General features: G+C 43.3%; 9 long non-coding RNA genes across 9 annotated transcripts; all 9 read left to right on the top strand.

Annotated features, from left to right (window-relative positions):
* Positions 1-4,078: 4,078 nt before the first annotated feature.
* On the top strand, positions 4,079-5,408 carry LOC132245729 (uncharacterized). Its single transcript, XR_009457450.1, has 2 exons — positions 4,079-4,203; positions 4,831-5,408. It is a non-coding gene; the product is annotated as an uncharacterized LOC132245729 (long non-coding RNA).
* A 6,761-nt stretch (positions 5,409-12,169) lies between these two features.
* LOC132245742 (uncharacterized) lies at positions 12,170-13,499 on the top strand. Its single transcript, XR_009457460.1, has 2 exons — positions 12,170-12,294; positions 12,922-13,499. It is a non-coding gene; the product is annotated as an uncharacterized LOC132245742 (long non-coding RNA).
* Positions 13,500-20,260: 6,761 nt separating this feature from the next.
* On the top strand, positions 20,261-21,590 carry LOC132245730 (uncharacterized). Its single transcript, XR_009457451.1, has 2 exons — positions 20,261-20,385; positions 21,013-21,590. It is a non-coding gene; the product is annotated as an uncharacterized LOC132245730 (long non-coding RNA).
* Positions 21,591-28,351: 6,761 nt separating this feature from the next.
* LOC132245732 (uncharacterized) lies at positions 28,352-29,681 on the top strand. The gene is made up of 2 exons (XR_009457453.1): positions 28,352-28,476; positions 29,104-29,681. It is a non-coding gene; the product is annotated as an uncharacterized LOC132245732 (long non-coding RNA).
* Positions 29,682-37,176: 7,495 nt separating this feature from the next.
* On the top strand, positions 37,177-38,658 carry LOC132245728 (uncharacterized). Its single transcript, XR_009457449.1, has 2 exons — positions 37,177-37,450; positions 38,078-38,658. It is a non-coding gene; the product is annotated as an uncharacterized LOC132245728 (long non-coding RNA).
* Positions 38,659-42,909: 4,251 nt separating this feature from the next.
* Positions 42,910-44,391, top strand: LOC132245727 (uncharacterized). Its single transcript, XR_009457448.1, has 2 exons — positions 42,910-43,183; positions 43,811-44,391. It is a non-coding gene; the product is annotated as an uncharacterized LOC132245727 (long non-coding RNA).
* Positions 44,392-47,908: 3,517 nt separating this feature from the next.
* On the top strand, positions 47,909-49,238 carry LOC132245736 (uncharacterized). The gene is made up of 2 exons (XR_009457456.1): positions 47,909-48,033; positions 48,661-49,238. It is a non-coding gene; the product is annotated as an uncharacterized LOC132245736 (long non-coding RNA).
* A 7,495-nt stretch (positions 49,239-56,733) lies between these two features.
* Positions 56,734-58,215, top strand: LOC132245726 (uncharacterized). Its single transcript, XR_009457447.1, has 2 exons — positions 56,734-57,007; positions 57,635-58,215. It is a non-coding gene; the product is annotated as an uncharacterized LOC132245726 (long non-coding RNA).
* Positions 58,216-61,732: 3,517 nt separating this feature from the next.
* LOC132245733 (uncharacterized) lies at positions 61,733-63,062 on the top strand. The gene is made up of 2 exons (XR_009457454.1): positions 61,733-61,857; positions 62,485-63,062. It is a non-coding gene; the product is annotated as an uncharacterized LOC132245733 (long non-coding RNA).
* The last annotated feature ends 181 nt before the right edge of the window (positions 63,063-63,243 follow it).

Genomic DNA, 63,243 nt, shown 5'->3' with positions numbered 1-63,243 from the left:
GTCGCCTAAAGCCGGTGGCTGGACCAGAACAAGAAGGAACCCCCGCAGACTCCGGGACTGGAGGCAGAGAACAGTGAAAGGTGGAGCCAATAAGAGACTTAAAATTCCTATTCAGAAGAAAGGAACTTTAAATAATTTGTCAATTTTTGATCAAGTTTTACAGCCCTTATCATGAAATTGGTCAAGGTTTTATTGTGGGGCGTCCTGATCTGTCCACTCCTTCTCATAAGAGGGGAAAACCTTTTACAACAAGAATTTGCCCCTCAGGAAAATGTCTGGATTTATCTGGCCCGGGAAATTTTAAAAAGAACGGACTGTTGCTTAGCGGGAGGGAACAATGCTCACCTGGTTTTTACCTCATGCTTAATCGCAGTACCAACCCCTTTGAAAATTTTACAAACTTATACTATGCTGAAAGATATAGATAAGGAAAGTACATATCAGGATATATACAATTGGGGGACTAGTGTAAAAGATAAAAGCAGAAACATGTTCTCCTTACAGGTTGAGGCAAGAGCTAATGCTTCCGAATGTTTCCTAATGGTTAATTGTACTGGTAATTGCCTTAAATTGAACCAAGGTAAAAATGTCCTCTGTAATGAGACCAGTCAAATATCCTATGCATACGCACATACCGTCCTTCCTCGAGGATGGTTTCTAGCCTGCGGGAGAATAATATATTCATACCTCCCAGCGAACGCTACTGGAGGACCGTGCACCATTGCCCGGGTAACTGCAGCTCTTCCAAGGAAATCTGACCTAATGCACACTGAACAAACCCCTCTCGGTGGGAGGTATAAGAGGGCATACACTACTCTCACCGCCGATTGTGATGAGAATGATTCCCCTCGACTATTACCTAAGGCTGAATACGTAGCATTAGCTGTATCTGTGGTGGGGGTTCCGGGCCTCGCTGTAAGTAATAGCAGAAATCTTAATGCAGTTGCCTGTGTTCTAGCAAAAGGACTAAACGCTACATCCCAAGCTCTTTCAGCCCTCAATGCTGAACAAAAACAATTAAGGGACGCTGTCTTGGAGAACAGAACCGCTATTGATTATCTCTTACTACGACACAATCTTGGGTGTGAAACTTTAAAAGGAATGTGTTGTTTCAACCTCACCGATAATTCTGTGCTAATTGAAGACAAAATTGGTGCCTTACAACAATTGGCACAGACGTTAAAAGAATCATCTGGCTTAGCCTTTTCCTGGCTAAGTTCCTGGCTTCCCAATTTTAGATGGTCGAGACAGTTATTTAGTATAGTTGTCTCTTTCTGTGTTATAGGAATCATGGTTTGTTGCTGTATCCAATGCTTACCTGTTTTTATATCTATCTTCAGGCCTAAGGTAAATCAAATGATTTTACAAACAAAGAAAGCTGATGATACTAGATTTGTGTTAAACCAAATTGAATGGAGCAATTATAATAATGATTAAAAATGCTCCAAAGGGGGGAAATGTAAGGAGTGACCTAGAAACCTCTACTCAAAGATGAAGAAGAAGAGAATGCTATGTGACGAATGCCCATCTGCAATGATAAGGAGGAGACAGTCTTAGATAAAGGGGGCTTGAAAACAGAAGAAGAAACACAGTACTGGGATAAAGGGCTCATTAAAATACTAAAAATCACACCCCTAGGTGGGGAAAAAGTATGCTAATGAAACACACATGTATGTAAATGAGATACATGGCTAAAACACAGGTATACAGACATGCTCAGTAAAGAATTTCTTGCGTCACTCACTTATAACCAATCATCAAACAAGCACGCTTGCAAAGTCTTGAAAACTCCTGTATAAAAGATGCTTAAAAGTAGCAGTGGGGGTGCTTGTTACGTGAATTATTCCGCTTGCACCTTTTATTGCTAGCAATAAACCTTCTTTGTACATTCACCCCTGGTATCTTTATTGGTCTTTGCATACCGGGCACGATCCCAGACTTGAGCTGGGGCACAACATTCTACATCAGCCATACAAAAAAAGAAGATCAGAGACCTCAGCCTCAGAGACCTGAACCTTTGGGTTAGGTGATGCGGCATTTGCACCAAGGTGGCAGAGAGTACAAAGAGCTGGTAAATGTGACTTTACCTAGGTTTCTAAATGACTGCAGTGTTCAGGAATGCATTTGACCAGCCCCCGTTCTCTGGCGGTTCTACCTGCAGAATTCCTTCAGTTTGACTGAGGCCTTTCCATATGCACATCTGCACCAGCTGAGTTGAACAGATTCCATAAAGCTCTCGATGGACACTTTTGTATCAAGTTAAGAGCGGTTCACTTCACTTTAGCCTAAACTAGTTCCTAACCAACACCGACTAAACAGAAACAAACCTGATTTAAGCCACAATAACAACATCCACATAACTTTCAGCACCAGTACAATGAATCAGCTTTAAATTCCACACTACGTTAAACGTCTGGACAACTCAGTCCTTCAGAAGCCATTTTGAACTGGTGTCGTTAACCTGGTACAAAACACGCTCTTATTACAGTTTAAACCGGGTTTATTTTGATTTCCCTCACATTGATGAAAAGTGGCTGTGTCTACACGAGATATTTTTACTGTGCAGTAGACTACTCTACTGCACAGTAAAGTGTCACTGTCCACACGTGCAGATGCTTACTGCATTGTTACAGCCCTGCACTTTTCAAGATGAATTTTCCTTTTTCTTTTCTAGTTTTTGAAAGTCGGGAAATTTGCTGAGATCTGTGTTTCCTTCAAAACCATCTGCTTCAATGAAGCTATTGGCTTTGGTAATACAAATTTAGGGAATTAAAAAAAATCAGAATATAAATCCATCTTGGACAAAGAATAGGAAAACACCCCGAGAGTGGAACTCTCATGAATTGTAAAGGTTTATTGCCTCCATTGTAACGGTTTATTGCCTCCAAATTGTAAAGGCTTATTGCCTCAAGTGGGGGCCAAAGCAGGAAAGTAGATTAAATTATTCCATCATAAAAATATTTCATACGCTTTACCAAATACAAATAACACACCAGAAATAAAGCTCCATAAGAACAATTCACCTTATACAGTGCACATCTTGAAAGCACATTACAGACATTAGCTAGTTAAAGCTGATGGAAGAGAAGGGAGAGCTTCTGGGAGCTAGACCCGATGATCTTATGAGGTCCCCTCCAGCCCTAATGTCTATGACCCTGTAATTTGAGATTAGAAGCAAGATATGAAGACCATTATTAAGTTAAGTTAAGTTAATGTTGTTAGAGTGAGAACTGAACACGTTTGTGCTCAGTGGGTATGTCTACAAGTGCATTTACGCCAACCGAAATTTACTGCACAGTAAATTACTGCGCAGTAAATTGGGGGTGAGCCAGCATCTACACATGCAGGTATTAAAGCACATTAACGCTGTGTGTGGACTGAGCTGGGACTAAAGTTAGTCCAAAGTCAGCCCACACACACAACGTTACTGAGCAGTAAAGCATCTGCATGTGTGTTAAAGCACAGTAACTAATCGGGCATAAATGTAATACCTGCATGATGCCGTCAGCATAAGTCGCCATGTTTACAGTGCAGTACAGTTGTATATGTGTAGATGCACACTCGTACTGCACAATAATTTCAGCTACTGTGCAGTAAATGCACACGTGTAGATGCGCTCGCTCACTGTTTCCTTGAAATCACTGTTTTTTCGGTGGATGTCACTTCAGCTACTGTGCTGGCATTCGGCAGACTGGTTATGGGACTGCAGAGACTTGAAGAGAAGCGGGATTCACAGGATCACACCTGGTAACTACATTTCCTTGTGACATAATCAAGCAACCACCACGTCAGAGAAGCCCTGGTGTTCGGCTGTCACCTGGTCCCAAGGAAAACACCCTAAGTTTAGCAAATCTGGTTCTTCCACTGCCTCAGTACTGGTTGCCAACATGCAAACCATTTCAACTCTTCACTGGCAGTATTACCATGTATGAAATGATCATGAAAGAACTTTTCTTACCAAAGTGCTCTGCATCAACAATGGCTCAAAATAATCATTGTAATAAAAAATGAGTCAAAGAGTTCATAGGTGCTGGATATACTAGATAGGCAGGGTTTTGGATGAGCAAAGGGTTGGGACAACATTGCTATGGGCTGTCTCATTTCCTAGACTCTGGACTGGAACCATATAAAAAGAGCTCATATCCCAGTGCTCCTCATTCACTCATCTTCACTCCTTTGCATTTGTCCTAGCTGCTGAAGAGGGTAAGTCTGATTCCTATTCTTTCTATCTGCTCCTTGAATGGAAGCCTTAATATAATCCTTTGCAAATTCTAGTCTTAAATGTATTCCTGTCTCTGGACTGGGCTTTCCCTGTCCTCGCCCTCTGTGTATGTGGTTGCCTCTTTATGCTAGCACCAGAAAAACTTGTGGTGCACGGACAATACCAGAAAAGCAGGGGAAAAGGTGAAGGAAAGGAGCCTACAGAGGGACCAGGTCACAGAGCTGAATGAGAGATTGTTTGGTACCAGGTTAATGACACTGGTTCAAAATGGCTTCTGAAGGACCGAGTTGTCCAAACTTTTAACTTAGGCTGAAGTTTGACAGACAGGAAAGCATGCAGCATTTTAGAAGCAGCCTTCCTTTCTCATGAGCTAGTTGTATCTTGTTGTAGAAACCCACATCAGAGTGACACCATGGTTTGAAGTCACGTATTCTAGATTATTTACCAGAAATGTTGGCACCAGTGTTTTGGGGATTCATGTTTCCACTAGCTTAAAAGTGAAGAAGAAGAAAGAACTTCCCTTGAGTTCTGTAGAAATAGAAAAGGGAAGGGGAGAAGGTCCTTTCTGGTTCATTTAACACAGAGTGTCTCTGCCTTGTTTCTTGCAGCTTTGCCCACACGACAGAAGATGTGCTCCCGCAGACCTTGCCACGAGCGTGAAACCTCCTGCCACAGTTCTGGGTCTCGCTGCCATGAGTTCAGACCTTCCTGCAACATCACTGTGGTAGAGAGACCATACTGCTGGCAAGGGCAACAATACCGTCCACCCTACTATCCAGTGCAACCCATCTACCCAGGCTATCAGCAGTGCTGCAAGTACCCTAAGATCCCACAGTGCCCCCAGTACCCACAGTACCCCCAGTATCCCCAGTTCCCACAGTACCCCAAGTAACAGCCAGAAGAACAGCAAGGAGAGAAGCCAAGACCTGCATGTTCCCTTCCTCCTGTTATGAAGATGGCTCATGTGCCGAAGGTTGCTTTGTCTTGTTGCATAAATTGCAGCTTCTCTGTGTATGTCTGTGCCATGTTTTGAAGATTTGCCCACTGTATAAGTGTGAAGTGTTCTTAACGAGGGTCCTTTCCGGAGTCGGGTATGCTCCCAGACTATGGGAATTGTTCTAATCTTGCTTTCCTGCTTCCTACTGCAGCTTGATATGGCACACAATAAAACATAACATTCACAAAAGCATCGTGGTGTTTGTCTTTTCGTTTGGTCATGAAATATCCTCGTTTCTGGTTATTCTTCAATTCTTTGTTTCTCAATATTCCAGAACCCCTCTTATCATCGAGAATAGGGTTGGACTGGGCCCTGAGAGGTCATCTAGACTATTCACAGGTCCAAGCCAGGATCCAATATACCCAACTTCTTCCTGTGCCCTTCTGCAAAATGTGGATGACTTGCTTTTACCAGCCACCACTGAAGCAAATTGCCTGGAAGGAACAATCTGCCTCCTTCATTTTCTGGGACAAGAAGGATACCGGGTGTCCAAAAGTAAGATGCAACCAATGTCCCAGAAGGTAACATATTTAGGATTTGAACTACAGCCTGGTCAGAGAGCCCTGTTGCCTGAAAGAAAAGAAGCTATATGCCGGCTAGCAACCCCAAAAATAAAGAAGCAAGTACGGGGCTTCATACGTACAGTCGGTTTTTGCAGGATTTGGATTCCAAATTTGGGGGTTATTGCAAAACCTCTGTATGGAGCTACACAAGGTGATGAAAAGGTGCTCGAATGGACTGAAGAGTGTGAGCAAGCATTCTGCCAGTTAAAGCAGGCTCTTATTGGAGCACCCGCCTTAGGACTACCGGACATGACTAAGCCTTTTTCCCTTTTTGTGCAAGACCAAAAGGGGGGTGGCCGTTGGAGTATTAACACAAAAATTAGGTAGCTGGCAATGACCAGTGGCATATTTTTCTAAGCAATTAGACCTTGTGTCATCCAGATGGCCTGCTTGTCTCCGGGCCGTTGCTGCCACCTGTCTGCTAATACAAGAAGCTGAAAAGTTAACCCTAGGCCATGAAATGACTGTATATGTGCCTGACGCAGTGCTTACAGTCCTGGAGCAGAAAGGAGGGAACTGGTTAACCCCGGGACGAATGGCTCGATATCAGGCAATCCTCCTCGATAAGCCTGAAATAAAATTGGCCATTTCTCGCACTGTAAATCCAGCAACACTGTTGCCACCTATGGCTGACACACCAGCTCTTGTACATGATTGCCTGCAAACATTGGAAGCTGTTTACTCCTCAAGACCAAACCTGAGAGACCAACCCCTTGACAATGCTGAACTGGAATTCTACACGGATGGCAGCTCGAGTATGGAGAATGGAATTTGAAAATCCAGATACGCTATCGTGACTACACAGAATGTGATAGAAGCAGGACCTTTAAACCCATCTGTTTCAGCTCAAAAGGCTGAACTCATTGCTATGACTCGGGCTTTGCAATTGGCGGCCAACAAAACTGTTAATATTTATACTGATTCTAAATATGTTTTCCTTGTTTTACATGCTCACGGAGCTCTGTGGAAAGAGCGGGGTCTACTTGATGCTAAAGGAGCAAGCATTAAACATAGCAAGCAAATAAAAGCTCTCCTCAAGGCAGTCTGGGAACCGAAGGAGGTAGCGGTAATGCATTATAAGGCACATCAGAAAGGGAACGACCCCTCCACAAAAGGTAATCGATTTGCTGACACTACGGCAAGGAGAGCAGCGAAAAGACCTCAGTCAGACTTGCTGCCCGAAGTAAGTAATCTGTTATCTCTCCTCCCAGACCTATACCAGCCTGTGACACCACAGTATGGGGGAAAAGACAAACAATTAATAAAAGAGTTTCAAGCAAAGAAGGGGGAGCACGGGTGGCTAGTAGCAAAGGATGGCCGCATTATCATCCCAGCTGCCTGGGTTCATGCGGTAGTAAAGAGCGCTCATCATGGCACCCACTATGGACCCAGGGCCCTGGTAAGATGGATCAGTCACTATATAACTGGAGTGGGATTAAAAGAGGCTGCCGAGAAGGTATCAGAAACATGTGAGGTCTGCCAGAGAAATAACCCAGAAGGAGGGAAAAAAGAAACTCCAGGACATCAGAGAATAGGCAATGGGCCAGGAGAAGAATGGCAGGTGGATTTTACCGAGTTGCCCCGGCAACAAGGGATGAGATATCTCCTTCTCTTTGCAGACACTTTCTCCAACTGGGTTGAGTGCTTCCCATGTTGGACTGCCCAAGCCCAAGAGGTGGTCAAGGCGCTCCTACGAGAAATCATACCTCGCTTCGGACTTCCAAAAGGAATAGGGTCAGACAATGGCCCACATTTCATTGCACAAATTACTCAGAAGGTTTCTGAGTTCCTGGGAATCAGCTGGCATTTACACACCCCTTGGCGACCCCAGTCCAGTGGAAAGGTGGAACGTATGAAGCAGACCTTAAAAAGACACCTTGCAAAGATTTGCCAAGAAGCTCGACTCAAATGGCCAGAGGCCCTACCCTTGACCCTGTTACGAGTAAGGGTCGCACCACATTCTAAATTGGGATTAAGCCCGTTTGAGATAATGTATGGTAAGCCTTACCCTCTGAGTCTGCCCATGGGTACTGAACAACAGTTACATGTTTTAGGCGAGGGAATGATTAGAAAATATGTACGGTCCTTGGTTTCTGTTTCGTCTTCCATCCACCAGCAGGTACGGGACGTGCTGCAGTCACAGGATCAGTCTCCTGCCCCGGAAAACCGACTATTACCTGGGAGTTACGCCCTTGCGAAAGACTGGAACGAGGAACCACTTCGAGCCAGATGGAAGGGCCCATATAGGGTACTCTTGACGACCCCGACGGCAGCAAAGCTCGAGGGAATCAAGACTTGGATACATTCCAGTCGCCTAAAGCCGGTGGCTGGACCAGAACAAGAAGGAACCCCCGCAGACTCCGGGACTGGAGGCAGAGAACAGTGAAAGGTGGAGCCAATAAGAGACTTAAAATTCCTATTCAGAAGAAAGGAACTTTAAATAATTTGTCAATTTTTGATCAAGTTTTACAGCCCTTATCATGAAATTGGTCAAGGTTTTATTGTGGGGCGTCCTGATCTGTCCACTCCTTCTCATAAGAGGGGAAAACCTTTTACAACAAGAATTTGCCCCTCAGGAAAATGTCTGGATTTATCTGGCCCGGGAAATTTTAAAAAGAACGGACTGTTGCTTAGCGGGAGGGAACAATGCTCACCTGGTTTTTACCTCATGCTTAATCGCAGTACCAACCCCTTTGAAAATTTTACAAACTTATACTATGCTGAAAGATATAGATAAGGAAAGTACATATCAGGATATATACAATTGGGGGACTAGTGTAAAAGATAAAAGCAGAAACATGTTCTCCTTACAGGTTGAGGCAAGAGCTAATGCTTCCGAATGTTTCCTAATGGTTAATTGTACTGGTAATTGCCTTAAATTGAACCAAGGTAAAAATGTCCTCTGTAATGAGACCAGTCAAATATCCTATGCATACGCACATACCGTCCTTCCTCGAGGATGGTTTCTAGCCTGCGGGAGAATAATATATTCATACCTCCCAGCGAACGCTACTGGAGGACCGTGCACCATTGCCCGGGTAACTGCAGCTCTTCCAAGGAAATCTGACCTAATGCACACTGAACAAACCCCTCTCGGTGGGAGGTATAAGAGGGCATACACTACTCTCACCGCCGATTGTGATGAGAATGATTCCCCTCGACTATTACCTAAGGCTGAATACGTAGCATTAGCTGTATCTGTGGTGGGGGTTCCGGGCCTCGCTGTAAGTAATAGCAGAAATCTTAATGCAGTTGCCTGTGTTCTAGCAAAAGGACTAAACGCTACATCCCAAGCTCTTTCAGCCCTCAATGCTGAACAAAAACAATTAAGGGACGCTGTCTTGGAGAACAGAACCGCTATTGATTATCTCTTACTACGACACAATCTTGGGTGTGAAACTTTAAAAGGAATGTGTTGTTTCAACCTCACCGATAATTCTGTGCTAATTGAAGACAAAATTGGTGCCTTACAACAATTGGCACAGACGTTAAAAGAATCATCTGGCTTAGCCTTTTCCTGGCTAAGTTCCTGGCTTCCCAATTTTAGATGGTCGAGACAGTTATTTAGTATAGTTGTCTCTTTCTGTGTTATAGGAATCATGGTTTGTTGCTGTATCCAATGCTTACCTGTTTTTATATCTATCTTCAGGCCTAAGGTAAATCAAATGATTTTACAAACAAAGAAAGCTGATGATACTAGATTTGTGTTAAACCAAATTGAATGGAGCAATTATAATAATGATTAAAAATGCTCCAAAGGGGGGAAATGTAAGGAGTGACCTAGAAACCTCTACTCAAAGATGAAGAAGAAGAGAATGCTATGTGACGAATGCCCATCTGCAATGATAAGGAGGAGACAGTCTTAGATAAAGGGGGCTTGAAAACAGAAGAAGAAACACAGTACTGGGATAAAGGGCTCATTAAAATACTAAAAATCACACCCCTAGGTGGGGAAAAAGTATGCTAATGAAACACACATGTATGTAAATGAGATACATGGCTAAAACACAGGTATACAGACATGCTCAGTAAAGAATTTCTTGCGTCACTCACTTATAACCAATCATCAAACAAGCACGCTTGCAAAGTCTTGAAAACTCCTGTATAAAAGATGCTTAAAAGTAGCAGTGGGGGTGCTTGTTACGTGAATTATTCCGCTTGCACCTTTTATTGCTAGCAATAAACCTTCTTTGTACATTCACCCCTGGTATCTTTATTGGTCTTTGCATACCGGGCACGATCCCAGACTTGAGCTGGGGCACAACATTCTACATCAGCCATACAAAAAAAGAAGATCAGAGACCTCAGCCTCAGAGACCTGAACCTTTGGGTTAGGTGATGCGGCATTTGCACCAAGGTGGCAGAGAGTACAAATAGCTGGTAAATGTGACTTTACCTAGGTTTCTAAATGACTGCAGTGTTCAGGAATGCATTTGACCAGCCCCCGTTCTCTGGCGGTTCTACCTGCAGAATTCCTTCAGTTTGACTGAGGCCTTTCCATATGCACATCTGCACCAGCTGAGTTGAACAGATTCCATAAAGCTCTCGATGGACACTTTTGTATCAAGTTAAGAGCGGTTCACTTCACTTTAGCCTAAACTAGTTCCTAACCAACACCGACTAAACAGAAACAAACCTGATTTAAGCCACAATAACAACATCCACATAACTTTCAGCACCAGTACAATGAATCAGCTTTAAATTCCACACTACGTTAAACGTCTGGACAACTCAGTCCTTCAGAAGCCATTTTGAACTGGTGTCGTTAACCTGGTACAAAACACGCTCTTATTACAGTTTAAACCGGGTTTATTTTGATTTCCCTCACATTGATGAAAAGTGGCTGTGTCTACACGAGATATTTTTACTGTGCAGTAGACTACTCTACTGCACAGTAAAGTGTCACTGTCCACACGTGCAGATGCTTACTGCATTGTTACAGCCCTGCACTTTTCAAGATGAATTTTCCTTTTTCTTTTCTAGTTTTTGAAAGTCGGGAAATTTGCTGAGATCTGTGTTTCCTTCAAAACCATCTGCTTCAATGAAGCTATTGGCTTTGGTAATACAAATTTAGGGAATTAAAAAAAATCAGAATATAAATCCATCTTGGACAAAGAATAGGAAAACACCCCGAGAGTGGAACTCTCATGAATTGTAAAGGTTTATTGCCTCCATTGTAACGGTTTATTGCCTCCAAATTGTAAAGGCTTATTGCCTCAAGTGGGGGCCAAAGCAGGAAAGTAGATTAAATTATTCCATCATAAAAATATTTCATACGCTTTACCAAATACAAATAACACACCAGAAATAAAGCTCCATAAGAACAATTCACCTTATACAGTGCACATCTTGAAAGCACATTACAGACATTAGCTAGTTAAAGCTGATGGAAGAGAAGGGAGAGCTTCTGGGAGCTAGACCCGATGATCTTATGAGGTCCCCTCCAGCCCTAATGTCTATGACCCTGTAATTTGAGATTAGAAGCAAGATATGAAGACCATTATTAAGTTAAGTTAAGTTAATGTTGTTAGAGTGAGAACTGAACACGTTTGTGCTCAGTGGGTATGTCTACAAGTGCATTTACGCCAACCGAAATTTACTGCACAGTAAATTACTGCGCAGTAAATTGGGGGTGAGCCAGCATCTACACATGCAGGTATTAAAGCACATTAACGCTGTGTGTGGACTGAGCTGGGACTAAAGTTAGTCCAAAGTCAGCCCACACACACAACGTTACTGAGCAGTAAAGCATCTGCATGTGTGTTAAAGCACAGTAACTAATCGGGCATAAATGTAATACCTGCATGATGCCGTCAGCATAAGTCGCCATGTTTACAGTGCAGTACAGTTGTATATGTGTAGATGCACACTCGTACTGCACAATAATTTCAGCTACTGTGCAGTAAATGCACACGTGTAGATGCGCTCGCTCACTGTTTCCTTGAAATCACTGTTTTTTCGGTGGATGTCACTTCAGCTACTGTGCTGGCATTCGGCAGACTGGTTATGGGACTGCAGAGACTTGAAGAGAAGCGGGATTCACAGGATCACACCTGGTAACTACATTTCCTTGTGACATAATCAAGCAACCACCACGTCAGAGAAGCCCTGGTGTTCGGCTGTCACCTGGTCCCAAGGAAAACACCCTAAGTTTAGCAAATCTGGTTCTTCCACTGCCTCAGTACTGGTTGCCAACATGCAAACCATTTCAACTCTTCACTGGCAGTATTACCATGTATGAAATGATCATGAAAGAACTTTTCTTACCAAAGTGCTCTGCATCAACAATGGCTCAAAATAATCATTGTAATAAAAAATGAGTCAAAGAGTTCATAGGTGCTGGATATACTAGATAGGCAGGGTTTTGGATGAGCAAAGGGTTGGGACAACATTGCTATGGGCTGTCTCATTTCCTAGACTCTGGACTGGAACCATATAAAAAGAGCTCATATCCCAGTGCTCCTCATTCACTCATCTTCACTCCTTTGCATTTGTCCTAGCTGCTGAAGAGGGTAAGTCTGATTCCTATTCTTTCTATCTGCTCCTTGAATGGAAGCCTTAATATAATCCTTTGCAAATTCTAGTCTTAAATGTATTCCTGTCTCTGGACTGGGCTTTCCCTGTCCTCGCCCTCTGTGTATGTGGTTGCCTCTTTATGCTAGCACCAGAAAAACTTGTGGTGCACGGACAATACCAGAAAAGCAGGGGAAAAGGTGAAGGAAAGGAGCCTACAGAGGGACCAGGTCACAGAGCTGAATGAGAGATTGTTTGGTACCAGGTTAATGACACTGGTTCAAAATGGCTTCTGAAGGGCCGAGTTGTCCAAACTTTTAACTTAGGCTGAAGTTTGACAGACAGGAAAGCATGCAGCATTTTAGAAGCAGCCTTCCTTTCTCATGAGCTAGTTGTATCTTGTTGTAGAAACCCACATCAGAGTGACACCATGGTTTGAAGTCACGTATTCTAGATTATTTACCAGAAATGTTGGCACCAGTGTTTTGGGGATTCATGTTTCCACTAGCTTAAAAGTGAAGAAGAAGAAAGAACTTCCCTTGAGTTCTGTAGAAATAGAAAAGGGAAGGGGAGAAGGTCCTTTCTGGTTCATTTAACACAGAGTGTCTCTGCCTTGTTTCTTGCAGCTTTGCCCACACGACAGAAGATGTGCTCCCGCAGACCTTGCCACGAGCGTGAAACCTCCTGCCACAGTTCTGGGTCTCGCTGCCATGAGTTCAGACCTTCCTGCAACATCACTGTGGTAGAGAGACCATACTGCTGGCAAGGGCAACAATACCGTCCACCCTACTATCCAGTGCAACCCATCTACCCAGGCTATCAGCAGTGCTGCAAGTACCCTAAGATCCCACAGTGCCCCCAGTACCCACAGTACCCCCAGTATCCCCAGTTCCCACAGTACCCCAAGTAACAGCCAGAAGAACAGCAAGGAGAGAAGCCAAGACCTGCATGTTCCCTTCCTCCTGTTATGAAGATGGCTCATGTGCCGAAGGTTGCTTTGTCTTGTTGCATAAATTGCAGCTTCTCTGTGTATGTCTGTGCCATGTTTTGAAGATTTGCCCACTGTATAAGTGTGAAGTGTTCTTAACGAGGGTCCTTTCCGGAGTCGGGTATGCTCCCAGACTATGGGAATTGTTCTAATCTTGCTTTCCTGCTTCCTACTGCAGCTTGATATGGCACACAATAAAACATAACATTCACAAAAGCATCGTGGTGTTTGTCTTTTCGTTTGGTCATGAAATATCCTCGTTTCTGGTTATTCTTCAATTCTTTGTTTCTCAATATTCCAGAACCCCTCTTATCATCGAGAATAGGGTTGGACTGGGCCCTGAGAGGTCATCTAGACTATTCACAGGTCCAAGCCAGGATCCAATATACCCAACTTCTTCCTGTGCCCTTCTGCAAAATGTGGATGACTTGCTTTTACCAGCCACCACTGAAGCAAATTGCCTGGAAGGAACAATCTGCCTCCTTCATTTTCTGGGACAAGAAGGATACCGGGTGTCCAAAAGTAAGATGCAACCAATGTCCCAGAAGGTAACATATTTAGGATTTGAACTACAGCCTGGTCAGAGAGCCCTGTTGCCTGAAAGAAAAGAAGCTATATGCCGGCTAGCAACCCCAAAAATAAAGAAGCAAGTACGGGGCTTCATACGTACAGTCGGTTTTTGCAGGATTTGGATTCCAAATTTGGGGGTTATTGCAAAACCTCTGTATGGAGCTACACAAGGTGATGAAAAGGTGCTCGAATGGACTGAAGAGTGTGAGCAAGCATTCTGCCAGTTAAAGCAGGCTCTTATTGGAGCACCCGCCTTAGGACTACCGGACATGACTAAGCCTTTTTCCCTTTTTGTGCAAGACCAAAAGGGGGGTGGCCGTTGGAGTATTAACACAAAAATTAGGTAGCTGGCAATGACCAGTGGCATATTTTTCTAAGCAATTAGACCTTGTGTCATCCAGATGGCCTGCTTGTCTCCGGGCCGTTGCTGCCACCTGTCTGCTAATACAAGAAGCTGAAAAGTTAACCCTAGGCCATGAAATGACTGTATATGTGCCTGACGCAGTGCTTACAGTCCTGGAGCAGAAAGGAGGGAACTGGTTAACCCCGGGACGAATGGCTCGATATCAGGCAATCCTCCTCGATAAGCCTGAAATAAAATTGGCCATTTCTCGCACTGTAAATCCAGCAACACTGTTGCCACCTATGGCTGACACACCAGCTCTTGTACATGATTGCCTGCAAACATTGGAAGCTGTTTACTCCTCAAGACCAAACCTGAGAGACCAACCCCTTGACAATGCTGAACTGGAATTCTACACGGATGGCAGCTCGAGTATGGAGAATGGAATTTGAAAATCCAGATACGCTATCGTGACTACACAGAATGTGATAGAAGCAGGACCTTTAAACCCATCTGTTTCAGCTCAAAAGGCTGAACTCATTGCTATGACTCGGGCTTTGCAATTGGCGGCCAACAAAACTGTTAATATTTATACTGATTCTAAATATGTTTTCCTTGTTTTACATGCTCACGGAGCTCTGTGGAAAGAGCGGGGTCTACTTGATGCTAAAGGAGCAAGCATTAAACATAGCAAGCAAATAAAAGCTCTCCTCAAGGCAGTCTGGGAACCGAAGGAGGTAGCGGTAATGCATTATAAGGCACATCAGAAAGGGAACGACCCCTCCACAAAAGGTAATCGATTTGCTGACACTACGGCAAGGAGAGCAGCGAAAAGACCTCAGTCAGACTTGCTGCCCGAAGTAAGTAATCTGTTATCTCTCCTCCCAGACCTATACCAGCCTGTGACACCACAGTATGGGGGAAAAGACAAACAATTAATAAAAGAGTTTCAAGCAAAGAAGGGGGAGCACGGGTGGCTAGTAGCAAAGGATGGCCGCATTATCATCCCAGCTGCCTGGGTTCATGCGGTAGTAAAGAGCGCTCATCATGGCACCCACTATGGACCCAGGGCCCTGGTAAGATGGATCAGTCACTATATAACTGGAGTGGGATTAAAAGAGGCTGCCGAGAAGGTATCAGAAACATGTGAGGTCTGCCAGAGAAATAACCCAGAAGGAGGGAAAAAAGAAACTCCAGGACATCAGAGAATAGGCAATGGGCCAGGAGAAGAATGGCAGGTGGATTTTACCGAGTTGCCCCGGCAACAAGGGATGAGATATCTCCTTCTCTTTGCAGACACTTTCTCCAACTGGGTTGAGTGCTTCCCATGTTGGACTGCCCAAGCCCGAGAGGTGGTCAAGGCGCTCCTACGAGAAATCATACCTCGCTTCGGACTTCCAAAAGGAATAGGGTCAGACAATGGCCCACATTTCATTGCACAAATTACTCAGAAGGTTTCTGAGTTCCTGGGAATCAGCTGGCATTTACACACCCCTTGGCGACCCCAGTCCAGTGGAAAGGTGGAACGTATGAAGCAGACCTTAAAAAGACACCTTGCAAAGATTTGCCAAGAAGCTCGACTCAAATGGCCAGAGGCCCTACCCTTGACCCTGTTACGAGTAAGGGTCGCACCACATTCTAAATTGGGATTAAGCCCGTTTGAGATAATGTATGGTAAGCCTTACCCTCTGAGTCTGCCCATGGGTACTGAACAACAGTTACATGTTTTAGGCGAGGGAATGATTAGAAAATATGTACGGTCCTTGGTTTCTGTTTCGTCTTCCATCCACCAGCAGGTACGGGACGTGCTGCAGTCACAGGATCAGTCTCCTGCCCCGGAAAACCGACTATTACCTGGGAGTTACGCCCTTGTGAAAGACTGGAACGAGGAACCACTTCGAGCCAGATGGAAGGGCCCATATAGGGTACTCTTGACGACCCCGACGGCAGCAAAGCTCGAGGGAATCAAGACTTGGATACATTCCAGTCGCCTAAAGCCGGTGGCTGGACCAGAACAAGAAGGAACCCCCGCAGACTCCGGGACTGGAGGCAGAGAACAGTGAAAGGTGGAGCCAATAAGAGACTTAAAATTCCTATTCAGAAGAAAGGAACTTTAAATAATTTGTCAATTTTTGATCAAGTTTTACAGCCCTTATCATGAAATTGGTCAAGGTTTTATTGTGGGGCGTCCTGATCTGTCCACTCCTTCTCATAAGAGGGGAAAACCTTTTACAACAAGAATTTGCCCCTCAGGAAAATGTCTGGATTTATCTGGCCCGGGAAATTTTAAAAAGAACGGACTGTTGCTTAGCGGGAGGGAACAATGCTCACCTGGTTTTTACCTCATGCTTAATCGCAGTACCAACCCCTTTGAAAATTTTACAAACTTATACTATGCTGAAAGATATAGATAAGGAAAGTACATATCAGGATATATACAATTGGGGGACTAGTGTAAAAGATAAAAGCAGAAACATGTTCTCCTTACAGGTTGAGGCAAGAGCTAATGCTTCCGAATGTTTCCTAATGGTTAATTGTACTGGTAATTGCCTTAAATTGAACCAAGGTAAAAATGTCCTCTGTAATGAGACCAGTCAAATATCCTATGCATACGCACATACCGTCCTTCCTCGAGGATGGTTTCTAGCCTGCGGGAGAATAATATATTCATACCTCCCAGCGAACGCTACTGGAGGACCGTGCACCATTGCCCGGGTAACTGCAGCTCTTCCAAGGAAATCTGACCTAATGCACACTGAACAAACCCCTCTCGGTGGGAGGTATAAGAGGGCATACACTACTCTCACCGCCGATTGTGATGAGAATGATTCCCCTCGACTATTACCTAAGGCTGAATACGTAGCATTAGCTGTATCTGTGGTGGGGGTTCCGGGCCTCGCTGTAAGTAATAGCAGAAATCTTAATGCAGTTGCCTGTGTTCTAGCAAAAGGACTAAACGCTACATCCCAAGCTCTTTCAGCCCTCAATGCTGAACAAAAACAATTAAGGGACGCTGTCTTGGAGAACAGAACCGCTATTGATTATCTCTTACTACGACACAATCTTGGGTGTGAAACTTTAAAAGGAATGTGTTGTTTCAACCTCACCGATAATTCTGTGCTAATTGAAGACAAAATTGGTGCCTTACAACAATTGGCACAGACGTTAAAAGAATCATCTGGCTTAGCCTTTTCCTGGCTAAGTTCCTGGCTTCCCAATTTTAGATGGTCGAGACAGTTATTTAGTATAGTTGTCTCTTTCTGTGTTATAGGAATCATGGTTTGTTGCTGTATCCAATGCTTACCTGTTTTTATATCTATCTTCAGGCCTAAGGTAAATCAAATGATTTTACAAACAAAGAAAGCTGATGATACTAGATTTGTGTTAAACCAAATTGAATGGAGCAATTATAATAATGATTAAAAATGCTCCAAAGGGGGGAAATGTAAGGAGTGACCTAGAAACCTCTACTCAAAGATGAAGAAGAAGAGAATGCTATGTGACGAATGCCCATCTGCAATGATAAGGAGGAGACAGTCTTAGATAAAGGGGGCTTGAAAACAGAAGAAGAAACACAGTACTGGGATAAAGGGCTCATTAAAATACTAAAAATCACACCCCTAGGTGGGGAAAAAGTATGCTAATGAAACACACATGTATGTAAATGAGATACATGGCTAAAACACAGGTATACAGACATGCTCAGTAAAGAATTTCTTGCGTCACTCACTTATAACCAATCATCAAACAAGCACGCTTGCAAAGTCTTGAAAACTCCTGTATAAAAGATGCTTAAAAGTAGCAGTGGGGGTGCTTGTTACGTGAATTATTCCGCTTGCACCTTTTATTGCTAGCAATAAACCTTCTTTGTACATTCACCCCTGGTATCTTTATTGGTCTTTGCATACCGGGCACGATCCCAGACTTGAGCTGGGGCACAACATTCTACATCAGCCATACAAAAAAAGAAGATCAGAGACCTCAGCCTCAGAGACCTGAACCTTTGGGTTAGGTGATGCGGCATTTGCACCAAGGTGGCAGAGAGTACAAAGAGCTGGTAAATGTGACTTTACCTAGGTTTCTAAATGACTGCAGTGTTCAGGAATGCATTTGACCAGCCCCCGTTCTCTGGCGGTTCTACCTGCAGAATTCCTTCAGTTTGACTGAGGCCTTTCCATATGCACATCTGCACCAGCTGAGTTGAACAGATTCCATAAAGCTCTCGATGGACACTTTTGTATCAAGTTAAGAGCGGTTCACTTCACTTTAGCCTAAACTAGTTCCTAACCAACACCGACTAAACAGAAACAAACCTGATTTAAGCCACAATAACAACATCCACATAACTTTCAGCACCAGTACAATGAATCAGCTTTAAATTCCACACTACGTTAAACGTCTGGACAACTCAGTCCTTCAGAAGCCATTTTGAACTGGTGTCGTTAACCTGGTACAAAACACGCTCTTATTACAGTTTAAACCGGGTTTATTTTGATTTCCCTCACATTGATGAAAAGTGGCTGTGTCTACACGAGATATTTTTACTGTGCAGTAGACTACTCTACTGCACAGTAAAGTGTCACTGTCCACACGTGCAGATGCTTACTGCATTGTTACAGCCCTGCACTTTTCAAGATGAATTTTCCTTTTTCTTTTCTAGTTTTTGAAAGTCGGGAAATTTGCTGAGATCTGTGTTTCCTTCAAAACCATCTGCTTCAATGAAGCTATTGGCTTTGGTAATACAAATTTAGGGAATTAAAAAAAATCAGAATATAAATCCATCTTGGACAAAGAATAGGAAAACACCCCGAGAGTGGAACTCTCATGAATTGTAAAGGTTTATTGCCTCCATTGTAACGGTTTATTGCCTCCAAATTGTAAAGGCTTATTGCCTCAAGTGGGGGCCAAAGCAGGAAAGTAGATTAAATTATTCCATCATAAAAATATTTCATACGCTTTACCAAATACAAATAACACACCAGAAATAAAGCTCCATAAGAACAATTCACCTTATACAGTGCACATCTTGAAAGCACATTACAGACATTAGCTAGTTAAAGCTGATGGAAGAGAAGGGAGAGCTTCTGGGAGCTAGACCCGATGATCTTATGAGGTCCCCTCCAGCCCTAATGTCTATGACCCTGTAATTTGAGATTAGAAGCAAGATATGAAGACCATTATTAAGTTAAGTTAAGTTAATGTTGTTAGAGTGAGAACTGAACACGTTTGTGCTCAGTGGGTATGTCTACAAGTGCATTTACGCCAACCGAAATTTACTGCACAGTAAATTACTGCGCAGTAAATTGGGGGTGAGCCAGCATCTACACATGCAGGTATTAAAGCACATTAACGCTGTGTGTGGACTGAGCTGGGACTAAAGTTAGTCCAAAGTCAGCCCACACACACAACGTTACTGAGCAGTAAAGCATCTGCATGTGTGTTAAAGCACAGTAACTAATCGGGCATAAATGTAATACCTGCATGATGCCGTCAGCATAAGTCGCCATGTTTACAGTGCAGTACAGTTGTATATGTGTAGATGCACACTCGTACTGCACAATAATTTCAGCTACTGTGCAGTAAATGCACACGTGTAGATGCGCTCGCTCACTGTTTCCTTGAAATCACTGTTTTTTCGGTGGATGTCACTTCAGCTACTGTGCTGGCATTCGGCAGACTGGTTATGGGACTGCAGAGACTTGAAGAGAAGCGGGATTCACAGGATCACACCTGGTAACTACATTTCCTTGTGACATAATCAAGCAACCACCACGTCAGAGAAGCCCTGGTGTTCGGCTGTCACCTGGTCCCAAGGAAAACACCCTAAGTTTAGCAAATCTGGTTCTTCCACTGCCTCAGTACTGGTTGCCAACATGCAAACCATTTCAACTCTTCACTGGCAGTATTACCATGTATGAAATGATCATGAAAGAACTTTTCTTACCAAAGTGCTCTGCATCAACAATGGCTCAAAATAATCATTGTAATAAAAAATGAGTCAAAGAGTTCATAGGTGCTGGATATACTAGATAGGCAGGGTTTTGGATGAGCAAAGGGTTGGGACAACATTGCTATGGGCTGTCTCATTTCCTAGACTCTGGACTGGAACCATATAAAAAGAGCTCATATCCCAGTGCTCCTCATTCACTCATCTTCACTCCTTTGCATTTGTCCTAGCTGCTGAAGAGGGTAAGTCTGATTCCTATTCTTTCTATCTGCTCCTTGAATGGAAGCCTTAATATAATCCTTTGCAAATTCTAGTCTTAAATGTATTCCTGTCTCTGGACTGGGCTTTCCCTGTCCTCGCCCTCTGTGTATGTGGTTGCCTCTTTATGCTAGCACCAGAAAAACTTGTGGTGCACGGACAATACCAGAAAAGCAGGGGAAAAGGTGAAGGAAAGGAGCCTACAGAGGGACCAGGTCACAGAGCTGAATGAGAGATTGTTTGGTACCAGGTTAATGACACTGGTTCAAAATGGCTTCTGAAGGACCGAGTTGTCCAAACTTTTAACTTAGGCTGAAGTTTGACAGACAGGAAAGCATGCAGCATTTTAGAAGCAGCCTTCCTTTCTCATGAGCTAGTTGTATCTTGTTGTAGAAACCCACATCAGAGTGACACCATGGTTTGAAGTCACGTATTCTAGATTATTTACCAGAAATGTTGGCACCAGTGTTTTGGGGATTCATGTTTCCACTAGCTTAAAAGTGAAGAAGAAGAAAGAACTTCCCTTGAGTTCTGTAGAAATAGAAAAGGGAAGGGGAGAAGGTCCTTTCTGGTTCATTTAACACAGAGTGTCTCTGCCTTGTTTCTTGCAGCTTTGCCCACACGACAGAAGATGTGCTCCCGCAGACCTTGCCACGAGCGTGAAACCTCCTGCCACAGTTCTGGGTCTCGCTGCCATGAGTTCAGACCTTCCTGCAACATCACTGTGGTAGAGAGACCATACTGCTGGCAAGGGCAACAATACCGTCCACCCTACTATCCAGTGCAACCCATCTACCCAGGCTATCAGCAGTGCTGCAAGTACCCTAAGATCCCACAGTGCCCCCAGTACCCACAGTACCCCCAGTATCCCCAGTTCCCACAGTACCCCAAGTAACAGCCAGAAGAACAGCAAGGAGAGAAGCCAAGACCTGCATGTTCCCTTCCTCCTGTTATGAAGATGGCTCATGTGCCGAAGGTTGCTTTGTCTTGTTGCATAAATTGCAGCTTCTCTGTGTATGTCTGTGCCATGTTTTGAAGATTTGCCCACTGTATAAGTGTGAAGTGTTCTTAACGAGGGTCCTTTCCGGAGTCGGGTATGCTCCCAGACTATGGGAATTGTTCTAATCTTGCTTTCCTGCTTCCTACTGCAGCTTGATATGGCACACAATAAAACATAACATTCACAAAAGCATCGTGGTGTTTGTCTTTTCGTTTGGTCATGAAATATCCTCGTTTCTGGTTATTCTTCAATTCTTTGTTTCTCAATATTCCAGAACCCCTCTTATCATCGAGAATAGGGTTGGACTGGGCCCTGAGAGGTCATCTAGACTATTCACAGGTCCAAGCCAGGATCCAATATACCCAACTTCTTCCTGTGCCCTTCTGCAAAATGTGGATGACTTGCTTTTACCAGCCACCACTGAAGCAAATTGCCTGGAAGGAACAATCTGCCTCCTTCATTTTCTGGGACAAGAAGGATACCGGGTGTCCAAAAGTAAGATGCAACCAATGTCCCAGAAGGTAACATATTTAGGATTTGAACTACAGCCTGGTCAGAGAGCCCTGTTGCCTGAAAGAAAAGAAGCTATATGCCGGCTAGCAACCCCAAAAATAAAGAAGCAAGTACGGGGCTTCATACGTACAGTCGGTTTTTGCAGGATTTGGATTCCAAATTTGGGGGTTATTGCAAAACCTCTGTATGGAGCTACACAAGGTGATGAAAAGGGGCTCGAATGGACTGAAGAGTGTGAGCAAGCATTCTGCCAGTTAAAGCAGGCTCTTATTGGAGCACCCGCCTTAGGACTACCGGACATGACTAAGCCTTTTTCCCTTTTTGTGCAAGACCAAAAGGGGGGTGGCCGTTGGAGTATTAACACAAAAATTAGGTAGCTGGCAATGACCAGTGGCATATTTTTCTAAGCAATTAGACCTTGTGTCATCCAGATGGCCTGCTTGTCTCCGGGCCGTTGCTGCCACCTGTCTGCTAATACAAGAAGCTGAAAAGTTAACCCTAGGCCATGAAATGACTGTATATGTGCCTGACGCAGTGCTTACAGTCCTGGAGCAGAAAGGAGGGAACTGGTTAACCCCGGGACGAATGGCTCGATATCAGGCAATCCTCCTCGATAAGCCTGAAATAAAATTGGCCATTTCTCGCACTGTAAATCCAGCAACACTGTTGCCACCTATGGCTGACACACCAGCTCTTGTACATGATTGCCTGCAAACATTGGAAGCTGTTTACTCCTCAAGACCAAACCTGAGAGACCAACCCCTTGACAATGCTGAACTGGAATTCTACACGGATGGCAGCTCGAGTATGGAGAATGGAATTTGAAAATCCAGATACGCTATCGTGACTACACAGAATGTGATAGAAGCAGGACCTTTAAACCCATCTGTTTCAGCTCAAAAGGCTGAACTCATTGCTATGACTCGGGCTTTGCAATTGGCGGCCAACAAAACTGTTAATATTTATACTGATTCTAAATATGTTTTCCTTGTTTTACATGCTCACGGAGCTCTGTGGAAAGAGCGGGGTCTACTTGATGCTAAAGGAGCAAGCATTAAACATAGCAAGCAAATAAAAGCTCTCCTCAAGGCAGTCTGGGAACCGAAGGAGGTAGCGGTAATGCATTATAAGGCACATCAGAAAGGGAACGACCCCTCCACAAAAGGTAATCGATTTGCTGACACTACGGCAAGGAGAGCAGCGAAAAGACCTCAGTCAGACTTGCTGCCCGAAGTAAGTAATCTGTTATCTCTCCTCCCAGACCTATACCAGCCTGTGACACCACAGTATGGGGGAAAAGACAAACAATTAATAAAAGAGTTTCAAGCAAAGAAGGGGGAGCACGGGTGGCTAGTAGCAAAGGATGGCCGCATTATCATCCCAGCTGCCTGGGTTCATGCGGTAGTAAAGAGCGCTCATCATGGCACCCACTATGGACCCAGGGCCCTGGTAAGATGGATCAGTCACTATATAACTGGAGTGGGATTAAAAGAGGCTGCCGAGAAGGTATCAGAAACATGTGAGGTCTGCCAGAGAAATAACCCAGAAGGAGGGAAAAAAGAAACTCCAGGACATCAGAGAATAGGCAATGGGCCAGGAGAAGAATGGCAGGTGGATTTTACCGAGTTGCCCCGGCAACAAGGGATGAGATATCTCCTTCTCTTTGCAGACACTTTCTCCAACTGGGTTGAGTGCTTCCCATGTTGGACTGCCCAAGCCCGAGAGGTGGTCAAGGCGCTCCTACGAGAAATCATACCTCGCTTCGGACTTCCAAAAGGAATAGGGTCAGACAATGGCCCACATTTCATTGCACAAATTACTCAGAAGGTTTCTGAGTTCCTGGGAATCAGCTGGCATTTACACACCCCTTGGCGACCCCAGTCCAGTGGAAAGGTGGAACGTATGAAGCAGACCTTAAAAAGACACCTTGCAAAGATTTGCCAAGAAGCTCGACTCAAATGGCCAGAGGCCCTACCCTTGACCCTGTTACGAGTAAGGGTCGCACCACATTCTAAATTGGGATTAAGCCCGTTTGAGATAATGTATGGTAAGCCTTACCCTCTGAGTCTGCCCATGGGTACTGAACAACAGTTACATGTTTTAGGCGAGGGAATGATTAGAAAATATGTACGGTCCTTGGTTTCTGTTTCGTCTTCCATCCACCAGCAGGTACGGGAAGTGCTGCAGTCACAGGATTAGTCTCCTGCCCCGGAAAACCGACTATTACCTGGGAGTTACGCCCTTGCGAAAGACTGGAACGAGGAACCACTTCGAGCCAGATGGAAGGGCCCATATAGGGTACTCTTGACGACCCCGACGGCAGCAAAGCTCGAGGGAATCAAGACTTGGATACATTCCAGTCGCCTAAAGCCGGTGGCTGGACCAGAACAAGAAGGAACCCCCGCAGACTCCGGGACTGGAGGCAGAGAACAGTGAAAGGTGGAGCCAATAAGAGACTTAAAATTCCTATTCAGAAGAAAGGAACTTTAAATAATTTGTCAATTTTTGATCAAGTTTTACAGCCCTTATCATGAAATTGGTCAAGGTTTTATTGTGGGGCGTCCTGATCTGTCCACTCCTTCTCATAAGAGGGGAAAACCTTTTACAACAAGAATTTGCCCCTCAGGAAAATGTCTGGATTTATCTGGCCCGGGAAATTTTAAAAAGAACGGACTGTTGCTTAGCGGGAGGGAACAATGCTCACCTGGTTTTTACCTCATGCTTAATCGCAGTACCAACCCCTTTGAAAATTTTACAAACTTATACTATGCTGAAAGATATAGATAAGGAAAGTACATATCAGGATATATACAATTGGGGGACTAGTGTAAAAGATAAAAGCAGAAACATGTTCTCCTTACAGGTTGAGGCAAGAGCTAATGCTTCCGAATGTTTCCTAATGGTTAATTGTACTGGTAATTGCCTTAAATTGAACCAAGGTAAAAATGTCCTCTGTAATGAGACCAGTCAAATATCCTATGCATACGCACATACCGTCCTTCCTCGAGGATGGTTTCTAGCCTGCGGGAGAATAATATATTCATACCTCCCAGCGAACGCTACTGGAGGACCGTGCACCATTGCCCGGGTAACTGCAGCTCTTCCAAGGAAATCTGACCTAATGCACACTGAACAAACCCCTCTCGGTGGGAGGTATAAGAGGGCATACACTACTCTCACCGCCGATTGTGATGAGAATGATTCCCCTCGACTATTACCTAAGGCTGAATACGTAGCATTAGCTGTATCTGTGGTGGGGGTTCCGGGCCTCGCTGTAAGTAATAGCAGAAATCTTAATGCAGTTGCCTGTGTTCTAGCAAAAGGACTAAACGCTACATCCCAAGCTCTTTCAGCCCTCAATGCTGAACAAAAACAATTAAGGGACGCTGTCTTGGAGAACAGAACCGCTATTGATTATCTCTTACTACGACACAATCTTGGGTGTGAAACTTTAAAAGGAATGTGTTGTTTCAACCTCACCGATAATTCTGTGCTAATTGAAGACAAAATTGGTGCCTTACAACAATTGGCACAGACGTTAAAAGAATCATCTGGCTTAGCCTTTTCCTGGCTAAGTTCCTGGCTTCCCAATTTTAGATGGTCGAGACAGTTATTTAGTATAGTTGTCTCTTTCTGTGTTATAGGAATCATGGTTTGTTGCTGTATCCAATGCTTACCTGTTTTTATATCTATCTTCAGGCCTAAGGTAAATCAAATGATTTTACAAACAAAGAAAGCTGATGATACTAGATTTGTGTTAAACCAAATTGAATGGAGCAATTATAATAATGATTAAAAATGCTCCAAAGGGGGGAAATGTAAGGAGTGACCTAGAAACCTCTACTCAAAGATGAAGAAGAAGAGAATGCTATGTGACGAATGCCCATCTGCAATGATAAGGAGGAGACAGTCTTAGATAAAGGGGGCTTGAAAACAGAAGAAGAAACACAGTACTGGGATAAAGGGCTCATTAAAATACTAAAAATCACACCCCTAGGTGGGGAAAAAGTATGCTAATGAAACACACATGTATGTAAATGAGATACATGGCTAAAACACAGGTATACAGACATGCTCAGTAAAGAATTTCTTGCGTCACTCACTTATAACCAATCATCAAACAAGCACGCTTGCAAAGTCTTGAAAACTCCTGTATAAAAGATGCTTAAAAGTAGCAGTGGGGGTGCTTGTTACGTGAATTATTCCGCTTGCACCTTTTATTGCTAGCAATAAACCTTCTTTGTACATTCACCCCTGGTATCTTTATTGGTCTTTGCATACCGGGCACGATCCCAGACTTGAGCTGGGGCACAACATTCTACATCAGCCATACAAAAAAAGAAGATCAGAGACCTCAGCCTCAGAGACCTGAACCTTTGGGTTAGGTGATGCGGCATTTGCACCAAGGTGGCAGAGAGTACAAAGAGCTGGTAAATGTGACTTTACCTAGGTTTCTAAATGACTGCAGTGTTCAGGAATGCATTTGACCAGCCCCCGTTCTCTGGCGGTTCTACCTGCAGAATTCCTTCAGTTTGACTGAGGCCTTTCCATATGCACATCTGCACCAGCTGAGTTGAACAGATTCCATAAAGCTCTCGATGGACACTTTTGTATCAAGTTAAGAGCGGTTCACTTCACTTTAGCCTAAACTAGTTCCTAACCAACACCGACTAAACAGAAACAAACCTGATTTAAGCCACAATAACAACATCCACATAACTTTCAGCACCAGTACAATGAATCAGCTTTAAATTCCACACTACGTTAAACGTCTGGACAACTCAGTCCTTCAGAAGCCATTTTGAACTGGTGTCGTTAACCTGGTACAAAACACGCTCTTATTACAGTTTAAACCGGGTTTATTTTGATTTCCCTCACATTGATGAAAAGTGGCTGTGTCTACACGAGATATTTTTACTGTGCAGTAGACTACTCTACTGCACAGTAAAGTGTCACTGTCCACACGTGCAGATGCTTACTGCATTGTTACAGCCCTGCACTTTTCAAGATGAATTTTCCTTTTTCTTTTCTAGTTTTTGAAAGTCGGGAAATTTGCTGAGATCTGTGTTTCCTTCAAAACCATCTGCTTCAATGAAGCTATTGGCTTTGGTAATACAAATTTAGGGAATTAAAAAAAATCAGAATATAAATCCATCTTGGACAAAGAATAGGAAAACACCCCGAGAGTGGAACTCTCATGAATTGTAAAGGTTTATTGCCTCCATTGTAACGGTTTATTGCCTCCAAATTGTAAAGGCTTATTGCCTCAAGTGGGGGCCAAAGCAGGAAAGTAGATTAAATTATTCCATCATAAAAATATTTCATACGCTTTACCAAATACAAATAACACACCAGAAATAAAGCTCCATAAGAACAATTCACCTTATACAGTGCACATCTTGAAAGCACATTACAGACATTAGCTAGTTAAAGCTGATGGAAGAGAAGGGAGAGCTTCTGGGAGCTAGACCCGATGATCTTATGAGGTCCCCTCCAGCCCTAATGTCTATGACCCTGTAATTTGAGATTAGAAGCAAGATATGAAGACCATTATTAAGTTAAGTTAAGTTAATGTTGTTAGAGTGAGAACTGAACACGTTTGTGCTCAGTGGGTATGTCTACAAGTGCATTTACGCCAACCGAAATTTACTGCACAGTAAATTACTGCGCAGTAAATTGGGGGTGAGCCAGCATCTACACATGCAGGTATTAAAGCACATTAACGCTGTGTGTGGACTGAGCTGGGACTAAAGTTAGTCCAAAGTCAGCCCACACACACAACGTTACTGAGCAGTAAAGCATCTGCATGTGTGTTAAAGCACAGTAACTAATCGGGCATAAATGTAATACCTGCATGATGCCGTCAGCATAAGTCGCCATGTTTACAGTGCAGTACAGTTGTATATGTGTAGATGCACACTCGTACTGCACAATAATTTCAGCTACTGTGCAGTAAATGCACACGTGTAGATGCGCTCGCTCACTGTTTCCTTGAAATCACTGTTTTTTCGGTGGATGTCACTTCAGCTACTGTGCTGGCATTCGGCAGACTGGTTATGGGACTGCAGAGACTTGAAGAGAAGCGGGATTCACAGGATCACACCTGGTAACTACATTTCCTTGTGACATAATCAAGCAACCACCACGTCAGAGAAGCCCTGGTGTTCGGCTGTCACCTGGTCCCAAGGAAAACACCCTAAGTTTAGCAAATCTGGTTCTTCCACTGCCTCAGTACTGGTTGCCAACATGCAAACCATTTCAACTCTTCACTGGCAGTATTACCATGTATGAAATGATCATGAAAGAACTTTTCTTACCAAAGTGCTCTGCATCAACAATGGCTCAAAATAATCATTGTAATAAAAAATGAGTCAAAGAGTTCATAGGTGCTGGATATACTAGATAGGCAGGGTTTTGGATGAGCAAAGGGTTGGGACAACATTGCTATGGGCTGTCTCATTTCCTAGACTCTGGACTGGAACCATATAAAAAGAGCTCATATCCCAGTGCTCCTCATTCACTCATCTTCACTCCTTTGCATTTGTCCTAGCTGCTGAAGAGGGTAAGTCTGATTCCTATTCTTTCTATCTGCTCCTTGAATGGAAGCCTTAATATAATCCTTTGCAAATTCTAGTCTTAAATGTATTCCTGTCTCTGGACTGGGCTTTCCCTGTCCTCGCCCTCTGTGTATGTGGTTGCCTCTTTATGCTAGCACCAGAAAAACTTGTGGTGCACGGACAATACCAGAAAAGCAGGGGAAAAGGTGAAGGAAAGGAGCCTACAGAGGGACCAGGTCACAGAGCTGAATGAGAGATTGTTTGGTACCAGGTTAATGACACTGGTTCAAAATGGCTTCTGAAGGACCGAGTTGTCCAAACTTTTAACTTAGGCTGAAGTTTGACAGACAGGAAAGCATGCAGCATTTTAGAAGCAGCCTTCCTTTCTCATGAGCTAGTTGTATCTTGTTGTAGAAACCCACATCAGAGTGACACCATGGTTTGAAGTCACGTATTCTAGATTATTTACCAGAAATGTTGGCACCAGTGTTTTGGGGATTCATGTTTCCACTAGCTTAAAAGTGAAGAAGAAGAAAGAACTTCCCTTGAGTTCTGTAGAAATAGAAAAGGGAAGGGGAGAAGGTCCTTTCTGGTTCATTTAACACAGAGTGTCTCTGCCTTGTTTCTTGCAGCTTTGCCCACACGACAGAAGATGTGCTCCCGCAGACCTTGCCACGAGCGTGAAACCTCCTGCCACAGTTCTGGGTCTCGCTGCCATGAGTTCAGACCTTCCTGCAACATCACTGTGGTAGAGAGACCATACTGCTGGCAAGGGCAACAATACCGTCCACCCTACTATCCAGTGCAACCCATCTACCCAGGCTATCAGCAGTGCTGCAAGTACCCTAAGATCCCACAGTGCCCCCAGTACCCACAGTACCCCCAGTATCCCCAGTTCCCACAGTACCCCAAGTAACAGCCAGAAGAACAGCAAGGAGAGAAGCCAAGACCTGCATGTTCCCTTCCTCCTGTTATGAAGATGGCTCATGTGCCGAAGGTTGCTTTGTCTTGTTGCATAAATTGCAGCTTCTCTGTGTATGTCTGTGCCATGTTTTGAAGATTTGCCCACTGTATAAGTGTGAAGTGTTCTTAACGAGGGTCCTTTCCGGAGTCGGGTATGCTCCCAGACTATGGGAATTGTTCTAATCTTGCTTTCCTGCTTCCTACTGCAGCTTGATATGGCACACAATAAAACATAACATTCACAAAAGCATCGTGGTGTTTGTCTTTTCGTTTGGTCATGAAATATCCTCGTTTCTGGTTATTCTTCAATTCTTTGTTTCTCAATATTCCAGAACCCCTCTTATCATCGAGAATAGGGTTGGACTGGGCCCTGAGAGGTCATCTAGACTATTCACAGGTCCAAGCCAGGATCCAATATACCCAACTTCTTCCTGTGCCCTTCTGCAAAATGTGGATGACTTGCTTTTACCAGCCACCACTGAAGCAAATTGCCTGGAAGGAACAATCTGCCTCCTTCATTTTCTGGGACAAGAAGGATACCGGGTGTCCAAAAGTAAGATGCAACCAATGTCCCAGAAGGTAACATATTTAGGATTTGAACTACAGCCTGGTCAGAGAGCCCTGTTGCCTGAAAGAAAAGAAGCTATATGCCGGCTAGCAACCCCAAAAATAAAGAAGCAAGTACGGGGCTTCATACGTACAGTCGGTTTTTGCAGGATTTGGATTCCAAATTTGGGGGTTATTGCAAAACCTCTGTATGGAGCTACACAAGGTGATGAAAAGGGGCTCGAATGGACTGAAGAGTGTGAGCAAGCATTCTGCCAGTTAAAGCAGGCTCTTATTGGAGCACCCGCCTTAGGACTACCGGACATGACTAAGCCTTTTTCCCTTTTTGTGCAAGACCAAAAGGGGGGTGGCCGTTGGAGTATTAACACAAAAATTAGGTAGCTGGCAATGACCAGTGGCATATTTTTCTAAGCAATTAGACCTTGTGTCATCCAGATGGCCTGCTTGTCTCCGGGCCGTTGCTGCCACCTGTCTGCTAATACAAGAAGCTGAAAAGTTAACCCTAGGCCATGAAATGACTGTATATGTGCCTGACGCAGTGCTTACAGTCCTGGAGCAGAAAGGAGGGAACTGGTTAACCCCGGGACGAATGGCTCGATATCAGGCAATCCTCCTCGATAAGCCTGAAATAAAATTGGCCATTTCTCGCACTGTAAATCCAGCAACACTGTTGCCACCTATGGCTGACACACCAGCTCTTGTACATGATTGCCTGCAAACATTGGAAGCTGTTTACTCCTCAAGACCAAACCTGAGAGACCAACCCCTTGACAATGCTGAACTGGAATTCTACACGGATGGCAGCTCGAGTATGGAGAATGGAATTTGAAAATCCAGATACGCTATCGTGACTACACAGAATGTGATAGAAGCAGGACCTTTAAACCCATCTGTTTCAGCTCAAAAGGCTGAACTCATTGCTATGACTCGGGCTTTGCAATTGGCGGCCAACAAAACTGTTAATATTTATACTGATTCTAAATATGTTTTCCTTGTTTTACATGCTCACGGAGCTCTGTGGAAAGAGCGGGGTCTACTTGATGCTAAAGGAGCAAGCATTAAACATAGCAAGCAAATAAAAGCTCTCCTCAAGGCAGTCTGGGAACCGAAGGAGGTAGCGGTAATGCATTATAAGGCACATCAGAAAGGGAACGACCCCTCCACAAAAGGTAATCGATTTGCTGACACTACGGCAAGGAGAGCAGCGAAAAGACCTCAGTCAGACTTGCTGCCCGAAGTAAGTAATCTGTTATCTCTCCTCCCAGACCTATACCAGCCTGTGACACCACAGTATGGGGGAAAAGACAAACAATTAATAAAAGAGTTTCAAGCAAAGAAGGGGGAGCACGGGTGGCTAGTAGCAAAGGATGGCCGCATTATCATCCCAGCTGCCTGGGTTCATGCGGTAGTAAAGAGCGCTCATCATGGCACCCACTATGGACCCAGGGCCCTGGTAAGATGGATCAGTCACTATATAACTGGAGTGGGATTAAAAGAGGCTGCCGAGAAGGTATCAGAAACATGTGAGGTCTGCCAGAGAAATAACCCAGAAGGAGGGAAAAAAGAAACTCCAGGACATCAGAGAATAGGCAATGGGCCAGGAGAAGAATGGCAGGTGGATTTTACCGAGTTGCCCCGGCAACAAGGGATGAGATATCTCCTTCTCTTTGCAGACACTTTCTCCAACTGGGTTGAGTGCTTCCCATGTTGGACTGCCCAAGCCCGAGAGGTGGTCAAGGCGCTCCTACGAGAAATCATACCTCGCTTCGGACTTCCAAAAGGAATAGGGTCAGACAATGGCCCACATTTCATTGCACAAATTACTCAGAAGGTTTCTGAGTTCCTGGGAATCAGCTGGCATTTACACACCCCTTGGCGACCCCAGTCCAGTGGAAAGGTGGAACGTATGAAGCAGACCTTAAAAAGACACCTTGCAAAGATTTGCCAAGAAGCTCGACTCAAATGGCCAGAGGCCCTACCCTTGACCCTGTTACGAGTAAGGGTCGCACCACATTCTAAATTGGGATTAAGCCCGTTTGAGATAATGTATGGTAAGCCTTACCCTCTGAGTCTGCCCATGGGTACTGAACAACAGTTACATGTTTTAGGCGAGGGAATGATTAGAAAATATGTACGGTCCTTGGTTTCTGTTTCGTCTTCCATCCACCAGCAGGTACGGGAAGTGCTGCAGTCACAGGATCAGTCTCCTGCCCCGGAAAACCGACTATTACCTGGGAGTTACGCCCTTGCGAAAGACTGGAACGAGGAACCACTTCGAGCCAGATGGAAGGGCCCATATAGGGTACTCTTGACGACCCCGACGGCAGCAAAGCTCGAGGGAATCAAGACTTGGATACATTCCAGTCGCCTAAAGCCGGTGGCTGGACCAGAACAAGAAGGAACCCCCGCAGACTCCGGGACTGGAGGCAGAGAACAGTGAAAGGTGGAGCCAATAAGAGACTTAAAATTCCTATTCAGAAGAAAGGAACTTTAAATAATTTGTCAATTTTTGATCAAGTTTTACAGCCCTTATCATGAAATTGGTCAAGGTTTTATTGTGGGGCGTCCTGATCTGTCCACTCCTTCTCATAAGAGGGGAAAACCTTTTACAACAAGAATTTGCCCCTCAGGAAAATGTCTGGATTTATCTGGCCCGGGAAATTTTAAAAAGAACGGACTGTTGCTTAGCGGGAGGGAACAATGCTCACCTGGTTTTTACCTCATGCTTAATCGCAGTACCAACCCCTTTGAAAATTTTACAAACTTATACTATGCTGAAAGATATAGATAAGGAAAGTACATATCAGGATATATACAATTGGGGGACTAGTGTAAAAGATAAAAGCAGAAACATGTTCTCCTTACAGGTTGAGGCAAGAGCTAATGCTTCCGAATGTTTCCTAATGGTTAATTGTACTGGTAATTGCCTTAAATTGAACCAAGGTAAAAATGTCCTCTGTAATGAGACCAGTCAAATATCCTATGCATACGCACATACCGTCCTTCCTCGAGGATGGTTTCTAGCCTGCGGGAGAATAATATATTCATACCTCCCAGCGAACGCTACTGGAGGACCGTGCACCATTGCCCGGGTAACTGCAGCTCTTCCAAGGAAATCTGACCTAATGCACACTGAACAAACCCCTCTCGGTGGGAGGTATAAGAGGGCATACACTACTCTCACCGCCGATTGTGATGAGAATGATTCCCCTCGACTATTACCTAAGGCTGAATACGTAGCATTAGCTGTATCTGTGGTGGGGGTTCCGGGCCTCGCTGTAAGTAATAGCAGAAATCTTAATGCAGTTGCCTGTGTTCTAGCAAAAGGACTAAACGCTACATCCCAAGCTCTTTCAGCCCTCAATGCTGAACAAAAACAATTAAGGGACGCTGTCTTGGAGAACAGAACCGCTATTGATTATCTCTTACTACGACACAATCTTGGGTGTGAAACTTTAAAAGGAATGTGTTGTTTCAACCTCACCGATAATTCTGTGCTAATTGAAGACAAAATTGGTGCCTTACAACAATTGGCACAGACGTTAAAAGAATCATCTGGCTTAGCCTTTTCCTGGCTAAGTTCCTGGCTTCCCAATTTTAGATGGTCGAGACAGTTATTTAGTATAGTTGTCTCTTTCTGTGTTATAGGAATCATGGTTTGTTGCTGTATCCAATGCTTACCTGTTTTTATATCTATCTTCAGGCCTAAGGTAAATCAAATGATTTTACAAACAAAGAAAGCTGATGATACTAGATTTGTGTTAAACCAAATTGAATGGAGCAATTATAATAATGATTAAAAATGCTCCAAAGGGGGGAAATGTAAGGAGTGACCTAGAAACCTCTACTCAAAGATGAAGAAGAAGAGAATGCTATGTGACGAATGCCCATCTGCAATGATAAGGAGGAGACAGTCTTAGATAAAGGGGGCTTGAAAACAGAAGAAGAAACACAGTACTGGGATAAAGGGCTCATTAAAATACTAAAAATCACACCCCTAGGTGGGGAAAAAGTATGCTAATGAAACACACATGTATGTAAATGAGATACATGGCTAAAACACAGGTATACAGACATGCTCAGTAAAGAATTTCTTGCGTCACTCACTTATAACCAATCATCAAACAAGCACGCTTGCAAAGTCTTGAAAACTCCTGTATAAAAGATGCTTAAAAGTAGCAGTGGGGGTGCTTGTTACGTGAATTATTCCGCTTGCACCTTTTATTGCTAGCAATAAACCTTCTTTGTACATTCACCCCTGGTATCTTTATTGGTCTTTGCATACCGGGCACGATCCCAGACTTGAGCTGGGGCACAACATTCTACATCAGCCATACAAAAAAAGAAGATCAGAGACCTCAGCCTCAGAGACCTGAACCTTTGGGTTAGGTGATGCGGCATTTGCACCAAGGTGGCAGAGAGTACAAAGAGCTGGTAAATGTGACTTTACCTAGGTTTCTAAATGACTGCAGTGTTCAGGAATGCATTTGACCAGCCCCCGTTCTCTGGCGGTTCTACCTGCAGAATTCCTTCAGTTTGACTGAGGCCTTTCCATATGCACATCTGCACCAGCTGAGTTGAACAGATTCCATAAAGCTCTCTATGGACACTTTTGTATCAAGTTAAGAGCGGTTCACTTCACTTTAGCCTAAACTAGTTCCTAACCAACACCGACTAAACAGAAACAAACCTGATTTAAGCCACAATAACAACATCCACATAACTTTCAGCACCAGTACAATGAATCAGCTTTAAATTCCACACTACGTTAAACGTCTGGACAACTCAGTCCTTCAGAAGCCATTTTGAACTGGTGTCGTTAACCTGGTACAAAACACGCTCTTATTACAGTTTAAACCGGGTTTATTTTGATTTCCCTCACATTGATGAAAAGTGGCTGTGTCTACACGAGATATTTTTACTGTGCAGTAGACTACTCTACTGCACAGTAAAGTGTCACTGTTCACACGTGCAGATGCTTACTGCATTGTAAATTAGTCCACTGCGCAATAAATTTACTGTGCAGTAAAGTCAACTAGCATTAATTGCACATGTTGCCACGCCCAATAGGATTAAATAAAATGGATATGAACCTATAAGACTAAAGAAGCAGCCACACAGGTTTATACCGGTTGAAAACATCCTGCACAGGTTTGTGTTGGCTAGTGAATGGAGACTCCAAGGAGCCTTTTCCCATGTTTGTTGCTCCCTGCCTGGTCCACGTAACTTGGGTAGGCACACAAGGACATTTATCCTAAATCAAGTGCCTATTGACCCCTTGATTAACAAAGTTTTACATTGTGATTCTGTTTAAGGTCTTATCCTGCATTTATGAATGGGAGCTACTCACTTATGCGAGCTTTCTGGGGCATCGAGCCAGCCAGCCACCTGCCTACCGTACCTCACCACCCTGATATGTTAAATCTTGCCTTACTTCTCATCTCAATTCATTGCAGTATGGCATGTCTTTCTTGTGACATTATGTAGAACATGTGCTTAATATGATGTGCGATGCATTAGACATTTAATTAACAAATGGCTTATTAATACTTTGAAAAGAGAGAGGAACCCTATTATTATTGATGTTAGAAGTAAGAATAAGGACAGGAATATGTTTCACTATGTGATGTATTGCAATCCAAAATGCAAGGCATGAACGTCAGAATGGGAGGTCTGTTTCCAATACACAAGGATGCATAAACTTGAGTGGTCTCTATAATTATGCCCCCTCCACTCTTTCTAACTGTTGCCATAGGCTTCAGGATGAAGCCCAGCTGACATAGTTATGATGACTTTTTTTTTTTTCTCCTCTTTTTTCCAGCTTCTTTGATTTTCACTATAAAAGGATGTTTCACTACAAAGAAAAAAATATTGCTACAGCCCTGCACTTTTCAAGATGAATTTTCCTTTTTCTTTTCTGGTTTTTGAAAGTCGGGAAATTTGCTGAGATCTGTGTTTCCTTCAAAACCATCTGCTTCAATGAAGCTATTGGCTTTGGTAATACAAATTTAGGGAATTAAAAAAAATCAGAATATAAATCCATCTTGGACAAAGAATAGGAAAACACCCCGAGAGTGGAACTCTCATGAATTGTAAAGGTTTATTGCCTCCATTGTAACGGTTTATTGCCTCCAAATTGTAAAGGCTTATTGCCTCAAGTGGGGGCCAAAGCAGGAAAGTAGATTAAATTATTCCATCATAAAAATATTTCATACGCTTTACCAAATACAAATAACACACCAGAAATAAAGCTCCATAAGAACAGTTCACCTTATACAGTGCACATCTTGAAAGCACATTACAGACATTAGCTAGTTAAAGCTGATGGAAGAGAAGGGAGAGCTTCTGGGAGCTAGACCCGATGATCTTATGAGGTCCCCTCCAGCCCTAATGTCTGTGACCCTGTAATTTGAGATTAGAAGCAAGATATGAAGACCATTATTAAGTTAAGTTAAGTTAATGTTGTTAGAGTGAGAACTGAACACGTTTGTGCTCAGTGGGTATGTCTACAAGTGCATTTACGCCAACTTAAATTTACTGCACAGTAAATTACTGCGCAGTAAATTGGGGATGAGCCAGCATCTACACATGCAGGTATTAAAGCACATTAACGCTGTGTGTGGACTGAGCTGGGACTAAAGTTAGTCCAAAGTCAGCCCACACACACAACGTTACTGAGCAGTAAAGCATCTGCATGTGTGTTAAAGCACAGTAACTAATCGGGCATAAATGTAATACCTGCATGATGCCGTCAGCATAAGTCGCCATGTTTACAGTGCAGTACAGTTGTATATGTGTAGATGCACACTCATACTGCACAATAATTTCAGCTACTGCGCAGTAAATGCACACATGTAGATGCGCTCGCTCACTGTTTCCTTGAAATCACTGTTTTTTCGGTGGATGTCACTTCAGCTACTGTGCTGGCATTTGGCAGACTGGTTATGGGACTGCAGAGACTTAAAGAGAAGCAGGATTCACAGGATTACACCTGGTAACTAAATTTCCTTGTAACATAATCAAGCAACCACCACGTCAGAGAAGCCCTGGTGTTCGGCTGTCACATGGTCCCAAGGAAAACACCCTAAGTTTCGCAAATCCGGTTCTTCCACTGACTCAGTACTGGTTGCCAACATGCAAACCATTTCAACTCTTTACTGGCAGTATTATCATGTATGAAATAATCATGAAAGACTTTTCTTACCAAAGTGCTCTGCATCAACAATGGATCAAAATAATCATTCTAATAGAAAATGAGTCAAAGAGATCATAGGTGCTGGATATACTAGATAGGCAGGGGTTCGGATGAGCAAAGGGTTGGGACAACATTGCTATGGGCTGTCTCATTTCCTAGACTCTGGACTGGAACCATATAAAAAGAGCTCATATCCCAGTGCTCCTCATTCACTCATCTTCACTCCTTTGCATTTGTCCTAGCTGCTGAAGAGGGTAAGTCTGATTCCTATTGTTTCTATCTGCTACTTGAATGGAAGCCTTAATATAATCCTTTGCAAATTCTAGTCTTAAATGTATTCCTGTCTCTGGACTGGGCTTTCCCTGTCCTCACCCTCTGTGTATATGGTTGCCTCTTTATGCTAGCACCAAAAAAACTTGTGGTGCACGGACAATACCAGAAAAACAGGGGAAAAGGTAAACGAAAGGAGCCTACAGAAGGACCAGGTCACAGAGCTGAATGAGAGATTGTTTGGTGCCAGGTTAATGACACTGGTTCAAAATGGCTTCTGAAGGACCGAGTTGTCCAAACTTTTAACTTAGGCTGAAGTTTGACAGACAGGAAAGTATGCAGCATTTTAGAAGCAGCTTTCCTTTCTCATGAGCTAGTTGTATCTTGTTGCAGAAACCCACATCAGAGTGACACTATTGTTTGAAGTCACATATTCTAGATGATCTCCCAGAAATTTTGGCACCAGTGTTTTGAGGATTCATGTTTCCACTAGCTTAAAAGTGAAGAAGAAGAAAGAACTTCCCTTGAGTTCTGTAGAAATAGAAAAGGGAAGGGGAGAAGGTCCTTTCTGGTTCATTTAACACAGAGTGTCTCTGCCTTGTTTCTTGCAGCTTTGCCCACACGACAGAAGATGTGCTCCCGCAGACCTTGCCACGAGCGTGAAACCTCCTGCCACAGTTCTGGGTCTCGCTGCCATGAGTCCAGACCTTCCTGCAACATCACTGTGGTAGAGAGACCATACTGCTGGCAAGGGCAACAATACCGTCCACCCTACTATCCAGTGCAACCCATCTACCCAGGCTATCAGCAGTGCTGCAAGTACCCTAAGATCCCACAGTGCCCCCAGTACCCACAGTACCCCCAGTATCCCCAGTTCCCACAGTACCCCAAGTAACAGCCAGAAGAACAGCAAGGAGAGAAGCCAAGACCTGCATGTTCCCTTCCTCCTGTTATGAAGATGGCTCATGTGCCGAAGGTTGCTTTGTCTTGTTGCATAAATTGCAGCTTCTCTATGTATGTCTGTGCCATGTTTTGAAGATTTGCCCACTGTATAAGTGTGAAGTGTTCTTAACGAGGGTCCTTTCCGGAGTCGTGTATGCTCCCAGACTATGGGAATTGTTCTAATCTTGCTTTCCTACTTCCTACTGCAGCTTGATATGGCACACAATAAAACATAACATTCACAAAAGCATCATGGTATTTGCCTTTTCGTTTGGTCATGAAATATCCTCGTTTCTAGTTATTCTTCAGTGTTTCCGAATGTTTCCTAATGTTTCCTAATGTTATTCTCTCCTGCGGGAGAATAATATATTCATACCTCCCAGCGAACACTACTGGAGAACCATGCACCATTGCCCGGGTAACTGCAGCTCTTCCAAGGAAATCTGACCTAATGCACACTGAACAAACCCCTCTCGGTGGGAGGTATAAGAGGGCATACACTACTCTCACCGCCGATTGTGATGAGAATGATTCCCCTCGACTATTACCTAAGGCTGAATACGTAGCATTAGCTGTATCTATGGTGGGGGTTCCGGGCCTCGCTGTAAGTAATAGCAGAAATCTTAATGCAGTTGCCTGTGTTCTAGCAAAAGGACTAAATGCTGCATACCGAGCTCTTTCAGCCCTGAATGCTGAACAAAAACAATTAAGGGACGCTATCTTGGAGAACAGAACCGCTATTGATTATCTCTTACTATGACACAATCTTGGGTGTGAAACTTTAAAAGGAATGTGTTGTTTCAACCTCACCAATAATTCTGTGCTAATTGAAGACAAAATTGGTGCCTTACAACAATTGGCACAGACGTTAAAAGAATCATCTGGCTTAGACTTTTCCTGGCTAAGTTCCTGGCTTCCCAATTTTAGATGGTCAAGACAGTTATTTAGTACAGTTGTCTCTTTCTGTGTTATAGGAATCATGGTTTGTTGCTGTATCCAATGCTTACCTGTTTTTATATCTATCTTCAGGCCTAAGGTAAATCAAATGATTTTACAAACAAAGAAAGCTGATGATACTAGATTTGTGTTAAACCAAATTGAATGGAGCAATTATAATAATGATTAAAAATGTTCCAAAGGGGGGAAATGTAAGGAGTGACCTAGAAACCTCTACTCAAAGATGAAGAAGAAGAGAATGCTATGTGACGAATGCCCATCTGCAATGATAAGTAGGAGATAGTCCTAGATAAAGGGTGCTTGAAAACAGAAGAAGAAACACAGTACTGGGATAAAGGGCTCATTAAAATACTAAAAATCACACCCCTAGGTGGGGAAAAAGTATGCTAATGAAACACACATGTATGTAAATGAGATACATGGCTAAAACACAGGTATACAGACATGCTCAGTAAAGAACTTCTTGCATCACTCACTTATAACCAATCATCAAACAAGCACGCTTGCAAAGTCTTGAAAACTCCTGTATAAAAGATGCTTAAAAGTAGCAGTGGGGGTGCTTGTTACGTGAATTATTCCGCTTGCACCTTTTATTGCTAGCAATAAACCTTCTTTGTACATTCACCCCTGGTATCTTTATTGGTCTTTGCATACCGGGCACGATCCCAGACTTGAGCTGGGGCACAACATTCTACATCAGCCATACAAAAAAAGAAGATCAGAGACCTCAGCCTCAGAGACCTGAACCTTTGGGTTAGGTGATGCGGCATTTGCACCAAGGTGGCAGAGAGTACAAAGAGCTGGTAAATGTGACTTTACCTAGGTTTCTAAATGACTGCAGTGTTCAGGAATGCATTTGACCAGCCCCCGTTCTCTGGCGGTTCTACCTGCAGAATTCCTTCAGTTTGACTGAGGCCTTTCCATATGCACATCTGCACCAGCTGAGTTGAACAGATTCCATAAAGCTCTCGATGGACACTTTTGTATCAAGTTAAGAGCGGTTCACTTCACTTTAGCCTAAACTAGTTCCTAACCAACACCGACTAAACAGAAACAAACCTGATTTAAGCCACAATAACAACATCCACATAACTTTCAGCACCAGTACAATGAATCAGCTTTAAATTCCACACTACGTTAAACGTCTGGACAACTCAGTCCTTCAGAAGCCATTTTGAACTGGTGTCGTTAACCTGGTACAAAACACGCTCTTATTACAGTTTAAACCGGGTTTATTTTGATTTCCCTCACATTGATGAAAAGTGGCTGTGTCTACACGAGATATTTTTACTGTGCAGTAGACTACTCTACTGCACAGTAAAGTGTCACTGTTCACACGTGCAGATGCTTACTGCATTGTAAATTAGTCCACTGCGCAATAAATTTACTGTGCAGTAAAGTCAACTAGCATTAATTGCACATGTTGCCACGCCCAATAGGATTAAATAAAATGGATATGAACCTATAAGACTAAAGAAGCAGCCACACAGGTTTATACCGGTTGAAAACATCCTGCACAGGTTTGTGTTGGCTAGTGAATGGAGACTCCAAGGAGCCTTTTCCCATGTTTGTTGCTCCCTGCCTGGTCCACGTAACTTGGGTAGGCACACAAGGACATTTATCCTAAATCAAGTGCCTATTGACCCCTTGATTAACAAAGTTTTACATTGTGATTCTGTTTAAGGTCTTATCCTGCATTTATGAATGGGAGCTACTCACTTATGCGAGCTTTCTGGGGCATCGAGCCAGCCAGCCACCTGCCTACCGTACCTCACCACCCTGATATGTTAAATCTTGCCTTACTTCTCATCTCAATTCATTGCAGTATGGCATGTCTTTCTTGTGACATTATGTAGAACATGTGCTTAATATGATGTGCGATGCATTAGACATTTAATTAACAAATGGCTTATTAATACTTTGAAAAGAGAGAGGAACCCTATTATTATTGATGTTAGAAGTAAGAATAAGGACAGGAATATGTTTCACTATGTGATGTATTGCAATCCAAAATGCAAGGCATGAACGTCAGAATGGGAGGTCTGTTTCCAATACACAAGGATGCATAAACTTGAGTGGTCTCTATAATTATGCCCCCTCCACTCTTTCTAACTGTTGCCATAGGCTTCAGGATGAAGCCCAGCTGACATAGTTATGATGACTTTTTTTTTTTTCTCCTCTTTTTTCCAGCTTCTTTGATTTTCACTATAAAAGGATGTTTCACTACAAAGAAAAAAATATTGCTACAGCCCTGCACTTTTCAAGATGAATTTTCCTTTTTCTTTTCTGGTTTTTGAAAGTCGGGAAATTTGCTGAGATCTGTGTTTCCTTCAAAACCATCTGCTTCAATGAAGCTATTGGCTTTGGTAATACAAATTTAGGGAATTAAAAAAAATCAGAATATAAATCCATCTTGGACAAAGAATAGGAAAACACCCCGAGAGTGGAACTCTCATGAATTGTAAAGGTTTATTGCCTCCATTGTAACGGTTTATTGCCTCCAAATTGTAAAGGCTTATTGCCTCAAGTGGGGGCCAAAGCAGGAAAGTAGATTAAATTATTCCATCATAAAAATATTTCATACGCTTTACCAAATACAAATAACACACCAGAAATAAAGCTCCATAAGAACAGTTCACCTTATACAGTGCACATCTTGAAAGCACATTACAGACATTAGCTAGTTAAAGCTGATGGAAGAGAAGGGAGAGCTTCTGGGAGCTAGACCCGATGATCTTATGAGGTCCCCTCCAGCCCTAATGTCTGTGACCCTGTAATTTGAGATTAGAAGCAAGATATGAAGACCATTATTAAGTTAAGTTAAGTTAATGTTGTTAGAGTGAGAACTGAACACGTTTGTGCTCAGTGGGTATGTCTACAAGTGCATTTACGCCAACTTAAATTTACTGCACAGTAAATTACTGCGCAGTAAATTGGGGATGAGCCAGCATCTACACATGCAGGTATTAAAGCACATTAACGCTGTGTGTGGACTGAGCTGGGACTAAAGTTAGTCCAAAGTCAGCCCACACACACAACGTTACTGAGCAGTAAAGCATCTGCATGTGTGTTAAAGCACAGTAACTAATCGGGCATAAATGTAATACCTGCATGATGCCGTCAGCATAAGTCGCCATGTTTACAGTGCAGTACAGTTGTATATGTGTAGATGCACACTCATACTGCACAATAATTTCAGCTACTGCGCAGTAAATGCACACATGTAGATGCGCTCGCTCACTGTTTCCTTGAAATCACTGTTTTTTCGGTGGATGTCACTTCAGCTACTGTGCTGGCATTTGGCAGACTGGTTATGGGACTGCAGAGACTTAAAGAGAAGCAGGATTCACAGGATTACACCTGGTAACTAAATTTCCTTGTAACATAATCAAGCAACCACCACGTCAGAGAAGCCCTGGTGTTCGGCTGTCACATGGTCCCAAGGAAAACACCCTAAGTTTCGCAAATCCGGTTCTTCCACTGACTCAGTACTGGTTGCCAACATGCAAACCATTTCAACTCTTTACTGGCAGTATTATCATGTATGAAATAATCATGAAAGACTTTTCTTACCAAAGTGCTCTGCATCAACAATGGATCAAAATAATCATTCTAATAGAAAATGAGTCAAAGAGATCATAGGTGCTGGATATACTAGATAGGCAGGGGTTCGGATGAGCAAAGGGTTGGGACAACATTGCTATGGGCTGTCTCATTTCCTAGACTCTGGACTGGAACCATATAAAAAGAGCTCATATCCCAGTGCTCCTCATTCACTCATCTTCACTCCTTTGCATTTGTCCTAGCTGCTGAAGAGGGTAAGTCTGATTCCTATTGTTTCTATCTGCTACTTGAATGGAAGCCTTAATATAATCCTTTGCAAATTCTAGTCTTAAATGTATTCCTGTCTCTGGACTGGGCTTTCCCTGTCCTCACCCTCTGTGTATATGGTTGCCTCTTTATGCTAGCACCAAAAAAACTTGTGGTGCACGGACAATACCAGAAAAACAGGGGAAAAGGTAAACGAAAGGAGCCTACAGAAGGACCAGGTCACAGAGCTGAATGAGAGATTGTTTGGTGCCAGGTTAATGACACTGGTTCAAAATGGCTTCTGAAGGACCGAGTTGTCCAAACTTTTAACTTAGGCTGAAGTTTGACAGACAGGAAAGTATGCAGCATTTTAGAAGCAGCTTTCCTTTCTCATGAGCTAGTTGTATCTTGTTGCAGAAACCCACATCAGAGTGACACTATTGTTTGAAGTCACATATTCTAGATGATCTCCCAGAAATTTTGGCACCAGTGTTTTGAGGATTCATGTTTCCACTAGCTTAAAAGTGAAGAAGAAGAAAGAACTTCCCTTGAGTTCTGTAGAAATAGAAAAGGGAAGGGGAGAAGGTCCTTTCTGGTTCATTTAACACAGAGTGTCTCTGCCTTGTTTCTTGCAGCTTTGCCCACACGACAGAAGATGTGCTCCCGCAGACCTTGCCACGAGCGTGAAACCTCCTGCCACAGTTCTGGGTCTCGCTGCCATGAGTCCAGACCTTCCTGCAACATCACTGTGGTAGAGAGACCATACTGCTGGCAAGGGCAACAATACCGTCCACCCTACTATCCAGTGCAACCCATCTACCCAGGCTATCAGCAGTGCTGCAAGTACCCTAAGATCCCACAGTGCCCCCAGTACCCACAGTACCCCCAGTATCCCCAGTTCCCACAGTACCCCAAGTAACAGCCAGAAGAACAGCAAGGAGAGAAGCCAAGACCTGCATGTTCCCTTCCTCCTGTTATGAAGATGGCTCATGTGCCGAAGGTTGCTTTGTCTTGTTGCATAAATTGCAGCTTCTCTATGTATGTCTGTGCCATGTTTTGAAGATTTGCCCACTGTATAAGTGTGAAGTGTTCTTAACGAGGGTCCTTTCCGGAGTCGTGTATGCTCCCAGACTATGGGAATTGTTCTAATCTTGCTTTCCTACTTCCTACTGCAGCTTGATATGGCACACAATAAAACATAACATTCACAAAAGCATCATGGTATTTGCCTTTTCGTTTGGTCATGAAATATCCTCGTTTCTAGTTATTCTTCAGTGTTTCCGAATGTTTCCTAATGTTTCCTAATGTTATTCTCTCCTGCGGGAGAATAATATATTCATACCTCCCAGCGAACACTACTGGAGAACCATGCACCATTGCCCGGGTAACTGCAGCTCTTCCAAGGAAATCTGACCTAATGCACACTGAACAAACCCCTCTCGGTGGGAGGTATAAGAGGGCATACACTACTCTCACCGCCGATTGTGATGAGAATGATTCCCCTCGACTATTACCTAAGGCTGAATACGTAGCATTAGCTGTATCTATGGTGGGGGTTCCGGGCCTCGCTGTAAGTAATAGCAGAAATCTTAATGCAGTTGCCTGTGTTCTAGCAAAAGGACTAAATGCTGCATACCGAGCTCTTTCAGCCCTGAATGCTGAACAAAAACAATTAAGGGACGCTATCTTGGAGAACAGAACCGCTATTGATTATCTCTTACTATGACACAATCTTGGGTGTGAAACTTTAAAAGGAATGTGTTGTTTCAACCTCACCAATAATTCTGTGCTAATTGAAGACAAAATTGGTGCCTTACAACAATTGGCACAGACGTTAAAAGAATCATCTGGCTTAGACTTTTCCTGGCTAAGTTCCTGGCTTCCCAATTTTAGATGGTCAAGACAGTTATTTAGTACAGTTGTCTCTTTCTGTGTTATAGGAATCATGGTTTGTTGCTGTATCCAATGCTTACCTGTTTTTATATCTATCTTCAGGCCTAAGGTAAATCAAATGATTTTACAAACAAAGAAAGCTGATGATACTAGATTTGTGTTAAACCAAATTGAATGGAGCAATTATAATAATGATTAAAAATGTTCCAAAGGGGGGAAATGTAAGGAGTGACCTAGAAACCTCTACTCAAAGATGAAGAAGAAGAGAATGCTATGTGACGAATGCCCATCTGCAATGATAAGTAGGAGATAGTCCTAGATAAAGGGTGCTTGAAAACAGAAGAAGAAACACAGTACTGGGATAAAGGGCTCATTAAAATACTAAAAATCACACCCCTAGGTGGGGAAAAAGTATGCTAATGAAACACACATGTATGTAAATGAGATACATGGCTAAAACACAGGTATACAGACATGCTCAGTAAAGAACTTCTTGCATCACTCACTTATAACCAATCATCAAACAAGCACGCTTGCAAAGTCTTGAAAACTCCTGTATAAAAGATGCTTAAAAGTAGCAGTGGGGGTGCTTGTTACGTGAATTATTCCGCTTGCACCTTTTATTGCTAGCAATAAACCTTCTTTGTACATTCACCCCTGGTATCTTTATTGGTCTTTGCATACCGGGCACGATCCCAGACTTGAGCTGGGGCACAACATTCTACATCAGCCATACAAAAAAAGAAGATCAGAGACCTCAGCCTCAGAGACCTGAACCTTTGGGTTAGGTGATGCGGCATTTGCACCAAGGTGGCAGAGAGTACAAAGAGCTGGTAAATGTGACTTTACCTAGGTTTCTAAATGACTGCAGTGTTCAGGAATGCATTTGACCAGCCCCCGTTCTCTGGCGGTTCTACCTGCAGAATTCCTTCAGTTTGACTGAGGCCTTTCCATATGCACATCTGCACCAGCTGAGTTGAACAGATTCCATAAAGCTCTCGATGGACACTTTTGTATCAAGTTAAGAGCGGTTCACTTCACTTTAGCCTAAACTAGTTCCTAACCAACACCGACTAAACAGAAACAAACCTGATTTAAGCCACAATAACAACATCCACATAACTTTCAGCACCAGTACAATGAATCAGCTTTAAATTCCACACTACGTTAAACGTCTGGACAACTCAGTCCTTCAGAAGCCATTTTGAACTGGTGTCGTTAACCTGGTACAAAACACGCTCTTATTACAGTTTAAACCGGGTTTATTTTGATTTCCCTCACATTGATGAAAAGTGGCTGTGTCTACACGAGATATTTTTACTGTGCAGTAGACTACTCTACTGCACAGTAAAGTGTCACTGTCCACACGTGCAGATGCTTACTGCATTGTTACAGCCCTGCACTTTTCAAGATGAATTTTCCTTTTTCTTTTCTAGTTTTTGAAAGTCGGGAAATTTGCTGAGATCTGTGTTTCCTTCAAAACCATCTGCTTCAATGAAGCTATTGGCTTTGGTAATACAAATTTAGGGAATTAAAAAAAATCAGAATATAAATCCATCTTGGACAAAGAATAGGAAAACACCCCGAGAGTGGAACTCTCATGAATTGTAAAGGTTTATTGCCTCCATTGTAACGGTTTATTGCCTCCAAATTGTAAAGGCTTATTGCCTCAAGTGGGGGCCAAAGCAGGAAAGTAGATTAAATTATTCCATCATAAAAATATTTCATACGCTTTACCAAATACAAATAACACACCAGAAATAAAGCTCCATAAGAACAATTCACCTTATACAGTGCACATCTTGAAAGCACATTACAGACATTAGCTAGTTAAAGCTGATGGAAGAGAAGGGAGAGCTTCTGGGAGCTAGACCCGATGATCTTATGAGGTCCCCTCCAGCCCTAATGTCTATGACCCTGTAATTTGAGATTAGAAGCAAGATATGAAGACCATTATTAAGTTAAGTTAAGTTAATGTTGTTAGAGTGAGAACTGAACACGTTTGTGCTCAGTGGGTATGTCTACAAGTGCATTTACGCCAACCGAAATTTACTGCACAGTAAATTACTGCGCAGTAAATTGGGGGTGAGCCAGCATCTACACATGCAGGTATTAAAGCACATTAACGCTGTGTGTGGACTGAGCTGGGACTAAAGTTAGTCCAAAGTCAGCCCACACACACAACGTTACTGAGCAGTAAAGCATCTGCATGTGTGTTAAAGCACAGTAACTAATCGGGCATAAATGTAATACCTGCATGATGCCGTCAGCATAAGTCGCCATGTTTACAGTGCAGTACAGTTGTATATGTGTAGATGCACACTCGTACTGCACAATAATTTCAGCTACTGTGCAGTAAATGCACACGTGTAGATGCGCTCGCTCACTGTTTCCTTGAAATCACTGTTTTTTCGGTGGATGTCACTTCAGCTACTGTGCTGGCATTCGGCAGACTGGTTATGGGACTGCAGAGACTTGAAGAGAAGCGGGATTCACAGGATCACACCTGGTAACTACATTTCCTTGTGACATAATCAAGCAACCACCACGTCAGAGAAGCCCTGGTGTTCGGCTGTCACCTGGTCCCAAGGAAAACACCCTAAGTTTAGCAAATCTGGTTCTTCCACTGCCTCAGTACTGGTTGCCAACATGCAAACCATTTCAACTCTTCACTGGCAGTATTACCATGTATGAAATGATCATGAAAGAACTTTTCTTACCAAAGTGCTCTGCATCAACAATGGCTCAAAATAATCATTGTAATAAAAAATGAGTCAAAGAGTTCATAGGTGCTGGATATACTAGATAGGCAGGGTTTTGGATGAGCAAAGGGTTGGGACAACATTGCTATGGGCTGTCTCATTTCCTAGACTCTGGACTGGAACCATATAAAAAGAGCTCATATCCCAGTGCTCCTCATTCACTCATCTTCACTCCTTTGCATTTGTCCTAGCTGCTGAAGAGGGTAAGTCTGATTCCTATTCTTTCTATCTGCTCCTTGAATGGAAGCCTTAATATAATCCTTTGCAAATTCTAGTCTTAAATGTATTCCTGTCTCTGGACTGGGCTTTCCCTGTCCTCGCCCTCTGTGTATGTGGTTGCCTCTTTATGCTAGCACCAGAAAAACTTGTGGTGCACGGACAATACCAGAAAAGCAGGGGAAAAGGTGAAGGAAAGGAGCCTACAGAGGGACCAGGTCACAGAGCTGAATGAGAGATTGTTTGGTACCAGGTTAATGACACTGGTTCAAAATGGCTTCTGAAGGACCGAGTTGTCCAAACTTTTAACTTAGGCTGAAGTTTGACAGACAGGAAAGCATGCAGCATTTTAGAAGCAGCCTTCCTTTCTCATGAGCTAGTTGTATCTTGTTGTAGAAACCCACATCAGAGTGACACCATGGTTTGAAGTCACGTATTCTAGATTATTTACCAGAAATGTTGGCACCAGTGTTTTGGGGATTCATGTTTCCACTAGCTTAAAAGTGAAGAAGAAGAAAGAACTTCCCTTGAGTTCTGTAGAAATAGAAAAGGGAAGGGGAGAAGGTCCTTTCTGGTTCATTTAACACAGAGTGTCTCTGCCTTGTTTCTTGCAGCTTTGCCCACACGACAGAAGATGTGCTCCCGCAGACCTTGCCACGAGCGTGAAACCTCCTGCCACAGTTCTGGGTCTCGCTGCCATGAGTTCAGACCTTCCTGCAACATCACTGTGGTAGAGAGACCATACTGCTGGCAAGGGCAACAATACCGTCCACCCTACTATCCAGTGCAACCCATCTACCCAGGCTATCAGCAGTGCTGCAAGTACCCTAAGATCCCACAGTGCCCCCAGTACCCACAGTACCCCCAGTATCCCCAGTTCCCACAGTACCCCAAGTAACAGCCAGAAGAACAGCAAGGAGAGAAGCCAAGACCTGCATGTTCCCTTCCTCCTGTTATGAAGATGGCTCATGTGCCGAAGGTTGCTTTGTCTTGTTGCATAAATTGCAGCTTCTCTGTGTATGTCTGTGCCATGTTTTGAAGATTTGCCCACTGTATAAGTGTGAAGTGTTCTTAACGAGGGTCCTTTCCGGAGTCGGGTATGCTCCCAGACTATGGGAATTGTTCTAATCTTGCTTTCCTGCTTCCTACTGCAGCTTGATATGGCACACAATAAAACATAACATTCACAAAAGCATCGTGGTGTTTGTCTTTTCGTTTGGTCATGAAATATCCTCGTTTCTGGTTATTCTTCAATTCTTTGTTTCTCAATATTCCAGAACCCCTCTTATCATCGAGAATAGGGTTGGACTGGGCCCTGAGAGGTCATCTAGACTATTCACAGGTCCAAGCCAGGATCCAATATACCCAACTTCTTCCTGTGCCCTTCTGCAAAATGTGGATGACTTGCTTTTACCAGCCACCACTGAAGCAAATTGCCTGGAAGGAACAATCTGCCTCCTTCATTTTCTGGGACAAGAAGGATACCGGGTGTCCAAAAGTAAGATGCAACCAATGTCCCAGAAGGTAACATATTTAGGATTTGAACTACAGCCTGGTCAGAGAGCCCTGTTGCCTGAAAGAAAAGAAGCTATATGCCGGCTAGCAACCCCAAAAATAAAGAAGCAAGTACGGGGCTTCATACGTACAGTCGGTTTTTGCAGGATTTGGATTCCAAATTTGGGGGTTATTGCAAAACCTCTGTATGGAGCTACACAAGGTGATGAAAAGGGGCTCGAATGGACTGAAGAGTGTGAGCAAGCATTCTGCCAGTTAAAGCAGGCTCTTATTGGAGCACCCGCCTTAGGACTACCGGACATGACTAAGCCTTTTTCCCTTTTTGTGCAAGACCAAAAGGGGGGTGGCCGTTGGAGTATTAACACAAAAATTAGGTAGCTGGCAATGACCAGTGGCATATTTTTCTAAGCAATTAGACCTTGTGTCATCCAGATGGCCTGCTTGTCTCCGGGCCGTTGCTGCCACCTGTCTGCTAATACAAGAAGCTGAAAAGTTAACCCTAGGCCATGAAATGACTGTATATGTGCCTGACGCAGTGCTTACAGTCCTGGAGCAGAAAGGAGGGAACTGGTTAACCCCGGGACGAATGGCTCGATATCAGGCAATCCTCCTCGATAAGCCTGAAATAAAATTGGCCATTTCTCGCACTGTAAATCCAGCAACACTGTTGCCACCTATGGCTGACACACCAGCTCTTGTACATGATTGCCTGCAAACATTGGAAGCTGTTTACTCCTCAAGACCAAACCTGAGAGACCAACCCCTTGACAATGCTGAACTGGAATTCTACACGGATGGCAGCTCGAGTATGGAGAATGGAATTTGAAAATCCAGATACGCTATCGTGACTACACAGAATGTGATAGAAGCAGGACCTTTAAACCCATCTGTTTCAGCTCAAAAGGCTGAACTCATTGCTATGACTCGGGCTTTGCAATTGGCGGCCAACAAAACTGTTAATATTTATACTGATTCTAAATATGTTTTCCTTGTTTTACATGCTCACGGAGCTCTGTGGAAAGAGCGGGGTCTACTTGATGCTAAAGGAGCAAGCATTAAACATAGCAAGCAAATAAAAGCTCTCCTCAAGGCAGTCTGGGAACCGAAGGAGGTAGCGGTAATGCATTATAAGGCACATCAGAAAGGGAACGACCCCTCCACAAAAGGTAATCGATTTGCTGACACTACGGCAAGGAGAGCAGCGAAAAGACCTCAGTCAGACTTGCTGCCCGAAGTAAGTAATCTGTTATCTCTCCTCCCAGACCTATACCAGCCTGTGACACCACAGTATGGGGGAAAAGACAAACAATTAATAAAAGAGTTTCAAGCAAAGAAGGGGGAGCACGGGTGGCTAGTAGCAAAGGATGGCCGCATTATCATCCCAGCTGCCTGGGTTCATGCGGTAGTAAAGAGCGCTCATCATGGCACCCACTATGGACCCAGGGCCCTGGTAAGATGGATCAGTCACTATATAACTGGAGTGGGATTAAAAGAGGCTGCCGAGAAGGTATCAGAAACATGTGAGGTCTGCCAGAGAAATAACCCAGAAGGAGGGAAAAAAGAAACTCCAGGACATCAGAGAATAGGCAATGGGCCAGGAGAAGAATGGCAGGTGGATTTTACCGAGTTGCCCCGGCAACAAGGGATGAGATATCTCCTTCTCTTTGCAGACACTTTCTCCAACTGGGTTGAGTGCTTCCCATGTTGGACTGCCCAAGCCCGAGAGGTGGTCAAGGCGCTCCTACGAGAAATCATACCTCGCTTCGGACTTCCAAAAGGAATAGGGTCAGACAATGGCCCACATTTCATTGCACAAATTACTCAGAAGGTTTCTGAGTTCCTGGGAATCAGCTGGCATTTACACACCCCTTGGCGACCCCAGTCCAGTGGAAAGGTGGAACGTATGAAGCAGACCTTAAAAAGACACCTTGCAAAGATTTGCCAAGAAGCTCGACTCAAATGGCCAGAGGCCCTACCCTTGACCCTGTTACGAGTAAGGGTCGCACCACATTCTAAATTGGGATTAAGCCCGTTTGAGATAATGTATGGTAAGCCTTACCCTCTGAGTCTGCCCATGGGTACTGAACAACAGTTACATGTTTTAGGCGAGGGAATGATTAGAAAATATGTACGGTCCTTGGTTTCTGTTTCGTCTTCCATCCACCAGCAGGTACGGGAAGTGCTGCAGTCACAGGATCAGTCTCCTGCCCCGGAAAACCGACTATTACCTGGGAGTTACGCCCTTGCGAAAGACTGGAACGAGGAACCACTTCGAGCCAGATGGAAGGGCCCATATAGGGTACTCTTGACGACCCCGACGGCAGCAAAGCTCGAGGGAATCAAGACTTGGATACATTCCAGTCGCCTAAAGCCGGTGGCTGGACCAGAACAAGAAGGAACCCCCGCAGACTCCGGGACTGGAGGCAGAGAACAGTGAAAGGTGGAGCCAATAAGAGACTTAAAATTCCTATTCAGAAGAAAGGAACTTTAAATAATTTGTCAATTTTTGATCAAGTTTTACAGCCCTTATCATGAAATTGGTCAAGGTTTTATTGTGGGGCGTCCTGATCTGTCCACTCCTTCTCATAAGAGGGGAAAACCTTTTACAACAAGAATTTGCCCCTCAGGAAAATGTCTGGATTTATCTGGCCCGGGAAATTTTAAAAAGAACGGACTGTTGCTTAGCGGGAGGGAACAATGCTCACCTGGTTTTTACCTCATGCTTAATCGCAGTACCAACCCCTTTGAAAATTTTACAAACTTATACTATGCTGAAAGATATAGATAAGGAAAGTACATATCAGGATATATACAATTGGGGGACTAGTGTAAAAGATAAAAGCAGAAACATGTTCTCCTTACAGGTTGAGGCAAGAGCTAATGCTTCCGAATGTTTCCTAATGGTTAATTGTACTGGTAATTGCCTTAAATTGAACCAAGGTAAAAATGTCCTCTGTAATGAGACCAGTCAAATATCCTATGCATACGCACATACCGTCCTTCCTCGAGGATGGTTTCTAGCCTGCGGGAGAATAATATATTCATACCTCCCAGCGAACGCTACTGGAGGACCGTGCACCATTGCCCGGGTAACTGCAGCTCTTCCAAGGAAATCTGACCTAATGCACACTGAACAAACCCCTCTCGGTGGGAGGTATAAGAGGGCATACACTACTCTCACCGCCGATTGTGATGAGAATGATTCCCCTCGACTATTACCTAAGGCTGAATACGTAGCATTAGCTGTATCTGTGGTGGGGGTTCCGGGCCTCGCTGTAAGTAATAGCAGAAATCTTAATGCAGTTGCCTGTGTTCTAGCAAAAGGACTAAACGCTACATCCCAAGCTCTTTCAGCCCTCAATGCTGAACAAAAACAATTAAGGGACGCTGTCTTGGAGAACAGAACCGCTATTGATTATCTCTTACTACGACACAATCTTGGGTGTGAAACTTTAAAAGGAATGTGTTGTTTCAACCTCACCGATAATTCTGTGCTAATTGAAGACAAAATTGGTGCCTTACAACAATTGGCACAGACGTTAAAAGAATCATCTGGCTTAGCCTTTTCCTGGCTAAGTTCCTGGCTTCCCAATTTTAGATGGTCGAGACAGTTATTTAGTATAGTTGTCTCTTTCTGTGTTATAGGAATCATGGTTTGTTGCTGTATCCAATGCTTACCTGTTTTTATATCTATCTTCAGGCCTAAGGTAAATCAAATGATTTTACAAACAAAGAAAGCTGATGATACTAGATTTGTGTTAAACCAAATTGAATGGAGCAATTATAATAATGATTAAAAATGCTCCAAAGGGGGGAAATGTAAGGAGTGACCTAGAAACCTCTACTCAAAGATGAAGAAGAAGAGAATGCTATGTGACGAATGCCCATCTGCAATGATAAGGAGGAGACAGTCTTAGATAAAGGGGGCTTGAAAACAGAAGAAGAAACACAGTACTGGGATAAAGGGCTCATTAAAATACTAAAAATCACACCCCTAGGTGGGGAAAAAGTATGCTAATGAAACACACATGTATGTAAATGAGATACATGGCTAAAACACAGGTATACAGACATGCTCAGTAAAGAATTTCTTGCGTCACTCACTTATAACCAATCATCAAACAAGCACGCTTGCAAAGTCTTGAAAACTCCTGTATAAAAGATGCTTAAAAGTAGCAGTGGGGGTGCTTGTTACGTGAATTATTCCGCTTGCACCTTTTATTGCTAGCAATAAACCTTCTTTGTACATTCACCCCTGGTATCTTTATTGGTCTTTGCATACCGGGCACGATCCCAGACTTGAGCTGGGGCACAACATTCTACATCAGCCATACAAAAAAAGAAGATCAGAGACCTCAGCCTCAGAGACCTGAACCTTTGGGTTAGGTGATGCGGCATTTGCACCAAGGTGGCAGAGAGTACAAAGAGCTGGTAAATGTGACTTTACCTAGGTTTCTAAATGACTGCAGTGTTCAGGAATGCATTTGACCAGCCCCCGTTCTCTGGCGGTTCTACCTGCAGAATTCCTTCAGTTTGACTGAGGCCTTTCCATATGCACATCTGCACCAGCTGAGTTGAACAGATTCCATAAAGCTCTCTATGGACACTTTTGTATCAAGTTAAGAGCGGTTCACTTCACTTTAGCCTAAACTAGTTCCTAACCAACACCGACTAAACAGAAACAAACCTGATTTAAGCCACAATAACAACATCCACATAACTTTCAGCACCAGTACAATGAATCAGCTTTAAATTCCACACTACGTTAAACGTCTGGACAACTCAGTCCTTCAGAAGCCATTTTGAACTGGTGTCGTTAACCTGGTACAAAACACGCTCTTATTACAGTTTAAACCGGGTTTATTTTGATTTCCCTCACATTGATGAAAAGTGGCTGTGTCTACACGAGATATTTTTACTGTGCAGTAGACTACTCTACTGCACAGTAAAGTGTCACTGTTCACACGTGCAGATGCTTACTGCATTGTAAATTAGTCCACTGCGCAATAAATTTACTGTGCAGTAAAGTCAACTAGCATTAATTGCACATGTTGCCACGCCCAATAGGATTAAATAAAATGGATATGAACCTATAAGACTAAAGAAGCAGCCACACAGGTTTATACCGGTTGAAAACATCCTGCACAGGTTTGTGTTGGCTAGTGAATGGAGACTCCAAGGAGCCTTTTCCCATGTTTGTTGCTCCCTGCCTGGTCCACGTAACTTGGGTAGGCACACAAGGACATTTATCCTAAATCAAGTGCCTATTGACCCCTTGATTAACAAAGTTTTACATTGTGATTCTGTTTAAGGTCTTATCCTGCATTTATGAATGGGAGCTACTCACTTATGCGAGCTTTCTGGGGCATCGAGCCAGCCAGCCACCTGCCTACCGTACCTCACCACCCTGATATGTTAAATCTTGCCTTACTTCTCATCTCAATTCATTGCAGTATGGCATGTCTTTCTTGTGACATTATGTAGAACATGTGCTTAATATGATGTGCGATGCATTAGACATTTAATTAACAAATGGCTTATTAATACTTTGAAAAGAGAGAGGAACCCTATTATTATTGATGTTAGAAGTAAGAATAAGGACAGGAATATGTTTCACTATGTGATGTATTGCAATCCAAAATGCAAGGCATGAACGTCAGAATGGGAGGTCTGTTTCCAATACACAAGGATGCATAAACTTGAGTGGTCTCTATAATTATGCCCCCTCCACTCTTTCTAACTGTTGCCATAGGCTTCAGGATGAAGCCCAGCTGACATAGTTATGATGACTTTTTTTTTTTTCTCCTCTTTTTTCCAGCTTCTTTGATTTTCACTATAAAAGGATGTTTCACTACAAAGAAAAAAATATTGCTACAGCCCTGCACTTTTCAAGATGAATTTTCCTTTTTCTTTTCTGGTTTTTGAAAGTCGGGAAATTTGCTGAGATCTGTGTTTCCTTCAAAACCATCTGCTTCAATGAAGCTATTGGCTTTGGTAATACAAATTTAGGGAATTAAAAAAAATCAGAATATAAATCCATCTTGGACAAAGAATAGGAAAACACCCCGAGAGTGGAACTCTCATGAATTGTAAAGGTTTATTGCCTCCATTGTAACGGTTTATTGCCTCCAAATTGTAAAGGCTTATTGCCTCAAGTGGGGGCCAAAGCAGGAAAGTAGATTAAATTATTCCATCATAAAAATATTTCATACGCTTTACCAAATACAAATAACACACCAGAAATAAAGCTCCATAAGAACAGTTCACCTTATACAGTGCACATCTTGAAAGCACATTACAGACATTAGCTAGTTAAAGCTGATGGAAGAGAAGGGAGAGCTTCTGGGAGCTAGACCCGATGATCTTATGAGGTCCCCTCCAGCCCTAATGTCTGTGACCCTGTAATTTGAGATTAGAAGCAAGATATGAAGACCATTATTAAGTTAAGTTAAGTTAATGTTGTTAGAGTGAGAACTGAACACGTTTGTGCTCAGTGGGTATGTCTACAAGTGCATTTACGCCAACTTAAATTTACTGCACAGTAAATTACTGCGCAGTAAATTGGGGATGAGCCAGCATCTACACATGCAGGTATTAAAGCACATTAACGCTGTGTGTGGACTGAGCTGGGACTAAAGTTAGTCCAAAGTCAGCCCACACACACAACGTTACTGAGCAGTAAAGCATCTGCATGTGTGTTAAAGCACAGTAACTAATCGGGCATAAATGTAATACCTGCATGATGCCGTCAGCATAAGTCGCCATGTTTACAGTGCAGTACAGTTGTATATGTGTAGATGCACACTCATACTGCACAATAATTTCAGCTACTGCGCAGTAAATGCACACATGTAGATGCGCTCGCTCACTGTTTCCTTGAAATCACTGTTTTTTCGGTGGATGTCACTTCAGCTACTGTGCTGGCATTTGGCAGACTGGTTATGGGACTGCAGAGACTTAAAGAGAAGCAGGATTCACAGGATTACACCTGGTAACTAAATTTCCTTGTAACATAATCAAGCAACCACCACGTCAGAGAAGCCCTGGTGTTCGGCTGTCACATGGTCCCAAGGAAAACACCCTAAGTTTCGCAAATCCGGTTCTTCCACTGACTCAGTACTGGTTGCCAACATGCAAACCATTTCAACTCTTTACTGGCAGTATTATCATGTATGAAATAATCATGAAAGACTTTTCTTACCAAAGTGCTCTGCATCAACAATGGATCAAAATAATCATTCTAATAGAAAATGAGTCAAAGAGATCATAGGTGCTGGATATACTAGATAGGCAGGGGTTCGGATGAGCAAAGGGTTGGGACAACATTGCTATGGGCTGTCTCATTTCCTAGACTCTGGACTGGAACCATATAAAAAGAGCTCATATCCCAGTGCTCCTCATTCACTCATCTTCACTCCTTTGCATTTGTCCTAGCTGCTGAAGAGGGTAAGTCTGATTCCTATTGTTTCTATCTGCTACTTGAATGGAAGCCTTAATATAATCCTTTGCAAATTCTAGTCTTAAATGTATTCCTGTCTCTGGACTGGGCTTTCCCTGTCCTCACCCTCTGTGTATATGGTTGCCTCTTTATGCTAGCACCAAAAAAACTTGTGGTGCACGGACAATACCAGAAAAACAGGGGAAAAGGTAAACGAAAGGAGCCTACAGAAGGACCAGGTCACAGAGCTGAATGAGAGATTGTTTGGTGCCAGGTTAATGACACTGGTTCAAAATGGCTTCTGAAGGACCGAGTTGTCCAAACTTTTAACTTAGGCTGAAGTTTGACAGACAGGAAAGTATGCAGCATTTTAGAAGCAGCTTTCCTTTCTCATGAGCTAGTTGTATCTTGTTGCAGAAACCCACATCAGAGTGACACTATTGTTTGAAGTCACATATTCTAGATGATCTCCCAGAAATTTTGGCACCAGTGTTTTGAGGATTCATGTTTCCACTAGCTTAAAAGTGAAGAAGAAGAAAGAACTTCCCTTGAGTTCTGTAGAAATAGAAAAGGGAAGGGGAGAAGGTCCTTTCTGGTTCATTTAACACAGAGTGTCTCTGCCTTGTTTCTTGCAGCTTTGCCCACACGACAGAAGATGTGCTCCCGCAGACCTTGCCACGAGCGTGAAACCTCCTGCCACAGTTCTGGGTCTCGCTGCCATGAGTCCAGACCTTCCTGCAACATCACTGTGGTAGAGAGACCATACTGCTGGCAAGGGCAACAATACCGTCCACCCTACTATCCAGTGCAACCCATCTACCCAGGCTATCAGCAGTGCTGCAAGTACCCTAAGATCCCACAGTGCCCCCAGTACCCACAGTACCCCCAGTATCCCCAGTTCCCACAGTACCCCAAGTAACAGCCAGAAGAACAGCAAGGAGAGAAGCCAAGACCTGCATGTTCCCTTCCTCCTGTTATGAAGATGGCTCATGTGCCGAAGGTTGCTTTGTCTTGTTGCATAAATTGCAGCTTCTCTATGTATGTCTGTGCCATGTTTTGAAGATTTGCCCACTGTATAAGTGTGAAGTGTTCTTAACGAGGGTCCTTTCCGGAGTCGTGTATGCTCCCAGACTATGGGAATTGTTCTAATCTTGCTTTCCTACTTCCTACTGCAGCTTGATATGGCACACAATAAAACATAACATTCACAAAAGCATCATGGTATTTGCCTTTTCGTTTGGTCATGAAATATCCTCGTTTCTAGTTATTCTTCAGTGTTTCCGAATGTTTCCTAATGTTTCCTAATGTTATTCTCTCCTGCGGGAGAATAATATATTCATACCTCCCAGCGAACACTACTGGAGAACCATGCACCATTGCCCGGGTAACTGCAGCTCTTCCAAGGAAATCTGACCTAATGCACACTGAACAAACCCCTCTCGGTGGGAGGTATAAGAGGGCATACACTACTCTCACCGCCGATTGTGATGAGAATGATTCCCCTCGACTATTACCTAAGGCTGAATACGTAGCATTAGCTGTATCTATGGTGGGGGTTCCGGGCCTCGCTGTAAGTAATAGCAGAAATCTTAATGCAGTTGCCTGTGTTCTAGCAAAAGGACTAAATGCTGCATACCGAGCTCTTTCAGCCCTGAATGCTGAACAAAAACAATTAAGGGACGCTATCTTGGAGAACAGAACCGCTATTGATTATCTCTTACTATGACACAATCTTGGGTGTGAAACTTTAAAAGGAATGTGTTGTTTCAACCTCACCAATAATTCTGTGCTAATTGAAGACAAAATTGGTGCCTTACAACAATTGGCACAGACGTTAAAAGAATCATCTGGCTTAGACTTTTCCTGGCTAAGTTCCTGGCTTCCCAATTTTAGATGGTCAAGACAGTTATTTAGTACAGTTGTCTCTTTCTGTGTTATAGGAATCATGGTTTGTTGCTGTATCCAATGCTTACCTGTTTTTATATCTATCTTCAGGCCTAAGGTAAATCAAATGATTTTACAAACAAAGAAAGCTGATGATACTAGATTTGTGTTAAACCAAATTGAATGGAGCAATTATAATAATGATTAAAAATGTTCCAAAGGGGGGAAATGTAAGGAGTGACCTAGAAACCTCTACTCAAAGATGAAGAAGAAGAGAATGCTATGTGACGAATGCCCATCTGCAATGATAAGTAGGAGATAGTCCTAGATAAAGGGTGCTTGAAAACAGAAGAAGAAACACAGTACTGGGATAAAGGGCTCATTAAAATACTAAAAATCACACCCCTAGGTGGGGAAAAAGTATGCTAATGAAACACACATGTATGTAAATGAGATACATGGCTAAAACACAGGTATACAGACATGCTCAGTAAAGAACTTCTTGCATCACTCACTTATAACCAATCATCAAACAAGCACGCTTGCAAAGTCTTGAAAACTCCTGTATAAAAGATGCTTAAAAGTAGCAGTGGGGGTGCTTGTTACGTGAATTATTCCGCTTGCACCTTTTATTGCTAGCAATAAACCTTCTTTGTACATTCACCCCTGGTATCTTTATTGGTCTTTGCATACCGGGCACGATCCCAGACTTGAGCTGGGGCACAACATTCTACATCAGCCATACAAAAAAAGAAGATCAGAGACCTCAGCCTCAGAGACCTGAACCTTTGGGTTAGGTGATGCGGCATTTGCACCAAGGTGGCAGAGAGTACAAAGAGCTGGTAAATGTGACTTTACCTAGGTTTCTAAATGACTGCAGTGTTCAGGAATGCATTTGACCAGCCCCCGTTCTCTGGCGGTTCTACCTGCAGAATTCCTTCAGTTTGACTGAGGCCTTTCCATATGCACATCTGCACCAGCTGAGTTGAACAGATTCCATAAAGCTCTCGATGGACACTTTTGTATCAAGTTAAGAGCGGTTCACTTCACTTTAGCCTAAACTAGTTCCTAACCAACACCGACTAAACAGAAACAAACCTGATTTAAGCCACAATAACAACATCCACATAACTTTCAGCACCAGTACAATGAATCAGCTTTAAATTCCACACTACGTTAAACGTCTGGACAACTCAGTCCTTCAGAAGCCATTTTGAACTGGTGTCGTTAACCTGGTACAAAACACGCTCTTATTACAGTTTAAACCGGGTTTATTTTGATTTCCCTCACATTGATGAAAAGTGGCTGTGTCTACACGAGATATTTTTACTGTGCAGTAGACTACTCTACTGCACAGTAAAGTGTCACTGTCCACACGTGCAGATGCTTACTGCATTGTTACAGCCCTGCACTTTTCAAGATGAATTTTCCTTTTTCTTTTCTAGTTTTTGAAAGTCGGGAAATTTGCTGAGATCTGTGTTTCCTTCAAAACCATCTGCTTCAATGAAGCTATTGGCTTTGGTAATACAAATTTAGGGAATTAAAAAAAATCAGAATATAAATCCATCTTGGACAAAGAATAGGAAAACACCCCGAGAGTGGAACTCTCATGAATTGTAAAGGTTTATTGCCTCCATTGTAACGGTTTATTGCCTCCAAATTGTAAAGGCTTATTGCCTCAAGTGGGGGCCAAAGCAGGAAAGTAGATTAAATTATTCCATCATAAAAATATTTCATACGCTTTACCAAATACAAATAACACACCAGAAATAAAGCTCCATAAGAACAATTCACCTTATACAGTGCACATCTTGAAAGCACATTACAGACATTAGCTAGTTAAAGCTGATGGAAGAGAAGGGAGAGCTTCTGGGAGCTAGACCCGATGATCTTATGAGGTCCCCTCCAGCCCTAATGTCTATGACCCTGTAATTTGAGATTAGAAGCAAGATATGAAGACCATTATTAAGTTAAGTTAAGTTAATGTTGTTAGAGTGAGAACTGAACACGTTTGTGCTCAGTGGGTATGTCTACAAGTGCATTTACGCCAACCGAAATTTACTGCACAGTAAATTACTGCGCAGTAAATTGGGGGTGAGCCAGCATCTACACATGCAGGTATTAAAGCACATTAACGCTGTGTGTGGACTGAGCTGGGACTAAAGTTAGTCCAAAGTCAGCCCACACACACAACGTTACTGAGCAGTAAAGCATCTGCATGTGTGTTAAAGCACAGTAACTAATCGGGCATAAATGTAATACCTGCATGATGCCGTCAGCATAAGTCGCCATGTTTACAGTGCAGTACAGTTGTATATGTGTAGATGCACACTCGTACTGCACAATAATTTCAGCTACTGTGCAGTAAATGCACACGTGTAGATGCGCTCGCTCACTGTTTCCTTGAAATCACTGTTTTTTCGGTGGATGTCACTTCAGCTACTGTGCTGGCATTCGGCAGACTGGTTATGGGACTGCAGAGACTTGAAGAGAAGCGGGATTCACAGGATCACACCTGGTAACTACATTTCCTTGTGACATAATCAAGCAACCACCACGTCAGAGAAGCCCTGGTGTTCGGCTGTCACCTGGTCCCAAGGAAAACACCCTAAGTTTAGCAAATCTGGTTCTTCCACTGCCTCAGTACTGGTTGCCAACATGCAAACCATTTCAACTCTTCACTGGCAGTATTACCATGTATGAAATGATCATGAAAGAACTTTTCTTACCAAAGTGCTCTGCATCAACAATGGCTCAAAATAATCATTGTAATAAAAAATGAGTCAAAGAGTTCATAGGTGCTGGATATACTAGATAGGCAGGGTTTTGGATGAGCAAAGGGTTGGGACAACATTGCTATGGGCTGTCTCATTTCCTAGACTCTGGACTGGAACCATATAAAAAGAGCTCATATCCCAGTGCTCCTCATTCACTCATCTTCACTCCTTTGCATTTGTCCTAGCTGCTGAAGAGGGTAAGTCTGATTCCTATTCTTTCTATCTGCTCCTTGAATGGAAGCCTTAATATAATCCTTTGCAAATTCTAGTCTTAAATGTATTCCTGTCTCTGGACTGGGCTTTCCCTGTCCTCGCCCTCTGTGTATGTGGTTGCCTCTTTATGCTAGCACCAGAAAAACTTGTGGTGCACGGACAATACCAGAAAAGCAGGGGAAAAGGTGAAGGAAAGGAGCCTACAGAGGGACCAGGTCACAGAGCTGAATGAGAGATTGTTTGGTACCAGGTTAATGACACTGGTTCAAAATGGCTTCTGAAGGACCGAGTTGTCCAAACTTTTAACTTAGGCTGAAGTTTGACAGACAGGAAAGCATGCAGCATTTTAGAAGCAGCCTTCCTTTCTCATGAGCTAGTTGTATCTTGTTGTAGAAACCCACATCAGAGTGACACCATGGTTTGAAGTCACGTATTCTAGATTATTTACCAGAAATGTTGGCACCAGTGTTTTGGGGATTCATGTTTCCACTAGCTTAAAAGTGAAGAAGAAGAAAGAACTTCCCTTGAGTTCTGTAGAAATAGAAAAGGGAAGGGGAGAAGGTCCTTTCTGGTTCATTTAACACAGAGTGTCTCTGCCTTGTTTCTTGCAGCTTTGCCCACACGACAGAAGATGTGCTCCCGCAGACCTTGCCACGAGCGTGAAACCTCCTGCCACAGTTCTGGGTCTCGCTGCCATGAGTTCAGACCTTCCTGCAACATCACTGTGGTAGAGAGACCATACTGCTGGCAAGGGCAACAATACCGTCCACCCTACTATCCAGTGCAACCCATCTACCCAGGCTATCAGCAGTGCTGCAAGTACCCTAAGATCCCACAGTGCCCCCAGTACCCACAGTACCCCCAGTATCCCCAGTTCCCACAGTACCCCAAGTAACAGCCAGAAGAACAGCAAGGAGAGAAGCCAAGACCTGCATGTTCCCTTCCTCCTGTTATGAAGATGGCTCATGTGCCGAAGGTTGCTTTGTCTTGTTGCATAAATTGCAGCTTCTCTGTGTATGTCTGTGCCATGTTTTGAAGATTTGCCCACTGTATAAGTGTGAAGTGTTCTTAACGAGGGTCCTTTCCGGAGTCGGGTATGCTCCCAGACTATGGGAATTGTTCTAATCTTGCTTTCCTGCTTCCTACTGCAGCTTGATATGGCACACAATAAAACATAACATTCACAAAAGCATCGTGGTGTTTGTCTTTTCGTTTGGTCATGAAATATCCTCGTTTCTGGTTATTCTTCAATTCTTTGTTTCTCAATATTCCAGAACCCCTCTTATCATCGAGAATAGGGTTGGACTGGGCCCTGAGAGGTCATCTAGACTATTCACAGGTCCAAGCCAGGATCCAATATACCCAACTTC

This window comes from Alligator mississippiensis, chromosome 15, assembly GCF_030867095.1.
Source record: "Alligator mississippiensis isolate rAllMis1 chromosome 15, rAllMis1, whole genome shotgun sequence".
Taxonomy (NCBI): Eukaryota; Metazoa; Chordata; order Crocodylia; family Alligatoridae; genus Alligator; species Alligator mississippiensis.
Note: the sequence above shows the minus strand (reverse complement) of the source record. Positions and strands in the feature narration are given on the sequence as shown.